Source organism: Teleopsis dalmanni, chromosome 1 (genome assembly GCF_002237135.1).
Source record: "Teleopsis dalmanni isolate 2A chromosome 1, ASM223713v2, whole genome shotgun sequence".
Taxonomy (NCBI): Eukaryota; Metazoa; Arthropoda; class Insecta; order Diptera; family Diopsidae; genus Teleopsis; species Teleopsis dalmanni.
In genome coordinates this window covers 94,964,150-95,027,764 of record NC_051846.1, presented here as the reverse complement: position 1 = coordinate 95,027,764, position 63,615 = coordinate 94,964,150, and the positions used below count along the sequence as shown (strand labels likewise).

The window sequence follows — 63,615 nt, the reverse complement described above, 5'->3', positions numbered from 1 at the left end:
TAACGACTTCAATAAATTTAGAAGATCTACTAATGAAAATTTTCAACCCTATTACCTCTAAATATTCGTCATTCGATGAGGATAACATTAGCTCACTGTGTGATAATGAATCTCTCAACAGAAAGGCAACTCCACCTCCGGCTCCCCTAGGGCGGTCCTTACGTATAAGGGTGAAACCTGATGGGGGCGAGAGAGTGGAGTTGGGCAGAAGTTTTGTCTCTTGCAGTGCAGCAACTGCGATATTATTTGAAGTCATGAATGCTGCGATTTCAGAAATCTTTCCTCTAAGGCCATTGCAGTTAAACTGTAGAATTTTAAGAGGAGAAGATCTGTTAATAGCTGAGACAACACTTGTGCTTTGAGAGAGTTAGCGGTTTTGAGGTGGAATTATAGGTGGAGGTTGGCAACATGTGCCAACGAAATTTGAATTCCAACCATGATGAGAGCGTAATCCAGAGCAAGGTCTAAGATGGCACCATTCGTTACAGAAATTGCAACGTACAGATATGGTGTTCCTAGAGATTTATTTATTTATTTATTTATTTAAATGCATTAAGGGACAACCCTTTTTATTGCAGTATCTTAAAGCTAATTTACAGAATTAAAATAAAAATAAAAAATACAATAAAATAAAATAAAATAAAAGAAGTAATTAAAGTTTTCAGAGGATATAGTAATAACATACGTAAAATGTATTAAAATTATATTTACTGATTAACAGCGAAACAAAAAGAAAACAGCATAAAATATTTAAATAACAGAGTTTAAGTTAATAACAAACATATTACAATAAATAATTATATAGCAGCAAAAAACAACCAAATCAATGAATAAAAAAAAAAAGGAAAGAAATTAATAAAGACAAATAAACGTGACGTTAACACAGTTCATTTTTTAACAGTTTCTTAAAAACACTCGGGTTATCTGCATTTCTGGTTGTGCTTGAAAGAGCATTCCATATTCTAATAGACTGAATAAAGAAAAACTGAGTAGTGGAGGCAAAACTAAATCTGGGAACGATGAAAAGACGAGATCTGTTAGATCTAGTTAGCTGCAAGCAATCAAAAAGGTACTTCGGCGTAGTAGTGGATAAAAGTCTGAACAAAAATAAGCATACTCGAAACTGCATATATTTTTCAATATCACATCCTAGAATCACATTTCTATAAATACCTAAGTGATCGAAGCGTCTAAGGCCAAAAGCATATCGCGTGCAGCAGTTTACTAGGCATCGTAACTTATTGAGGGATTCAACATCAAGTTTTGAGTACACTAAAGAGGAATACATAACAATAGGAATAATTAGTTGTTTTACCAACAAAACACGCATGTCAACCGGTGTATACTTTACAGAAAGGTTCAGACCTCTTAAACATGCAAAAGATTTTCTAATAACTTGGTTAACATGTTCGCCAGCATGCAGATTAGTGTTCAAATGGAAACCTAGACATTTTACCGAATTAGTATATTTAATAATTGAGTTGCCAAGGACCTTACATTGTCGTCGTGCAACTATGACCTTTTTTAAACCCAGACTGGAGAGGAGAGAGAAGTTTAAAGCAGTTAAGATAAGTACGTATTTGATCAGCCATAATGTTCTCACACACTTTAGAGAGTGAAGGGAGAATACTGATTGGACGATAATCGGAACATGAGGAAGCATTAGCCTTTTTTTCAATAGGAATAATCTTGGCTTTTTTCCAAACAGTAGGAAAACATGATGTAGTGAAGCAGTGATTAATAATGTGCGTCAAAGGAATAATAATAAACGGCAGTATAAGTTTAATAAATTTATGTGGAATTTCATCTATTCCAATAGCGTTTGACTTAATTTTCATGACATTATTAAAGACAGTTTCATCACTCACACATACAAAGTCAAAAATGCGTTCGGAGGGGACACTCTCAAGTTCAGGGAAGACCGGAGCAACGTTCAGTCTATCTCCTATAGGAACAAAGAAATCATTTAAAATGTTAGGATCAATGCTACATACATTTCTTGAGCTATTAACCACCCCTAGAGCTTTGATGTTGCTCCAAAGTGATTTTGTAGGTAATTAGGTATCTAGTTTAGATTTAAAGAACCTAGATTTAGCAAGATAAATAGCCATTCGAGCTAAATTTCGAGCTGCTTTAAACCGCATCCAGTTAAAAACATTCGGATATCTTTTCCACACTGCATACTTCCTATTTCTCTTGCTTATCATACGTTTGATGTCAGTACTGAACCATGGACATGAAGAACTTTTAACATGTATAGTACGATATGGAATATACTGATGCAAATAATTAATAATTATATTATTTAAGACTGTCAATTTGTCATCAACTGAAGCACCAAACCAGCAATTACTCCAGTCAACAGTGCTAAGATCACGACATAATAACTGAGTATCAACTGATTTAAAATCCCAGAATGAAAAAAGAGAGGGATTGACATTTCTCGTTACATAATAATCTAAGGTAGTAAATAATAAATCATGATCAGAAACAAACGAAATCTGATCAAATAACAATACTTTGGTCAGATCAGACACTATCACTGAGTCAAGGAGACTTGGGCGTACATTATTACAATATCTAGTAGGCACGGCATTATTCACAATGCTTAGACCAACCATAGCTATAAGGTCATTCAGTGCAGACACTTTAGCATTGCTCAAAAGAATATCGGTATTAAAATCACCAAGTATAGCAAAAAAATCAAAATTGACAGCAATAGGAAGGAGGGATTCAAAAATAGGACCACTACAGTACCTTTTGCTGGGGTTATAAGCACATGTAACAAGGATTTTATGACTACCTAAATAAATACATACACATATAAATTCAATTTCATTATCTTCCGATACACAGATCAATTGACTTTTTAAATATGATTTACAATGAATAGCAACGCCGCCACCCAATTTATATTTCCTATCATGCCGAAATAAAACAAAGGCGCTTATAGATAGGTATGAGCTATCAAGATGGAAGTCAAACCAAGTCTCAGAAATGCAGATAACATCTACTTTGCTGTCTTCAAAAACAGCTCTTACACGATCTAATTTTAAGCCAGAAAGACTTCTCGCATTAAAATGAACTATATTAATACCACGTTGTTTACAAAAAATATTAATTAAAGTTTTATTGCTCGATTGCAAATTGTGCATAGCCAATTGGTAGACAAAGGGGATAGCATGGGGGGAGATTGGATGGCATTGATTGGAAACGGACTGACAGTGTTTGACGAAGATGTAGATGTTTTAACTGGAGGAGAAGTTGGACAACAATCTCCTCTAAAGGCAGAGTTCCAATCGGTATGGCTATGCAGACCTGAACAGTTACGAAGGTGGCACCAGTTATTGCAACTATTGCACCTAACAGATGTTTGGTTTCTGCTAATAATATTGTTGCAGACAGAGCAGTGCCATTTTGAAATAGCTGGTATGGCAGGACCAGGATTAGATTCAATACCGGCTATTAGAAGTAACATAAGAAGCAAGATGGCCGGAACTTGCTTCTTAGTGGGAAAAACACATATATACGATATATGTCAAACAAACACATACCTGCTTGTGAAGTCCCTTTGGGGGTGGTCGAACGACACTTGGTCGTCTTTGACGAGTGGCTCCGGGACGTAAACCCGGCCGTTCTTGGAACCATTGTACTATTCATAATTGAGAACTGTTTCTTTGACATACTTAAATCAACGAAAATAACGGACTGGAAAATACTTACGGAATTACTAGACAGGCAGTAATAGGTTAAAATATTAGTCTTAGAGAAGGAACTGATAAGGATTTTCTCTTAATAGAGAAAATAAAGATAGCTACAAACTCTAAAGCTCCCACTAATCAAAGCGCAAAACTTCTTTGATCTATCTAAAATAATAAAAGATACGATAATCAATTGTAACAAATTTTGTGGAACACTATGTAATAAGAACATGTTTTTATTTTTGTTGCTATAATCTTATTTTTTTGATCTTAATAAAGTTTTCTTGTGTGCACATTAAACAAAAGTGCGTGTAAATTTTATTTTACTTTTTTTATTGAATTCTGTGCAATTTGGTAAATTCTTTAACAAATACACAAATTGTGTGTAGTAAATACATTTTTTTCCATTTGAACAAACTCATTCGAGCCGTGGGTTAAATTAAAGAGGCAGAAAAGTGCAAACGACGCACTATATTGCAATTTCTCCATAAATAGGAATTACCGATCCCCTTTTTTTTACAGCAATAGTGCCCAAAAATGACTGATCTAACAGTACGAATAGAAGGAAACAGATTAACCAATCTAATAATAAAGAAAATTGGGCAATTACTTAAAAAAAATGGGAGGAATTTACGGAGAGCTTAGATATAGACGATGAGACCGTCTGGGGTCTCAATAAATACTTTCGGTTCAAGAACAAAGTATTTATTCCACCAATGCATGGAGAAGAAGGCATACAATTTAGCACCTAAGATAAATCAAAGGTAGAGACAGAGGCTTAAGCCCAATTGAACCAGAGGAGAAAAGTAAAGTCGTGAGCAATCTCAATCATCAAGAATAAATGTTAAAAAAAATCTACCACAGCTACCATAAATATGATCGCAAATGTCATAAATACAGCACTTCGCCAAGGAAATTTTTCAAATGCCTGAAATACAGTATCAATTATTGTGTTCCTTAAACCAGGAAAAAACCTAATTTTCCGCAAAATTGGAAACCAATAAGCTTATTGCCAACTCAAGGTAAAATAGTAGAAAAAGTGATTCTCTCCAAATTAAAAGACATGGTTGAAGAGAAAATTTTGATTTTTCCAGAGCAGTATGGACTTAACAAAGATGATTCGATAGAATTGCAGCTTGCAAGAATTTCACAAACAGTTCTGAAAGCATTGAGCAAACGGAAATATACAAGAATGGTAATATTCGACATTAAAAAAGTATTTGATAAGGTTTGGCATGATGGATTAATACTCAAAATGCAACAACAAGGAATTCTACCGAAATTAATCAAAATCACCGAAAGTTTCTTCCAAAATTAGAAATTAAGTAAGTCAGGGTTTTCTTATCAACAAGAAATATGGAAGCAGGATTGCCTCAAGAATAACCTCTGTTACCAATTTTGTATAACTTATTCACTTATATACAGCTGATATACTGAAAATATAGAAAAATTCATTATGTTTGCTATATATGCCGATGACCCTTGCATTATGCATTTCAACAAAAAGGAAAGCCAAATCACAACAAATTTTCTAAAAAATATAGATAAACTAGAATAATACTTCAAACGGTGGAAGTTTAAGATAAATGCAGAGAAAATATAATCGATTTCTAAGCATTGAAAAGAAACTGAAACCCTCAAAATTTCAGGATTAACAACAGAGAAATAAACTGGAAAGAAAAAGTAAATTACCTGAGAATAATTATGGATAAGAGATTTTTATGGAAGACATGCATGCATGAAAAAGAAATGATTTGCAATAGACTACTAAAATCTTTACGACAATGATAAAAAAATTAAACTTTATTATAGATGAGTGTTGGGCTATTAGTCAGATTTTTTGATTCGGTTTTTCAATAAGAATTTTTTTATTGTTTTATTTATTTAATATATATTTCCGACGTTTCGGTTGTTTAAGACCGTCATCAGGGTAAAAAATTTTTTAAAACAACAATAGAATAAAATTTGCATATGAAAAAAATTTTTTGACATACGTTTTAAATAATTACAACGAAAAATGTACAATGAGTTTTTCTTTAGAATGACTTTTCTAGCAATACCCAATAGACAACAGAAATATTGTCTATATATCGCCGCAAATTGTATGTTGGTCTAGTCATAATATGTAAGGACTCCAGAGTAAGGCGTCGAGACAAGGAATGTTCAGTATTAATGACCTTTACTGAAGCAAAATCTGGGTAATAATTTTTGTCAATAAAGTGTGAGACTAAGGCTGATTGTTTATCGGGATTAATTTGTTTTAGTATATTTTTATGCTGACTTATCCTTTTATGTAATTGATTTTTCAATTACTTCAAAGCTATTTTAATTACTGTTGCAAATAAATGAACATATAAATATACAAAAATTTTATTATATGTATATTAAAATATATTTAAATAATCTTATAATGTTGTTTTTTAGGAGATCAAATTTACATAACGTCTCAGATATATTTGTAATGGGTGGCTGTTTAATACTTGAATGTCTGGTATTACTACACTGGTGCGAGCGAAATGGTTTTGGGCCATTAGGAATTACTGGGCTGTCGATGGGCGGTCATGTAAGTTATCTGCAATTTAAATATGGTATTTTTATTTCAAAGTATTAAATAATAAGATAAGAAATGTTTGTGTATATATTAACGTGCACTATAATGTATTACCTTATGACAACCTTTTTTAATTGAGTATCGTTTTTGTTAATGGTATTAATAATATAAATTAAAAGGGTTTTTTTTTATTTTTTTAGAAAGCTTTAAGTCTTAAATACAATTTTAGTGTATACAACCTGGCTATTAGTCACCAAAAGCTCATACAGAAAACCAGTTTTTATTGTTTCTTGTCTTTTACATATTTTAATTATCTTTTAAGTTGTCTATTGTAGTGTGCTCTGTTTATAGAACAAATGCATTATTGTTTATAATAAACCGGGGTTCGGCGATTGAAGTTTTATCTATTCAAGTGACCATATCTTTTTTGTGTGAAATGTTTTTTTTATTAATTGAAATTATAAATATTTGTAGAAATAATCAAAACTTCAGAATCCATTCACTCTAACTCGATGTGCCCACCTTTTGCCTTGACTATACGCAAACGGTTGAAAAAATAAGTTGCATAAGTTTCACGAATGGTATCGTCTGGTATTTTGGCATATTCCTGAGCAATGGCTTCCTTCAGCGTATCCATACTGGCGTATTTTTTAGTCTTCACCTTGATCTCTAATATGCCTCAGACGGAATAGTCGGATTTGCATCCGGTGAATTCGAAAACCATTGAAGAGAAATGTGGATGATTTTTTAACCATTATCGGCTTACACGAGCTTTATGAGATGGCTGAAGCGTCAATGGTCTATGACCGTAATGTTTGCATAACCACGGCTCTAATGCAATTTCCAAAACATTTTCCCGATAATAAGTCGCATTGATATTGACACCAAGCTCGATTGCAAACGATTGGAGAGGATCCATCGATGGTCACAGCTGCTTATACCATTACTTGATGGAAAATTACTTTGGGTGACAATGCGTAGTCTCAAATGACAGTGAGCGGCATTCAATTAAGTAAACACAATCATTTTGAGAATTTGTGAACTGCTCAATTATCTTTTGGAACTTGTAAGGCACCTTGAGTACTTTGAGCTCATTTTGGAGTTTGCGTTGGATGTTTTGCTGAGAAATTTTTAGTCCTTTGGTCATTTAAACCCTTTCAGGTGATGTTGATTTTTTTTCGGTATTTTGTGTTTGAAAAAGTAAGTCGCGTTTGTGGTGCGCTCCGTGTTTTTTCGAAGTGAAACCTAGTAAAAGACTTGTCATTAAATGCGAAAGTACCAAAAAATATAATATAATATGATAATTAGTTAAAGAACTTGCCGAAAGTGCCGAAATATCGCGCCCGCGGTGTTATTTTATTAATTGATTGGATTTTTTTATAATATTCCGAACGGAAAATCAAAAACATAAAACAAAAAATAACATTCACCTAATATTTGTTATTTGATATTTTATTACACATATACAATCAGCTGATATAGACAGCATAGTGTTGCAAAACTACTAAACTAGTGCACAATTTTTGGCTTTACATCGTTTAAAAAAATAATATTGTGTAATTCAATTTGTCAGCTCTAATAGCGTAGTTGTAAGTTATTTTCTTTTTATATATATATCAACTAACAAAAATTACGCAAAGAACTTAATCTAATATGAATCCGCAGCAACCTCCACTTTATGGTGGAGGAAAAGTATCTAAATTTAAAGAGAAAGCCGAAAGTAGTGCTATATCTAAATATATAGAAAAAATAAACAATATGGAGCAGCTATGTCTTCAACTTAGAAATGAGATAGAAGTTCTTAAAAAAGAAAATGAGTTGCTTAAAGGTTCTCCATTACCTGTTACCCAAAAGTCTGAGAATGTGCACAATCAAATTGTATACGAAACTGATGAAGATGAACTTGCGAAAGAAACGGAGTGGATCTTTAAGAAAAGGCCCGTTAAGAAGAGAAAACCTCATCGCTCTCCTGACTCCATATCTCCTTCCAAGGACAAAAATATGGCATCAGTTTATGCAATTAAGAATGCCTCAGCAGACCAAAAATCATCACGTCCACTGCCAATTATGGTCTCAGAAGGAATGAAGTACTCAGATCTCCTTCTCATTGCTAAAAACAACTGTAAAGAAGAATTTTCTATCAAACTTTTAAATAGTACTTTGTACAAAATCAGTACATCTGAGGTTAATGACTACAGATCAATAACAAAAGCACTATCTACGCAAAAAATTGCTTGGTATTCTTATGAAAATAAACAACTGCGTCCGATAAAAGTAATAGCTAAACACCTTCCAAAGTCATGTGACCCGTCTGAGATTGTAACTGATCTGCAAGAGAAAGGATTGAACATTCTAAATGCGGTAAATAAGTGGAAGCCCTTCTCAAAAGAGCCACTCGACATGTTTATGCTCACATTTGATGCGTCCGAAGATATTAAGAAAATACACGAAATCAAAACTATATTGAATTGTGTTATTAAAATAGAAACAATAAAGCGGTCGAGACAAATACCACAATGTAAAACATGTCAAGAATATGGTCACACTCAAAACTATTGTGGCAAAATAGCCCGATGTGTTAAATGTGCCGGCAACCATAAGACAATAGAATGCAAAAAGCCTGATCAGCAACAACCTAAATGCTGCAACTGCGGAGAAGAACATCCGGCCAATTACAGAGGTTGTGTAGTGGCTAAGGAGCTCCAAAAACAAAGAAATAAAATAATTCAAGAGAAGAATGGAAATCTCCAGCGAAATAAAGTGACCAAAAATCAACATAATAATAAACCATCTGATTTAATAAACAAAAACTTAAAACCTACTAACAAAAACAATCCAACGTACGCTGAAATGGTGCGATTCAACGCCCAGCCTGATGAAAATCATAAAATTCTTAACCAAATATTAGAAAAATTAACTCTACAAGAAAGCTACTATAAAATGTTAGATAAGAGGCTTACTAAGTTAGAACAAAAAAAGATAACTTAATTAATAATGTCAAGTTTACTAAAAATAATGCTTTGGAACTCTAATGGTTTACTCAAACATTTTAGAGAGCTTGAACTTGTTTTAGCAGCCAGAGAAATAGATGTTTGCCTTATTACTGAAACGCATTTCACACATCATTCATACCTAAAATTTAAAAACTACGAGTTTCATCACGTAGTACATCCCAGTAATTGCGCTCGAGGAGGTAGTGGAATCTTAATTCGGAAATCTCTTAAGTATTTCGTATCCAAAATAATCTCCAATGAAGAATTTCAGGCGATAACCATTACGCTTGATCTGCAATGTAAATTACAAATTACTTCTGTCTACAGCCCGCCAAGGCACAAAATTAAAACAGAGCAGTACAAACAGCTTATTGAAATGCACAAACACCGATTCATCATGGGCGGTGACTTCAATGCAAAGCATACGCACTGGGGTTCTCGTCTAATCACAACCAAGGGGAGAGAACTTCTAAAAGCGATACAACAAACTGGCTGTGAATGCATGTCATCCAGAAACCCTACGTATTGGCCAACTGATACTGAAAAAATACCAGACCTCCTTGATTTCTTCATCATAAAGCAAGTCTCGACATACAATCTTAAAATCGAAGACGAAACCGAACTTAACTCTGACCACTCCCCGGTATACCTTACTACATATGGCTCTCCTATTGTTAACAACGTGACGACTAAAATTGTCAATAAGTCAACTGACTGGAATTACTTTAGAACATTCCTTTCTAATAATATTTCGGCTTCGACTGAAATTTCCGGTGAAGGCGATGTGGAGTTCGAAATTATAGACCTTACAAGAAAGCTTCAACAAGCCGCGTGGTTAAGCACTCCTATATGGAAGAAATCAAACTGTCCGCATAGATATCTAACGGCCATATTAGAACTACTACAAAAAAAACGTAAAATAAGGAAAAAGTGGCAACACTCGAGATCCCCAGCAGTTAAAGCTAATTTAAATAGGCTGACTAAAGAACTTACCTCTGAGATCAAGCGCTTTAAAAATAAACAATTCCATTCATACTTGTCTGATTTGTCCAATGATCGCAGCACAGATTACTCCTTGTGGAAATGCACTCGAAATATAAAACGTCCAGCCTCTCATAACGCACCAATAGACCTTCACTAGCCAATGGGCCAATAGTGATAAAGAAAAAGCTGAACTTTTTTCTGAACATTTAACAAAAGTATTCTCTATTTCTGGTAGTGAGAATAGTGTTGAAACTTGTTATCTGGGTACTAATAGCATAAACAATTTGCCGCCAACTAGCGAGCTTGAAGTAATGATGATAATAAAGAACGAACTTAAGCTAAAAAAAACACCAGGATATGATCTCATAACTGCAGAAATTCTTAGAGAAATCCCAGCGAACTGCATAGTTAAAGTTCCTAACATCTTCAATGCTGTTCTACGATTGAAATATCTCCCTTCGTTGTGGAAGGTCTCAGAAATTATTATGGTCCTTAAACCGGGGAAAGATGCAAACGAGGTTAGCTCCTATAAGCCAATAGCTCTCCTACCTGTGCTTTCAAAAGTATTTGAAAAAATTATGCTTAAACGGATGTTGCCTTTACTTGAACAACAGCAGACCATACCTATGCATCAATTTGGATTCAGGTGTAATCACTCGACCATTGATCAAGTCCACAGAATCACAAACGTAATCGTAACTGCCCTTGAGGAAAAGAAAGTATGTTCAGCAGTATTCTTAGACGTATCCCAGGCTTTCGACAAAGTTTGGCATACAGGTCTACTAACAAAAATAAGAGACATTTTTCCGTTGAAGTATTTCGATATGGTTTCTTCTTATTTGACCAATCGTTACTTCCGTGTTAAGCATGGAAACGATTACAGTGAACTCCAAAAAATCAACGCTGGGGTACCCCAAGGCAGTGTACTTGGTCCTTTGTTATGTTTAATATACACACATGATTTACCAACGAGCTCAGCGACGTTTACAGCGACGTTCGCTGACGATACAGCTGTTCTAACGATTGGAGATGATGAACTAACAGCAGCCAGGCGTCTGCAGTCTTCTGTCAATGACATTATCGATTGGGCTGAAAAGTGGAAAATAAAACTTAACCACTATAAATCAGTTCACGTCAACTTTACAAACCGAAATATCAGATTTATGCCCCTCTACATTGATGGAATACAAATTCCACATTCTAATACGGCTAAGTACCTCGGTATGACATTGGATGCAAAGCTGAGATGGAATGAACATGTAAAAAAAAAGAGAGATGAACTGAATATAAAATACAGATCAATCAAATGGCTTATTGGAAAGAAGTCGAAACTGTCACTTCATAACAAGATTTTAATTTACAAACAAATATTGAAACCAATTTGGACATATGGTATTCAGCTCTGGGGATGCGCTAGCAGCACACATGTTGAAACCATACAAAAATTCCAAAACGTTATATTAAGGGGTGTGGCAAATGCACCATGGTACGTAAGGAACTCTGATCTGCATCGTGATCTAGGGATAAATACAGTGGTGGAAGAAATACAGCGAAATGCAAGAATGCACCTGCAGCGATTGTACTCTCATCCGAATGATGAAGCTAACGAACTGGCGTCAATAGAGCCAACACGTCGCCTTAAGCGTCTAAAACCTTGTGATCTTTGGTCGCAACCTGTCCGAAATGCGTGATAAATGAACTTGCGTGATTTCTGATTAAATTCTTTATAATTGTTGATTAAAATTGTTTGTTAGCTTATTATATTGTTAGCTAGTTACTCTTATAAAATTTATTTAATCAAATAAAATAAATTTATATATAAAAAAAATAAAAAAAAAAAACAAAGGTGATGTTGATGCTTTTTTTCGTCCACCACCTTATCCTTCGGCGATGCTGCTGATACACAAACAGTTTATTGACTTTGAGGTCACCAACAATAGCTGGTTATGATTTTCCAGCCAAATATAACGTAATCACATTATCACGTTTAAATTCCATTTCGAATAAAAGTTAGACGTACATGCTTGTAAGAGCTTTTAAAAAATACAAACAGCTGTCATGTGTATGAATTTCACGTAGTTGGCAATATCAGTTTGACATATGTACCTGTGTGAATTTGGTAACACTTCAATTATCTTATCCTTTATACCTTCTGCTCAAAAAGTACCCGTTAACTACTCCTTAAGTAATAGACCTTTATCAAAAAAATTTTTTTTATGTTGGCACACCCTTTCTTGACATATGGTACAAATTTGAGCGCCACCTGTCAATTAGTTTGTTTAATGTGAAAGCAGTTATTAATGTGAGACTACCTCAAGTGCACTTAGCGATTTTTACTATGGAAAATTCAGTTGAACAATGAGTTTGTTTGAAATTTTGTGTTTTAAACGAAATTTCATGTGTTGAAGCATTGAAAATGGTGCAGAAAGCTTACGGGGAATCTTCTATGTCTCGAACACAGGCATACGAGTGGTATAAATCATTCAAAGAGTGTCATGAAGTGAGCGAAGATTTGCTTCGTTCTGAACCTCCATCAACATCAAATAGCGAAGAAAATATGGCAAAAATCAAGAAAATTGTGCTGGAAGATCGTCGTACGACTGAAAAGGAGATTGCTCGTAACTTAAATATCTCAAATGGATCCGTTCACCACATTCTACATTATATATTGGGCATGAGACGCGTTGCAGCTCGATTTGTACCGAAACACCTTGATTTTTTGCAAAGAAATTACACGTAATATACGAAAGAACGTGTGTGAGGAAATGATTTTTGAGCATGGAAACGACTCTACATTCATGAAACGCATCATAATAGGTGATGAGACATGAATTTAGAGGTTTATGTCGAAACCAGTCAACAATCTACCGAATGGCGCTTCGAAAACGAGAAAAAACTCAAAAAACCGCGCAAAAGTCGCTCTAAAATTAAAGTTATGCTCACTGTTTTTTCGACTACCGCGGTCATTACGAATTTTTGCCAGAATATCATACCATCAATAAAGAATATTACCTCGGCGTTATGCGGCATTTGTGTGAGTCTAACCGTAAGAAAATACCAGATTTGTGGAAAGCTAACAATTGGATTCTTCACCACGACAATGCTCCATTGCACACGGCTCTTGTTGTACTAGATTTTTTTATCAAACACGGCACCATTGTCGTCGTTTGTCGTCGTACCATATTCGCCAGATCTGGCACCGTGCGACTTTTTCCTGTTCCCGAAACTCAAATTGCCCCTTCGTGATAAGCGTTTTGAGTCGATTGAATCGGTAAAAGAGAATTCGCTGAAGGAATTAAAAGCCATACCTGCACGGACTTACGAAAAGTGAATGGAAGATTGGGTTATGCCAACGCTTACGTTGGCATATGTGTATCGCTTCAGAAGGAGAATATTTTGAAGGAGATAAAATAAATTTGGAATAAAATTTAAATTTGTGTGTTTTATTTATAAAATCCGGGTACTTTTTGAGCAGAAGTGTCATTATATTTGAAGTAGTTGTTCTTCCTAAGGCAAATGTTTAAAATTTTAAGAAACTTTTAAAAGTTTCTTTTATTAATTTAGGTGTCTTTGTTAATGTTTCCCCATTTCTTCATAATTATATTTATTACTACGTAGGTTGGAGTGTTCAATGTGACGGCATCCAGGTATATTAAGACTTCATCCCTTTCAAGCTTTATGCATTTTTACTGGTTATTGACATTTATAGAGTTTTTTAGGTTATATTTTTCTAAAATTATGTTTTTAGGAATGTACAATATTACGATTTTGTTGCCTTTGTCTGATGTTTTTAATATATCGTTTCTATGTTCTTTTGTTCTTTTAGTACGTTTGGATAATCCTTGTAGATTTGTAGTATGAATGTATCTCTATCGTTGTGTTTTTCTTCTGCTGAATGTTGTCACTCGGTTTGCAAATTTTAGTCTTGCTAATTCCTTTGTTTTGGGGTGCTGTGTTCATTTGATGCATTCATTAACTTCTACGAAGTGAAGAAGTGAGAATTTTGTATTATTAATGGGAAGTGCGAATTTATTTAAAAGTGAAAGGAGTCAATTAGTTTCTAGGAGGAAATGTTCAACTGTTTTATTGTGGATCCACTCTTTATTAAATTTTAATTCGAGTACTTTTAATTCAAGATATTTCAGTTTGTGTAATTTGTTCGCGAGTTTATTGTTTGTAGATCTTACTGTTACTGAAAAGTTTTTTCACTTGTTTTTGAAAGAATTCATTGTGTATTTGATTTATTGTTTATTATTAAACAATTATTCAACTATTATTGTTATTTATTTTGTGTGTTTATTCACAGAAAAAATCAGTCAAAAAAAATCAAATTTTGCACTTTTTTTTTTAAAAACGTGCAAAGTATATGAAAAATGTTAGTTCAAAGTATATGAAAAATGTTAGTTCAAAGTATATGAAAAATGTTAGTTTTTAACAGCTTTAAACCTTTCAACATAGCTTAAAATGATTTAGAAATTTGAGTTTTTCGTTCCGAAAGTGTACCTTAGTTTTCTATTATTAAGAACATTTGCGACACACCTTAAAATCAATATTTTTTCAAAACTTTATTCACATATTTCCTTTTCATTAAGATACAAGAAAATGATATAACCAGTCTAATATTTAGTTTTAATTGTGAATTTACTACTTTCTTTTATTTTTTCCTTTATTGCCGAATTTTACAAGTTATTTTTTCAACGTCGGTGTTTAAGACATAGTAGTGCACATTTATACTCATATTTACTATGATTTAGCTAAAAAACGACAAAAATAACCTTTTTCTTATTTAAATTTAATTAAAAATTTTGTGTAAGTATCGGCAAAAGAATTAAATTCTTTACAAATCTATTTGGCCAAATCTTAAATTTATTTTATTTATCTATTTTTTTAAGCTAAAAAAAGATAATTATTTTAATATAATATTAAAATTATGTGTTTTTTCAGATGGCTTCTTTAGCTGCTACAAATTGGCCAAAACCAATTGTATTAGTTCCATGTTTGTCATGGTCAACTGCATCTACAGTTTTTACGACGGTATGAATATATAAAAAAAATTTATTTAACTTTTTTTGTAATATTTTTTTTTTTAATTAAAAAAACGTGTCTTATTTTAATAGATTTCAGCTAATATCTTCTTATTACATTTAAGCCTTCGAATATGTTAATTACAATTTTTTAACAAAATAATAATATTTAAAATAATAATAAAAATAATAATAAAAATAATAATAAAAATAGTAATAAAAATAATAATAAAAGTAATTATAAAAATAGTGATAAAAATAGTAATAAAAATAATAATAATAATAAAAATAATAATAAAATAATTATGATGTTAAGATAATATAAACAAGTAAAGGAGAGCTAGATTAAGGCAAGATTAAATAATGCAGATGTCGAGAAAGAGATGTACTAAATGAGATACAGACTTAAATTTCCGCCAGGAATTTGTAAATAGATTCGGTGTTAGCTGGAGTAGGCTGAGCCAAACGATGGGAATGGGTATAACGGTATACCCTATATAGCATACAGAATGCCCTTTTTTGACTGGAAAAGATACGGCAGGAATCGAGGATATGAAATGGTAATATGGGACCACCGCACATGGTACAGGGAACTACCTAAGAGTAGGTGTGGGCAATTCTTAGATGTTAAAACATAGCAGTTTAATTTTTTGGTGATATTCTAGGAAAGGAGGAAGATATAATACGCTTCTTGGAGTTTGAAGAGCTCCATGCTATTTTAGCGGACTAAAAATTTCCCGTTTACGCCAATTGCTTGGTTAGTTAGTTGGTAGCAGTGGCAGGTCATTGGACTTCTATGTACCTCAATTAGCGATTTTTCGCCGTTTTACCCTACTATAAAAGAGAAGAGACTAAATCCATTCCGTCTTATTTAGATAATTTAAGAGGTCTCTCGTCTTCACCGTTGAACAGTCTGACAGACTGTAAAAAAAGTGTCTTCCTAAAAATCTGTTTCTTTTGGACGCCAAAGCCGGGTATTCACGGAGAAAATGTATTATGGTTTCTTTTTCCTGCGGGTTTCAACAACTTCTGCAGTAAGGATTATAAGGAATACGCAGTTTCCTATACACCTCTAGTATAATATACACCGGTACCGCCAGGAACACATTCATAGAGCCACCAGAGCGAGCTAAACTGTCAACACTCTCATTTCCTTCGATGCTATTATGTCCAGCAACCCAGATGCGTATGATGTCAGCCAACCGATTTAGCTCGTCGATTACCTCTTTAAATTTTTTTACTAGATTTTGTTGTGATGGATTCAAGGGCTTTGATTGCTGCCTGGCTGTCAATAAAGATGACCATACTATGTCTTTTCTTAATGTGATTTGAAATGTGGCGACTAGTTTCTCTAATTGCTAGAATTTCAGCCTGAAAAACCGTGACCTCATTAGATTTGAGAATTGTTTATGTTTTTAGATGGCGCGCGGATTCTTGCTTCTGCCCCGCTGTTCATTTTCGAGCCATCCAAATAGATTGAGATATCGTAATTTGCTTCCAAATTTTTTCTTTTACATTCATTTCTTGAAGCGAATATTGTCTGAAAATTTCTTTTAAAGCCTAGGCACGAATTCAGATAATCCAATGTCTTCCTATACAGACAGTTTGGAACTGTATCTAGAATCCGACTATGTCCATATGTTCGTTCCGATAAGATGCTTGTTGCTTTCAGTCTAACAGCCTGTTACAATAAAGATCGATAGCGCTGTTTTATGTGAAGATCAATAGATAGCAGGTAGGTGTAGCATCACATTTAGGGCGTTCGCAGGGATCGTCCTAAAAGCTTCTGTTAAGTCTGTTAAGTTTATCAATATTATAGCTCTTATTCAGAGCTGACCATCAAACGACAGCGCCATACATAAGAATTGCGACGTACAATGGCCGTGTACATCCAGTGTGTAATGTCGGGGCGAATCCCCTTTTTTTTGCCAAACATCCTTTTGCAAGAGTGGAAAGTTACATGAGCCTTGTTGATCAACGAAGATCAACATTGTGCTTCTAGTTTAGCTTACTATCCAACAAAATTTCTATATACAGTCGACGTTCGCAAATTAGAACCACTTTGTTTTGAAGGTAATTCTAATTTCTGAAAAATTCTAATTTCTGGACAAATTTTTATTCGAATATAAATAAAAAAATGTAGAAAACTCATTAAAAAAATACAATATATTTATTTTTTCGCTTTATTTTATTTAATAAACATATGAAAACGAAACTAAACAATCCCGGGGGAATACATATAACTTGTATTTTTTAACTAAATGCAACAAAACATAAAGATTTACTCCAATTACATCACATGCACATATTATATTTTTTTATATAAAAATGGAGTGTATTACAAAAAAAAAAAAAATAATTGCGATAATGTTCAAAGCTAAGAAATTAAGTTCAAAGTTAATAGAGACGCAGACGGCACAATCGGCAAGTTAAAGCTAATCTTACTGTGAGTTAATGTTGTTTGCTTTTTTGGTTTTTTTAAATCTGAGGTAACTATATCGTTGTGGAGAACCAGCAAATTGTTTATGTGCTTAGTGGAAAATGATTCACTATTGTTGCATCATTTCGTTAAATTATTATCATTCTCAATGGTTGTCGAGTTTAAAACAACTGTTAAGAATTCAAAAATATCGCATTATCTTCTATCTGAATACTCAACAACACTACTGGGTTTATATGTAGATCCTTTGTCAAGCACATCTTCATTCTATCTTTTAATATGTTTTATTTGTATAGAACATTTGCTATTGTTCAGATCTATTTCTTCTAAAAGAACAGAAATAACATAGATAAAACCATACAAAACAAAAACACGCACAGAAATTAGAATTTTTAATTCTAATTTTAGACAAACTTCAATTCTAATTTCTGGAAGATTCGAATTTCAGAGAGTTCTAATTTGTGAACTTCAACTGTATTTGGCATTTCCGATAGATTCAACTGTTGCCCGTTTAATGAAGGTAACTTGAAAGCCAGTATTTTGATTTTAGTGGTAAATAGCATCATTTTGGTTTTTCCTGGGTTAACACCTACTCCACATCCTGTGGCCCAAGTACTTATCCTAAGCAAGACCCTTTGCATAATATCACTTCATATATTAGGAAACAAACATGACACTAGAATAACCACATCATTCGCATGCAGAGATCGAACTCAACTTGCGAAAGTTCAAAACTTGGTGATTCTACTCCAACTAATAAGATAAGCGAGTCAGAAATAAAAGATCTTCAACAAAAGGTAATTGATCTGCAAGTATTATGCCAACAACTTAAAAAAGAAAATGAACGTCTTAAAGCGGAAAATGCCAATTTGAAAATAGTAAAAGATTCAAATTCGTTACCAACTAGTTGTTCGATTGAGAAATCCCAATAATATGTAACAGATGAAGACGAGCTAGCAAAACAGACGGATTACATAATAAAGAAATCTACACCCAATAAAAAACGTGGAGCAGAACCCTCACCTGAGGTAATCATTCAAGCCAAAAATATTGAAAAAACTGAAACCAATAAAAGAAGTGAGCTACGCCCGTCTCCAATAGTGATTTGAAATGTTAATCAATATCAAGAACTGTAAAGTACTATTGAAAAAAATGCCAAAAACAAATTTACAATACGATTACTTGGAAATGGTACTCAAAAAATCAATGTTTTTGATGGTGATGATTACAGAGCTGTCATTAAAAGTCTCTCCAATTCAAACTCCAACTGGTTTTCGTACGAAAATAAGCAGATACGACCCATCAGAGTCATTGCAAAAAATTTGCATTATTAATGTGAAAAAGAAACTATTGTCAGAGATTTACAGTAACAGGGCTTCCAAGGTTTGAGAACTAAAAACAAACTTAAACAAAAAGCAAAAGAACGATTAGACATATTTCTTCTAACGTTTGAACATAACGAAGACATTCGGAATAAGACATATTCTACACTCAATAGTCAAAATCGAAGTTGTCAAGTCTCCCAAACTTATACCACAGTGTAAAAGCTGCCAGGGGTTTGGCCACACTAAGAATTATTGTAATAAGATACCGAAATGTATTTAATGCACAGGCAATCACCTTACTATTAATTGCATAAAAGATGCTAACGAACAGCCAGTGTTACAACTGTGGTGAAAGCCATTCTACGAACTGTGCATAGAGATTTGCAATAATTCAAACGACAAAGTATGTATATTAGATTTAATTTTTTATTAGTGGCACACAACAATGCACAAGTTGCTTAATCAGGTAGATTTAATGCAAAGGGTTAACTAATAAAAACGGTTTGCGCAGAATTTTCTTCTTTGATCTTAGTTTTATATGATGTAATAAAATAATTCGCCTCACATATTTACCTTTCGCTAGAAAATATTTCTATGTATGATATGGTAAAAATATTTATTTGTGTCTATTTGAGTCAAGAGAGATTTTTAGAATGTTTAGAAATTGACTCAGTTTATAGCTAATATAAAAATATCTCCTTGAATATGTACTCAGTTTCTATATATATTGTATAGATTTTTATATAAATATGGAATTCAAGTAAAGATCAATAACACAACAATCTTGAAAAAGAGGAATTAAGTCAGGCGATGCTAAACATTTAATTTGTATATTAAATTATATTTGTAATTTGTAATATTTTATATATTAACTTTAAAAAGCAAACTAAAATTAATATAGAGCATTATTTTTTTTCAAATTTTTGATATTAAAACTATAAAAAAACCCATTATATTTTTTTTAAATAAATTTTTCTTCTAAATTTTTTTTATATTTCATAAATATATTAGTATTGTCAACATTTTAAATAATATTTAATTAATAAAACAACTTAATCTTTACGTGCTCGGTAGTCTACATTTATAGCATTTTGTACGAAAAAGTTTTATAAAAATGAATTTTCCACAACGACTGGGTGCGAGATTCTTAGTAGTTTCCTAAAAGAAGAAAATAATTTTTTACAGCCCTAGACCAAACTTTTCAAAACGATCACCTCCTAGCCGGTAGACTACATTTGTAGTCACCATATAATTTGTATGAAAAGTCATATTACCTACTTACGCAACTCAATATTTTTTAGTTCTAACGTGCAGAAATATGTTTCTTTGTAATTTATTCTATTCTCTGTTTATTTCTACATGCTTACAATGCATATATGTGCTTATATGCATGATTTTATGGTTTAGATCGCAAAAGTAAGAGGAGTAGTAGGAATAGGAAGTTCATACTGCAGTAATCAATTTTCTGCTTATGCTCAATCTGATTACAATCTAATGCTTTCGATCCGCTGCGCTTATTTAGTAATGAAATAGTTTAATTTGAAACAAAGAGCAGTAAAATACACAACGAGTCACAACGAGTAGTTAAACAGTAAGTGAGTTTGCAGGTTTTCATTTTTTTGGAAGTGGCTTATGAAAGAAAAATGGCGGCAACATATTGACAAATTACTGAGCGAGATTGATGAGGAGCAAGAGGAGTACTAGTTTTTGGAGATGAATGGTTTGATAATCATGTATCACTTGACCGTCATACAACTTCCAGCTCAAGCAATGTTTCTGTTGGTGCTGTAAGTATTGCGATTGGTTTCCATTTTGAATAATCTGACGCCAAGAATGAAATGATAATTGATGAAGAAGGTGATTCAGACATATGAGCTAGAATAAGGTGTATTATTCGAAATAAGTTTTGATTATGTGATGAATGTCAAAGAGACATTCTTGATTGTGCAGCGTCTTGTGGCAAGAGATAATACTGTCTGGTTCAAAACTATACCTAATCAAGTATGTGATTGGCAAAAATGTGTTTCATGACAGTACTGTTGCTCGAATTCGAGCGACTAAAGGTCTAATTTAGTACACCGTATTCGATGCTTGAATAAATTTTGAGACGAACAAATGAAAAAGTCGGGAAAACTTTTCAAATGTGGAATGAAACGCAAGGGAGAGAATGTGCAAGACTGTAACCGACATGGAATTAAAATTTTTAGTTGAGCTTCTATTGCTAATTGAATGACGAGGATGTGTTGTGGAGTAAGGAAGCAGTTTGTTATTACCATGCAACAATGTAGAAACCCATTTGTAAGAAATTTTACGTTTTATTCGGTTTGACAGTCAGCGTACTAGAGCTGCTCGACTTGTTATTGACTAGGCTGCTCTCATCTTTGAATTATGGGCTCAGATGAATAGCAATCTCCACATATACTATCAATCTTCCGAAGAAGTAACAGTAGATAAGCAACTATTTACATATGGTGATAGACCAGATTTACCATAGTAAATCTCACCTAAAAGTTTGGTTCGCTCGTGATGCGAAGTCGTTTTATCTTCTCAACAGTGAGTTTTATACTGGGAAGAACTCAAATGCAAATCAAGCAACTAATGTGGAAGCAAGTAACATTATAAAGAGAAAAACAACGCAAAAGATTTGCAGTTGGTGCAAAAAATGTTGGTTCTCAAAAGCTACTTAAACTTTTTCACCAAAAATTTTAATAATAAATTTCTTAATAAATATGTACAACTGTGTGCAAAAGTGAAATAATCTGTCTAAAAGTATTTTTTTTTATATGTTGGCATAGATTTCGATATAACATATTTGCTGGCTACAAATGTAGACTTCCGACCGTCAACGTAAGAAAAATATCCCGAGCACATAAAGGTTAAATAAATAAATTTGTGTGTTACTATTTTAAAATACATAATTTTTGCATCAACTGAAAATCAAATGCTTAGAGTACTCTCAAATACTTTAACTACTTTTAGAATGTTGAGAGTTAAAGTACTCCAAAAAAACTAAACTAATATTCATTCCATTCCATTTTGTTTTTATACGCATTCTATCGTGTTCGTTCGTTGAGAGTGAGAGTATGCTACCATTCTCAACACAATAGAATGCTTTGAAACTGAAATCAAATGTGTGCATGCAGTACTTTAGCAGCTATTGAGTTGGAGAAAAATTAGAAATAAATGAATAAATTACCAGGAACAAAATAAAGAACTGATTACAAACCAAAAACACTTCACACATACCACAAACAAAAAGCAAAACATATCTTATGCATAAGCAGTTAAAAGTAATGGTAAAGTCAGCTATGCGAGCAATATGGATGCAATAGCCATTTCTAGTGCGAATAAACAAACTGAAAATGCACTCACACAGATCCTGCATAAACTTTAAAAGTAGGAGGTAGTAGTCAACGCAATACAAGTCCGACTAACTAAGCTAGAACAAAAATTTAACGAACATTCAAAAATAAAAAAATTGAAAATTGACATTATGACATGGACCGCGAACGGTGTGTTAAAACACCATGAAAAACTAGAAATATTACTTAACATATGTTAGAACAAATCTATGTTTGTCTTGTGTCCGAAACACATTTTACTACACACTTTTTTATAGTATTCAATAATTATTTAATATATCACACTATACATCCAGATAACTGTGCGAGAGGAGGAAGTGCTGTAATTATTCGGAAGAGCATAGATCATTATGAAGAAAACAAATGTTTCAAACAACAACTGTCACAGTAAAAGCAAATAATCAGCCTTTACAATAACTGCTATTTACAGTCCCCCAAGGCATACCATTATAAACAGCTAATAGGAAGACACAAATTTAAATTTATTGTAGGTGGAGATTTCAATGTGAAACACAGTCATTAGGGCTCACGCATCACAACAACAAAGGGAAAAGAACTGTATAAGGCTGCATTTCAGCATTTCCTGCATTTCAGCAGGAAAACCAACTTACTGGCCGACCAATCCAAATAAATTGCCTGATCTTATAGATTTCTCTCACTAAATATCATCAAACTACATGGAAATCAAACAAGGCTTCGATCTGCACTCCGACCATTCGCCAATATATTTAACTTTAAGTGATATGATCATAAAGAAAAATCCCGGTCCATACCTAACTAATAAATCTACAGATTGGACCTTTTTTAAGGCATTGCTTGAAGACAGTGTAAACCTCTCAACTCCACTGAGCACTTGTGATGAACTTGAAAGAGACTACGATCAGTTCATTAAGCAAATTCAAAGAGCAGCTTGGAACAGAACGCCTGAATATAAAAGAAAAACTGTGGGGGAGAACCATCCAAGGGAAATTATGAGTCTAATAAAACAAAAGAAGAACCTAAGAAAAAGATCTTTTCTAGATAAAAGCTGGCTCAAATAAGCACCTAACGTTTAAAAACTGAGATTCGTCTTATCAAAAATTAGTCAGTTAAAAATTATATTGCATCACTTGGAGTTGACAAAAAACAGAATACTCATTATGGAAATCGAAAATACTTAAAGAATCCCATTACTTACACTTCAACGCTCAAAACAGCAATGGAAAGTGGGCTAGAAGCAATGGAAAAAACCGAAGCTTTCGCAAATAACCTGACAAATATATTTTAGCCTAATGATGTACAGTGTAACGAATTACTGATTGTCACAGAGAGTAGAGACCAGCAAATCGATCGAATAACAAAACGGGAACTAAAATCAGCAATAAAAGACTTGAAAAATAAAAAGGCGCCTGGGTTTGACTTTATAACATCCGAAATTTTAACGCAGTTACCAGATAAAGCTGTTCGCAAATTGTTAATGCAACAATAAATCTAAAATATGTTCCTAGCACATGGAAGATCGCAGAGTTAAAAATGATTCCAAAAGCAGGCAAGTCGCTAGAATGCATATCGTCATATAGACACATTTCAATTTTACCAACCATTTCGAAGTTTATTAAAAAGCTATTCTACAACAGACTTATGCCTATAATAGAATCCTAAAAGGTAATACCAAACCATCAATTTGGCTTTCGTGGCAAGCATTCGACTATAGATCAAGTACACCGCATTGTCAATAAAATTGAAAGGGCTATTGAAGGTAAAAATGTGTGTTGTATTCTTCGATGCCGCACAGGCTTTCGACAAAGTCTGGCACAAAGGTCTTCTGAATAAACTAGAAACATATTTGCCGTCATCATATTTTGCGATTTTGAAGTCTTACATTACCTCGAGATTTCTTTATGTAAAACACGAAAACTGTTATTTAAATCTATCTGCTATAAAAGCTGGTGTACCTCAGGGGAGTGTACTCGGTCCATTACTATACCTGCTTTACACAATGGATTTGTTAAACACCTGAAAGTAAAATTGCAACATTTGCAGATGAAGAATCAATAGACAAATTACAAACAGCTACAGATTTGTTAGACAATTTGACAAAAAGATGGCGTATCAAATTGAATTCTGCTAAATCGGTTCTGTGGATTTTACAAATTAAAAAATACAGTACTTTCCTATTTCGATTCAAGGTACTCAGGTACCATATGCCAACACTGCAAAATATCTTGGCATAACGTTGGACGCAAAACTTCGATGGAAGGAACACATAAAAAAGAAACGAGATGAGCTTGATATAAAGTTGCGAAAAATGGAACGGCTGATTGGCAGCAAATCCACACTATCTATGCGAAACAAGATTCTGCTATACAATCAAATTTTAAAACCTGTATGGTCGTATGGCGCTGAACTACGGGAGAGCGCTAGCCAAAATAACGTCGAAATAATGCAACGTTTCCAGAACAAGGTTCTACGGAACATTTTAAAAGCGCTATGGTACATTAGGAACAGCGATATACACCGCGATCTAAAATTGTCCACAGTCGCTAAAGAAATAAGAAAGAAAGCAACAAGTCACAAATTGAGGTTGCAGCAACATGTTAACACAGAAGCTGTTAACATCATAACCTCGTATGGACAACCAAGACGACTAAAACGGCGAAATGTCGCTGACACGGTATTGAATTAGAACATAAAGTAATTTGTGTAGAAAATTATTTTGTGAAATTAATTATTTATGTATGTATAGTATTGATCAGATTCAAGGTACTCGTTGTTTATAATATAAAAAGTTGTAGCAATAAAAAAAAAAAATCCGCATGCGTTACTGCTTTCACGTCTCTGCCGACTTGTTTGATTTGAGTTTTGTCATAACATGTTTTGTCATATAACATGGTGACATTTTACAATTTTTTAATAAACACTATTTAAGTCATGATAATTTACAATTACGGTAGTTCTCCCTGCTACTCTTTTCTTTTTAAAATAAGATTTTTTTTATAATATCTGAAGCGGCGTTTTCCTTTTCAGTCTTGTAAACATTTTTGAGGGGGACATTAAATTCGAAGAAAGAATGTTGGGATGAATTTGTATTCGTTCATGGTATTTTCTAGCTACCTTTTTTACTTCATCTCTTACCGGGATTATCCTAAGGTCCCGATAGATTTGGACGTTAGTTACATACCATGGAGCATTTACCATTTCTCGTAAAGTTTTAGACTGAAATCTTTAAAGAATTTCTATGTTGGATGTTGAGGCTGTTCCCCATACGTGAATGCCATAGGTCCATACTGGTTTTAGCACACTTTTATATAAAATAAGTTTATTTTTTAGAGATATTGAAGATTCTTTATCCAGTAGCCAAAACATTTTTCTGTATTGAATCTCAAGGGATTTTCTTTTGTTAAAAATGTGTGTTTTCCACGTCAGACGTCTATCCACATCAGACGTGTGATTGCAAAATTATTACATTATTAAGTTTAATTTCCGGGCAGGTGTCTTTTTCATTGTGAATGTAACATGTGTAGATTTTGTTTCATTTGCTTTCATGCGTCAATGCTGCAACCATTTTGATATACGATCAAGACCAACTTGTAGTCTAAAAGAGGCTACAGAGAGATCGTTTGCACTTGCCACGATAGCTGTGTCATCTGCAAATGTATCGGTTACAATTCCTACCGTGTTCGGTAAATCGTATGTGCAAAGCAGATAAAGGGTTGGACCGAGTACACTGTCTTGTGGTTTCCAGCTCTAATATCATGTAGAGAAGACATTTCATTCTCATTGTTGACATAGAAGAATCTTTTTAATATATACGATTTTATGAACATATTATATAATAGTTAAGTGGCAGAAGCTTTTTACATTTGAAAAGAAGTCCTTGGTGCCATATTCGATCAAACGCTTGAGATATGTCCAAAAACGCTGATGAGCAGTATTCTTTTCGCTCGAAAGTGGTCTGTATTTTCTCAAGAATTCTATGAATTTGCTTAATGGTTGAGTGTTTTTTTCTGAATCCAAACTGGTGATTCGGAATTATTCGTTTCGACTTAATTATCGGCATAACACGTTTTAAAAATAGTATCTCAAGAACTTTTGAAAGAATGAGAAGGAGGCTTACTGGACGATAGGATTTTACATCCTCAACTGGTTTCCCTGGTTTTAGTATCATCTTTATTTCAGCAACTTTCCATTGAGATGGGATGCAACTTTTTAATGAGGATGTATTTAAAAGATGGGTAATAAATATTTAAGCAACATCTAAAAGTTTTTTAAAGATTTCAGCAGTTATGAGGTCATAACCAGGTGCCTTTAGATTTTTAAGAGATTTAATTGTAGAAATTATTTCTCGTTTTTTAAATTTCCTATTTGGTAAATCCATTTGGTAAGTTTCTTCAAAAAATTTGGAAACATTGTCATCTATTGCTGGATCGCCAGTCATATCATGTGGAGTAAAAACATTTTTTAGATGGCTTGTGAAAAGTTGAGCTTTTTCTGTCGGTTTAATACGCTCAAGTATTATCTGTTTTTTTAAGTGGGAGTCGATAATCTATTGTATTATTTACTTTTTTATTTGCTTTCCATAGAGAATAGTGAGATAAGTGAGACGTGTCGAGGCTATGTAAGAACTGCTGCGTATTTTGTTCCGTCTGTCGTTTCAGCATAGTCTTTAGATCTTTAGTAATTTTGTTAAGTTTCCTCTTGTCTTCAGGAAATCTGGTACGATATATATTATATTTTTCTAGCATTCCGTTTATCCTTTAGTTTTTTTGTGATCTCCCCAGTATACATTACTAGATTCTTCCTATAGACTTTTGGAGGAGGAGTAGCTTCCCATGCTGCTTCCTGAATAGATCTGGTTAGGTATTCAGTCGCTTCTATTATTTCTCCTTCGCTTTTTAGCATTTTGACGTTTAGAGACGATGACAACATTGTTTCAAATATTGTCCAATTGATTTGCTTAATGTGTAATTGACATTTTTGGATCTTGTTTCTAAGGTCTTTATCTATTATGATAATCACTGGTGAATGGTTCGATGATAACTCTAAGCTGGTCTTACACTGCACATGTTCATAAAGAAAGCCTTTGGTAGCACAGAAATCAATTAGATCAGAAATTTTTGCTGTATCTGATGGCCATTATGTGGGCTGTTCAGTGGAAAAAGCTTTAAGTTTCAAGAGTCTCACTGCTTTCTATAATTCACGTCCCTTCGTTGTGGTTATTCGGGATCCCCAGAATATATTTTTCGCATTGAAGCCATCGCCAGTTATAAATTGATTCCGTAATGTTTTAAAAAATTTTATGTAGATTTCTCCCTTCACATTATGTTGGTAGGGACGATTTGAGACCTAAGAGACTTTGTACTAAATACGTTAAAGAGCACTTTCCTAATTCTTTCTTTTGGCCCATCATTATTTTCTGAATTGATTGAATGTAACCCATCAATGTATAAATAATTCTTTTCGCTTCGTATTGTTTCGCCTTTAGTGCCAAAGGGATCATCATTTCCAATGTTGTCACACAATGAAGTAGGTAATCCGGTGTCCACATCGCCAAAATCATTGAGAGAATCGAGATATGACTGCAATTCGTTGATAAGACTTGAGCTTTCTTGATCGCCTCTTCCGCATTCACTTTTATTTTCTTCAAGGATTTTTCTTCTTTTTCTTCCCATTTCCTCTTCTTCGTCTTCTTCATTATAGTTGTTTTCACTTCTTGTGTGTTCGGAAGAACTTGTGTCTCCCTCAGAAAAGGTTGTCCACAAGTGATCTCTTCCACGTTTTCGCTTCCTGTATGATTCGGAGTTGCATCGTCCAAAATCAATCGTTCTCTTAACAATGTTTTTTTCGACATGTTCCGGTGAATATGTATAACTGCAATCACTTGATGTTGTAGAATTACTATCGTCTTCACAATTAAATGACATTTAACAATTCTATAAAATTTTTACAATTTTTATACTAAAATTTTACGTAAATTTTTCTTTACATTATTATTGTAAATAAATAATTAATATTAATTTAATACTTGAAATCTAAAAATCAACACTTAAGATTTGAATTTGCGTTGGTAAAGATAATAACATATTTGACGACGACGACGACTGGTTTGTGATTGGCTGACGCTAGCAGCGCGTTTGATTTACTAGTCATGGCTTAGCTACATCATGGCCTACGGCCGATAGCTGCCGACGTAAATCAAACTGCGCTGCTAGCGTCAGCCAATCACAAACCAGTAGGCTATATATGGCAGATATAAGAATTGGTCCGACTGAGTCCTCGATCATAACATTTGTGGCTTGAATTTCATCAGTGCTGTAGTGAGTACATTCATAATGTTTAAGTGTTCTTTTTATTAATATTCCTTGAGCTTTTCCGTCCGGATGCGGAGACTGATAGAAACGATAGGATGGAATTTTAAAAAAACTTTTTTTTGTGAAATGAATTTCTGAAACTAATAATACATCTACGTTATTTTTTGATAGAAATAATCTCAGTTCAGAGGAATGTTTTGACAACCCATTGGCATTCTATACGACAAGCTTTATGGGCATATAGTTTGTTTAGAAACAAGACTTGCTAGAAGATTTGTCATGGTAGTTATTTGATTCATTACTTCCCGCATTAGTTTCATAATTTCCTTCATTTCACGCACCAATGCATCGCTGTGTACAAACAACATTTAGGAGTCAGTGATTACATACTTAAAATTTTTTTGGGCTTGAATGGACTGTGGTCAGTAGCACATCCGTCTGTTGAAGTTGGTCACAGATTAAAGTTCCAGTGGCATTTGTTTGCGAAGGCGTGTGAACGTTCTTCCTTCTGCTACAATTTTACTAATAAAATGGTTGAGATGATATAACATACGTTTTTTGTGATTTCTGGCTTGGCTGCTTATAACATCCTTAACTACTGGGATGTTGAGATCGCGATGTATACATTCATTTGTCATATATCTAAGAGCATTTACGATTATTCTAAGAGTTTTTGATTGAAAATATTAGGTAATCGCTATATTTGAAGATGCAGCAGTTTCCCAGAGCTCAATGCCATAAGTCCAGATTGATTTAAGTATAGCTTTGTAGATAAGAAGTTTATTTTCAATTGAGAGCTTTGAGCTTTTGTTCAGTATCCAGTAGAGCTCCCGCAGTCTGATGCCAAGTGTTTTTCTTTTTGTAAAAATATGGTGCTTCCAAGTTAGTTTCGTGTCAAAGTGTAATCCTAAATATTTCGCTTGGGTAGATTGAGGGATTAACGCATCGTTAAGGCGTACAAGTGAGCAATTTTTCCTTCTCATTGTAAAGGTTATTCGTGAAGACTTAGACTCATTTGCTTTTATTCTCCAGGCTTTAAGCCACTAGGAAATGTCGTCTAGCGCTCGCTGAAGTTTATTTGATGCTAACTGGTGATTTTCGTCTGTAGCAATTATCACAGTATCATCAGCAAAAGTTCCAATGTCAGTACCAATGGTGGTAGGCAAGTCGGTAGTAAAGAGTAAGTATAACACAGGTCCCAAGACACTGCCTTGTGACACTCCAGCCTGAATTGGCTGCAAAGTTGAAATTTCTTCCCCCTGTTTTATAAAGAAATATCGTGATTCGATGTAGGATTTTAAGAAAATGTGATAATTAGTTGGGAGCATCTTTTTAAGCTTAAACAATAGACCGTTTGTAGATTATCCCAATATTCTGTGGACTGTTTCAGAATGACACATCTTTCCTAAGTCTTTTTTGTCTACGTCTTCCAACTTTGAAGCGCTTGCTGTTGTATTTTTCGAACTTTATTTACTGACCATCTCGATTCTTTCACTTTAAAAATTTGATGGGGAGCTTTTCGACTCATATTTTCTATACGATTTTTATTTAAAAAGTGCTCAATTATGTGTTAAACTGTTGAAGAGCTTAGATTTACCATTTCCGCTATATTACTTTGCGAAATTCTCTTTTTTAAGTCCTCCAATGCCAAATCTCGCTTTACAGTTGATGTACCCCATCCCATGGTTAATAAAATGCATACACTTTAATTTTTTTAGTATTTTCCCTCAAAAATATGATTACACATGATTGCAGAATAAGAATATTATTATTTTCGCCTGAAATGACAACGATATTAACGGTACTTTAACTGCATTATTTAAGCCGTGACATGAATTTTTCATTTGTTTTTGGTTTTTGTTGGATTTTCGGGTTTTTGTTTTTGGAAATGAATTAGAAGACTACAAATAATAACTCTGTATACTTTGTTTTTTAATTTTGCAAAATATTTTGAAATATATAACACTATTTAAAAAATTGTTGCCTGCATCAAATAAGCGGTGAGCTACTGTATACCATATAATACAGAAAGTGTAGATTGCTGCTGTTAATTAAGGAAAATTGTTGTTCCTTACCTCCTGATGGTTCGCTTCGGAAAAAGCTGTAAAAAGTTTAGAGAGTTGCGACATCTTATTTGATTTAAAGTACTCTGATTTTGTAAATAAAACACACAAATTTAAATCTTATTCCAAATTTATTTTATCTCCCTCAAAATATGCTCCTTCTGAAGCGATACACATATGCCAACGCTTAACCTAATCTTCCATACACTTTTCGTAGGCCCGCGAAGGTATGGTTTTTAGTTCTTTCAGCGAATTCTCTTCTACCGATTCAATCGACTCAAAACGCTTACCACGAAGGGGCAATTTGAGTTTCGGGAACAGGAAATATGTCCCAGAATTTTTGGTTACTCTGAAAAGATAAATATTAAATTTATTTTTGTAAAATCAAAATCAATTACACATCTGATGGCCCCCTCTAACACTTTTACAAGGCTAAAGAGAAAAACATCGAGAGACGTTTCAAATATGTATATGTAGGTTACACACTTCTATTTTAATTATATGTGGATACAACATAGTCATACGTGCTTTTCTTTTTTTAGATCGTAATAACTATTATTACGATTCATATTAATATATATTACTTATTGTCATTTATACCTGACAGATTTGAAGAAAATAAATGGATTAAAAAAAAAAATTTTTTTTGTAAAATCAATTGTCAAGTAGATAAAAGCTAGTTTGCTAAAATCAATTAAGTCTGCTTCATATGCAGCATTATACAGTTTCTGCAGTCCACATTCTCCAGTCAGCAAAATCAATAAAGCACTTTGTGAGATGTATGACACTTTTTACACACCGCCTTTGAAAATTTGTCAAGAACGAAAGATGTTTCATGACCCAAAAAAAATTGGCATAAGCCTATATCTGATTAACTCGTAATAATAAAAAAATTTGGGGTGCATCTTGAAGCGAATTTGATCACTACTTAATGGCTACCTGTGTAACTGACAATATTTCAATAAATTATGCAATGAAAATGAAAAACTAGAGCTTTTGAAAGCGTTCCAGAAAAAATGAAAATACAGTTGACGAACAAATCTAGACTGAAACACATGTAAATTATGTCCAAAAAAAAACACATTAAACGCAAAATTATCTGTGCGATAATGCCAATATAAAACTAGTAAATGTCATCATTATGGTAAAAGTGGACATCTAGCGAGCAGTTGTATTGGTTTATTATTTGCGTTATTTATTGGTGGAATGTTTCAACTTCGCCGTTTTAAAAAAAGTAGTCACTTTTTTTAAATAGTAGTCACTTTTCTAAAATCAAATGATAACACTCAAAAAACCTTGGAGAGATTTCTTCAACCTTGCAGTTGGTACTTCAAGTGCTACAAAACCAGGAAAAATTTAATAAAGTTTTACATGAACGGATAAGTAAACTAAAACAGATCCTTCCCAAACACCGTATGTAATGCAGTCTTTAATAAAAGTTATGCTCTGGAACGCAAATGGGCTGCTACATCAATTAAACGAACTACAGGCTATTCTTTACAAAAAGTCCATCGATATATGTCTAATAGCAGAAACTCACTTTATGAAAGAATCACATATTAAATTTAGAGGTTATGAAACTTACCACACTACTCACCCGAATAACAATGCACGATTGAGAAGTGCTCTTATAATAAAGGAAACCATCAATCACTATGAAGAGGAAAAGATCAGCTGTAGCGAGTTTCAAGTCACAACTATTACAATAAAAGTACAAAATCAAAAATTATTAATTTTTTCGGTATACAGTCCTCCAAGACATTCTATTAGTACAGATCAATATATAAACTTCCTTTCTAAATTTAAAAATAAATTCATTATGGGCGGAGAGTTCAACGCTAAATATGTCCATTGGGGTTCGCGATTAACTACAACTAAGGGCCGAGAACTATTAAAAGCCATACAAGCCACAGGATGTGATGTCTTATCAACTGGGAGCCCAAGATATTGGCCGACTGACCCAGCGAAAATACCGAATCTGATTGACTTTTTCATAACTAAAAAGATACCGAAAGAAATCTTACAAATAGAAAATGGATACGATTTCTCTTCTGATCATTCACCTGTGCACCTCTCTATTAATAAAAGTGTAGTCATAAATGAACCGAAGCCTTACCTAATAAATAGATCTACTGACTGGAAGTACTTTAGGCTGCACCTTGAAAACACTCTTAATCTTAATCTGGATAACGAAGTTCTTCTAGTTACACAGCAGATTCAGAAAATAGCATGGATGAGTACTCTTCAGTTCTCTAAACACCAGATTAGACCAACCCTTCTAAAAGAAATTGGTAAACTAATATGGGAAAAAAGGAAATTGCGCAAAAAATGGCAACAAACACGATCACCAACTGATAAAACGGAATTAAATAGGAAAACTTCACAACTACGAAAACTTATCAATAATGTTGAAAACGATAAGATACAACAGATTCTTAGAAGCCTTTCCTATGAGAAACGCACAGATTACTCGCTGTGGAAAACCGTGATAGCAGTAAAACAACCAATAAAACATAATCCTCCTATTAAACCAGATGGTACAACATGGGCCAAAAGTGATAAAGAAAAAGCAAATTTATTCGCAAAATTTCTTAGGGCAACATTCTTACTAAATGATGATGGAAATAATCTTCCTACGTCTATCTTAAATGCATTAAACGAAGCAATACAACCAACTTCGCCAAGGGAAATAAAAAATGAAATAAGAAATATGAAACTAAAAAAGGCTAAAAAAGGTTGGGATCAAATAATCGCTGAGATCTTAAACCAATTTCCTAACAAAGGAATAATCAAACTATGCAAAATAATTAATGCAGCTCTGCGCTTAAGACACTTCCCAATTTATTGGAAAGTAGCGGAAATATTTATGGTACACAAACAAAGAAAACCTGTTAATGAAGTTTCGTCGTATCATCCAATTTCTTCAATACCCATTTTATCAAAAATCTTTGAACGGATTGTCCTTAATAGAATAGAGATTGTCCTAACAGAAAATCAAATAGTTCCGAGTCATTAGTTTGGGTTCGGAAAAAAATATTCTACTGTTAAACAAATACACAAAATATGCGACAAGTCCGAAAGAGCACTTTAAGAACAAAAAATTTGCACTGCAGTGTTCCTAGACGTATGGAAAGCCTTTGATAATGTTTTGCACAAAGGACTTGTGCATAAGATTGAACAGTGGTTTTCGAGACAAATATCCGAAATTATGTGGTCTTACTTAGCTTGCCGATTCTTCAGAGTGAAATATAAAGGTGCGTACTCAACACTTGAACCAATTGAAGCCGGAGTACCGCAGGGAAGTATATTTGGCCCAATTCTGTACCTAATATACACAGCCGACTTCCCACCAGAAAGTGTCATTGCCACGTTTGCAGATGATACAGCGATCTTTAACACTGGAAACACAATAAACGAATCAACAGAAGCAACGCCCATTTCATTGATCAAATTATTAGTTGGACTAAAAAATGGAAAATTGAGCTCAACCAAGCGAAATCCGTCCATGTAAATTTCTCAAACAAAAAAATCGACTATTTGCCGATAACTATGTGCAGTGCTCGAATACCATACTCAAACACAGCTAAATACCTTGGCATGAACTTAGATGCAAAGTTGAAATGGAAAAAACATATAAAGAAAAAACGAGTTGAACTAGAATCCAAATATAAAAACTTATATTGGCTTTTTGGGAAAAAATCACCCGTCTCTCTAAACAACAAATTAATGATATACAAGCAAGTCTTAGCTCCGGTGTGGACGTATGGAATCAAGTTATGAGGATGTGCACTTAAATCCTCTATTAAAATCATTCAAAACTTCCAAAACAAGAAATTTAGTCAACGCTCCGTAGTTCATTAGGAATACTGACCTCCATCGGGACTTGAAGATCGAATCTGTGGCTGCAGTAATTCAAAAGTTCATGGTAAAGCACCAAAAATGATTACAACAACATCCAAACGAGACAGTCAACCATCTGTCTAATACATCTGGCCTGCTGAGGAGACTTAAACGAACAAAGCCTTCAGATCTATTCCCGAATTAGTAGTCTAATAATAATTTAGATTACTACTCTATTAGCACTAAATCTTTGACAACTTGAGAATTTTAAAACGTATTCTCAAGTATAACAAAACTGCTTGATAGTTCTTTGTATGAACTAGTCGTAGTCAAATGAAACATGTATTTATATTATTGTACATATTGTGTTAAAATAATAAAAAAACAAAATTTTTTTTTATAGATTCTTTAGTTCTGTTATAAAACGATTCAGTGTTTGTTTTATAACATTTATCTATCGGTAATGTATGAATAGTTTTATTAAAATTAGTTTTGTCGCTAGGCGATGGTGTTTGCTGTCATCTGCTACGCAGTCTCATTTTTGTTGCTAAAAGTTCTTTATTTCCTTTAAATTATTGGCTTCTTTTGCTTTTAAGATGGGAGTGCTATGCTGTGTCGGCTGTTGGCTTTCTTGGGTAAAATTGTGTACTTCTTTTTCTAGTTATTCTTCCGTAGATATTAAAAATTGTTTACAATGTTGCTTTAGAAGAATTCTTCAGTTTCTATTCAGAATGATTAATGTTTAGGATTATGGTTTGCTCTTGCACTATAATTATTTCGCTGATGGTTAGATATATCGGACAGTGACCACAGTTGAGACCAAAACCTTGATTCATTAAAAGTTGTTTATAATAAAAAAGTCAATTAGGTTTGGTGTTTTGTTAATATCCATTAGCCAATAAGTTGGCTTGGTTGCCGAAACGAACTTACCACCTATTTCACTTGCTGCTTTATGTAATTCTCGGCCTAAAAGGCCCAGTGTACGGTGGCTCCAACGGGCGATGAACAGAATCAGTCCTAAGCAGGACGTGTGAGCAGTTGTAGAGGTTCCTTGAAACACGTTCGTAGACCTAGCAGGACTGTTGGTAGTAATTCTATCCAGGATTTTGCTTCGTGACACATTAGTGCTGCTTTTAAGGAACAGTGCCAGCGTTCAATCATACCGTTTGCTTGTGGGTGGTATGACGTGGTGTGGATGTGTTTTGCTCCTATCATTTTTGTCAAGGCTTTGAAAAATGCTGATTCGAATTGTAGGCCCCGATCCGTTGTTATGGTTTCAAATCTCGCTACCCAGTTTGACCAAAAGGCAGATACTATAGTGTTTGCAGTAATATCTTTTAAAGGTATAGCTTCAGGTCACCCTGAAAAACGATCAATCATTGTTGAACAATAGCGATACCCTTTATCCATTGGCATCACAATGATGTCGATATGTACATAGTCGAAACGGTTGTCTGGCATGTCGATTTTAATTGGCCGAAAAGTATTGTGTCTGTGTATTTTTGCTCGTTGACAGGGTAAAAAATTTCGCACCCAATCAATTATATCTGTTCGCATGGAGGGCCAGATGTATTTTTGTTTTATCTGATGCAGGGTGGATCTTCCTCTGGGGTGTGACATGCCGTGAATTGATGCGAAAACTTCATGACGCAAAGATACTGGCACGTATGGTCAAATTATTTCTGTAGACACATCGCAGAACAAGGAATTTTTGTCGTTGAAAACAATTGCTTGCAGCTTCAAAGATGTTTCCCCGTGCAACAGCGTTTTAATTCTTGATCGTTTTATTGTTCCTCTACAACGGTTGATAAATTGACAGCAGTTGGCAGCGATACAGCTGAAACACGAGACAGGGCATCCGCTACCGCATTGTCACTCCCAGATAAGTGTACAATGGTTGTTGAAAATTGGGAAATGAAATCGAGATGGCGGAGCTGCCGAGGTGACGCCTTCTCTGGTTTCTGTTTGAAAGCATATATCAGCGGTTTGTGAACCATTTTAATGACGAAAACTCGAAAAAAACCCGAGTGGTACCCAAGAGCCCTAGTCATATTGTTCTACGGCAGCATCAGCTGATGGATGTGCAATTAGCGCAGCATTCGCAACGCTGTGTTTGCAGTTGTTAAACGCATGGAGATTTTCGGGGGTCCAAGAGATTTTTCGTTTGTCATTCTTTTTAATGTTTCGTACCAGATCACTAAGCTGTGCTTGATATTGCGATAAGTGTGGTATGCAACGCCGGTAGTAATTCAGAACACCTAGAAAACGTGCTAGCTCCCTGACTGTGTCAGGTTATTTGTAATTCACTATTGCTTCAATGCGGTCCTGTGGTGATTTAATGACATTCTTGCTGACCATGTAGCTCAGAAAGAGAATTTCCGATTTACCAAATTGAGGTTTGTTGACATTTATCCTGAGTCTATGTTGGCGCAAAATGGTAAACACTGTTCGGAGATGACGTTCATGTTCCTCTATAGACGTTGAAGCTATGAGAATGTCATCAATATAGCAATACACGAAAAAATTGGTCCATTAAACGTTGGAACGTCTGCGTCGCGTTTTTCAATCCGAACGGCATGTACTGGTATCAGGCCAAACGGTGTGCTCACGGCAGTTTTTTGAATGTCGTCCTCTGCCATTGGGATTTGGTAATATGCTTTCACCAAGTCGAGTGCTGAAAACAGTGTTTTGTTGTGTAACTTTTCTGCAAAATCATGCACGTGAGCGATAGGATACCTGTCCGGTATCGTCATTGCGTTCAACTTTCGATAGTCGCCACAAGCACGCCAGCCACCATTATTTTTCGCCACCATGTGTAGAGGACTTGCCCCTGGACTTTTTGACAAAAGGCAAATACCTTGGTCCAGTAATGAAGTGATTTCGGCTTTTGCCACATCAAGTTGATGTCCAGATAACCTTCTGGGACGATCAAATACAATGTTGCCTCTTGTCTCAATTTTATGAGTCACCACATGCTATTGAGCGTCGGGAAATGACTGTTTCAACACTGGTCGTATAATATCAACGAATTCTTTGAGCAGATTGCTGAACTTCGCTGTCTCGTCTATTGTAGATATTGTTGATGGCGGAGAAGCTGAAAGACCACCTCGTGTGTTAAGCTTCGTCGTCATGTCTATAAGTTGTTTGCTTCTTAGATCAACTAACAAAAAAAAATGTTTTACGAAATCAGCTCCAATAATAGCAACTTCGACATTTGCGATGATAAATTCCTTTTTACAATTGCACTTGAACCAACTTCAGAGTAATTGTTTTTGATTTTATTGTTTTTAGCAACTAGGCACTTAAACCTATTTGCTTCAATCTTAATAAGCACTTGAAACGAATTAAGACCACAATGAATTCTAGAATTGAATTGAATTTTATTACTAAAAATTTAGGATTTTATACAAATTTTGGTAAGGTGTTGATACATACAATTCCCACGATAATGCCCTATACCTTAAGCTGCATTAAAGTAGCGATTACATATCGCTCAGCTTAGTCGTGGGAACGGTTACAGTTCTCATGGAAATTGTATGCATTTACGAATAACAAATAATTTCCTTAGCAACCTGGTATATGCTTATACACTTATTTTCTTTCAACCTTAAACTAAGTCCATATACCAGCTTGCTTTACAAACATAATTATTATTTAAATAATTATAATACTGACCTTGCCAAACGAATTTTCATTTCTCATAATGTTCTATATTAAAATATTGCACATGCCATATGCATGGCTTATCTGTAGTCTCATATGACGAACAAAGTGTGCTCGTGTGATATATATTTGTTGTTGTTGTTTTTGATAAATGTTGATATCCTAATCCACCGTTCAAGGTTAAGACATTAAGTCATTCTCACTATGAGAATAAAAATTCGCGTTGACAACAAAACAAAAATAATGGAGTAAATCCTATTAAAATAAATGATTTGTAATATATTATGTTAAATGCAAAAATAGGATAAATCTAATTAAATGAAAATATAAGATTTGTAGTATCTTATGTTGATCATTATTATGTCCAAATTGGACAGAGAGTTTGGTTCGCTGCGTATAGTTGGAGCTCTTCTTGTGTTGTTTTGAATTTCATCAAATGCCGTAGTACTACTGATACAACTAAGTCCGAGTCTACCAAAAAACGAAAACATGAGTCTATGTGACATCGCTTAAAGTTTTGGGAGAGCGCGATCGAGAACCGTTGCGACTCGTGGTTGTTTTCCTGAGTTGTTTAACCTGCAGCTTTTTAACTTGGTCAGCAAGTTGTTGAACAGCTGTGTACAAATCATTATGTGCCGTGCTGCACACAGTTTCAGCGGCTTGCATAGGCTGTGGCGATACCTAACACAGCCTCACAATACCTCTCAATTTGCCAATACCGAACGAATTGATTTGGGCATTTCGCTGAGGGAAAAGTGTGCGAATAATTTATTCGCTATTGGGATCCGGTGCCAGACGTCTCATGTGCGAAAGTATTTCCGACGGCTTCATGCCCGTAGTAACTCACTTGTGTAAGGCGAATGCAAACTTGGATTCGGGTCTGATTCTGCAAACTTTCCAAACAAACGTGTCATATTTATTATTTGTTGAAGAATTCGTAATTAAATCTTCAGCAACCATCACGATATCGTCATCCAAATTTACTGCGACCGAATCGAATTTGTCTATATCGTCTCGAATATTGTTTAGATAGAAAACTCGTTCCAATTGTGCAAATCGTACCGTTGGTTTGGTTTTGTTAAAGTTCAGGATTCTCACATTGTGTTTTAGGTTTATTTCTATGATGCCTACTTGTGTATTTGTATTTTGTTCCGCGTTCAACGCTATGTTGTTATGTTTTTGTATTCTGGCATAAGATGCACTACTTGGTAGAGTTTTTATTTGATTTTTTAACGGATTCACCACTTAAGTCGTTCCAAATTTTCTTGTTCTGATACTTGTGATGACGATGATGCGTGTTGGATAAGCCCGTTGATAGTTTTAATGAATGCTGTTTAGCATTTCTGAAACTGTTATTTTACACTTTTAAAAATTTAGTTCTGTAAGTTTATCACTTTGCGCGTCGGGGTCACCACTTTAGTCGTTTTCATTGACTATTTTATTTAGAATACAAGATTATACAACAACAAACACAAAACTACTTTACTAACAGAAAATTAACAATTCAATGTGCTTTTTGTTTAGCATTGCCAGGTGTGTTGTTTTCTTCAAAAGTGACAATCGGATATTTTTACGAGTTGCCATGTTGGTTGTACTGTTGCCACAAAATCATTGTATTTGCTTAAAGTTGAATCCCTCGAAGGGCAGTAGATAGTCGTAACATAGTTCATTTGTATATTTTATTATAATTGTAAATTAAAAATTATATATTATATTTATGTATAATATTTATATATAATGTATATACTGATATATAAATATACGTATGAATATATATATACATATATATATATAAAAGATATTATATATATATATATATATATATATATATATATATCATCAGTCAATAATACGGGTGACTAACTAAGAAAAACAAATTTTTTCTGCCAAAAATCGATTTTACATGCATCGATTTTCAAACATGCATTTCGTCAGCAGGAGCAGATCATGGAATAACAAGCAACAGGCAATGTTTGTCTAAAATCACCTGCTAACAATATCAAAGCACCACCAAATAATTATTGATTTCCGCGTAAATCCGTTATTGTTTTATTCAATACGTCTAATGATTTCTTGTCATCCGTATGACCATCCCATGCGATTATTTTGGATTCTTGCAAAATTATTGCTATTTCAGATGTTTATAGGTAACTTAAGTGCAGAGTGTGCTCCTCGTCTGTTATTTAATAAAGTGGCTGTAATTCCAGAAGAAGCAAGTGCCAAAGCAATTTGATTTTGTGATCGTATTGCACACTAAACCGTATTAAAGAAATAAATTGAATAAAATTCCAATTTTACTTTTATTTTATTTAAAAAAAAAATGGAACAGAATTCAAATAAAAATGACATATAATTAAATTGGATTAAACAACAAAAATCTAGTGAAAATCACTTTTTGTTTTAGATGTCTGTGTAAAATACGTGTTCGTGGTTTTTTTTCTAAACACTCGGCATGATATTACCTTTCCAAAGAATGTATTTTTTTTGACAATAGGTTGGCCAGAATGCTCAAGCATAAAACGTTCACATATGACATTTCAACTTTATATATATATATATGTTGATATAAAAATGTTTAGTAATTAATTTCTGTTCTGACAGCAAAATTTTTTTTTAATTTAAGGGTGTAATGAGCCAATCAATAAATTGGGACATGCTGGAAACACAATACTTTTCGGATGGTAAATATTGTGAACGCCTTTCGAAAATGGTAACGGTTATTGATGACGCGTTTACAGCAGGCCAAACTTTTATCAAAAATTTTAACCAATCGTTAAGTGAGTTAAAACAAGATATTCAGGACACATCGCATGCTTTTGGGAAAAATGTGATATCTAATAAAAAAGGTAAAAAAATAAACTAAACAAATTCGGAAGGAATACAATATACGTTTAAGAATTTTAAGCAGTTTTAGTACATTTCTGTTATGAGATTAAGAGAACGAGATTAAGTTAACCTACATTTTTTATCTGCACCGTCTCTTGTTACGTTTTGTTTCGTGTGTTTGATAAATATCTGTAAATAAAGCATTTTATTACAACTTTGTACAAAAAAATTGTAATATAAATTTAATAAATAGTTTTATAACAATAATTTAATAAATTTTAGTTATAATAATGTACAAAACTACGAGGGCGGTTTGATAAGTCAGTGACTTTTTGAATAAAACAATTATTTTCGTCAAATAAACATTTTATTTTTCACCTTTTAGCTCGATATATTTAGTCCAGCGTTTTTATAATTTTCTAATTCTCTCCAAATAATAGGTTTTCTCAAAGCTCTCAAAATACGCGTTTGTTTCGGTAATGACTTCTTCATTCGACTCAAATCTCTTACCGCCCAGCTATTTCTGTAGGTTTGGAAACAGAAAATAGTCGCAGGGGGCTAAATCTAGAGAATATGCTGGGTGGGGTAGCAGTTCGTATCCCCATTCGTAGATTTAGGCCATCGTGACTAGACAAGTGTCCACACGTGCATTGTCTTGATGGAACAGCACTTTCTTTTTCGCCAAATGCAGCCGTTTTTGCTTCAAATCAACGTCAAATCTATTCAAAAGCTTTGAATAATATTTGCCGGTGATCGTTTTACCTTTCTCGAGGTAATCGATGTGAATGACACCGCTTGCACCCCAAAAAACTGTGGCCATGACCTTGTTGGCTGACAGACTCTGTTTGGCTTTCTTTGGTCCACGTTCACCCCTAACAATCCACTGTTTCGATTGTTTCTTGGTCTTTGGCGTGTTGTGATGGATCTATGTTTCGTCCACAGTAACAAAACGGCACAAAAATTTGTTTGGATACCGCTGAACATCGCTAAACTCTCTTTTGATTGCGGTTATGGTCGAGCGTGAGCAATCGGGTGCCGCATCTCGCGGGGGGTTTGTCATGTCGAAATATTCGCGTAAAATATAATGTACCCGTTCAGATGAGATACCTATCATCCAATATAATTTCATGGAATTTATCGACGATTTCCGGCGTGATCACTTCTTGTGGGCGAACTGAACGTTCGACGTCACTAGTGCTGGTACGACCACAACCGAACTCTTAACCATTGAAGTTGATGGTGCCGAGTCCTCGTAGTATTCATCAAGTCTTTCCTTAGTTTTAGTGATGGATTTTTTACATAAAAAATAATGCTTAATCAGCACACGAAATTCACTTTTTACCATTTTCGTAAAAATTCACGAGGTTGTCTGCTTTGAACGGCTATCAAACATCAACTGAACAACGTGGCTCTAGTTGTGATTAAAAAACTAGATTAGTACTTTAATATCGATGATTGCTAAACGCAGTCTCTTTTCTTTTCTCTTTTCTTAGAAAATAAGTAATATCTAAAAATGATCGAAAACACTATGTAATGTATATAATGATTGGAACTTTATTTTAGTTTTTTGTGTTTAGCTACAACAAACATTAATATTAATTATTTAATATTAATATTAAATATCAACAGGAAAATTAAAATTATTTTGGTCGAAAAAGCACCAATAATATTTATTGATCACTATCAATTTTGACGTTCTGAGGGGACAAAATTTAAAAGATGTAATTTAAATCACTGCATTGTTAGAACACTATTCACGACTAATAATTTTGATTGAGCATATTCGTTTAAGAAGTTGTTTCAAAAATTTAGTTTTAAAAGAGGTACATAATAGTTTCCCCTCAAATAAATAATACACCTCAATAAATATAATTCAAAATATTATATCCTTCACTTTATTTTATTTCCTATGGTTTGACCTAACAATAAAAACGCAGTGGTTAATCAATGAAAATGGTTTTATTATCTTTCGAAATATTCTCCATGGTAATCAATATATTTCTGTGTTGGATTAAATCATTCTTAATGGCAGTTGTCTGCTCGAAAGTAAAAAACCGATCACCACGAATTGTTTCTTAATATTTGGGACCAAAGGAAATTGATTTGATGCCAAGACTGTAAGACCGATGACCCCTTAATTCGATGTTTTGAAAGCTCAGAAACTCTTTTGTTTGGACTCTTCAAATTCCCCGAATATTTCCGGTAAACAAATGGTTGAGTTCCACTCAGAATTATTCATTCTACATTGTTCAAGTGGTAAAGTCGCGACATGAGCGTTTTTTCTAAAAAAATATCCGACCATTTGTTTGGCTTTGGTATGTCCATAGTCCACATTTGTCAGGTTTCGCTTACTTTGGAAAACCCAATCATCGGATTGCTGTTTTGTTTAGGCCTCATAATCGTATATCCATGATTCGTCACCTGTCACAATAAATAAACCTGTATTTATTCAAAATTTCCTTACACAAATTAACGCGTGCCTTTTTTTTGAACGATTGTCAAATTATGGAAATCCAACGGGAACAAATCTTTTCGACACCCAAATGCATATATAAAATTCAAAATATGCTGGTCGCACTTATTATCAAAGACGTCTCTATCTAACGGTATTTAACATGTCGATCCATCTCAATAATTTTTCACACTGCATCGATGTTTTTTGGTAGAACAGCTTTTCTTGAACGATCTTGACGATCGTGGAAAAAGCGACGATCATGCTCGAACTCATTGAAACAGCGTTCGTTGGATAAGTTGATCGGGGCATTCTTTTCTGGTTGATCGAAAATCATTAAAAATCCTCACTGAAAATGTTCATTATTCAATTCCATTTTTTCACAGACATTTTTATAATGATATTTTTGCTAGAAAATATCAAACTTATGAATATAAATGTGAAAATCGGAATACTTGTCATTGCCTAGGCGAAAGACTTAAAAGGAATACAATTGTACGAAGGAATACAATTTTTAATTAAACAATATCTTATAAAGCAATACAGTCTCATGTATGACCAAAATTGTCTAACACAGACTATATTAATACACCAGCCATTATAGGGCTTCATGCAATACTTTGCCGAAAACTTTTGCTATATTTAGAAAAATTCCAGAAGACTTTTTTTTGTCTTCACCTTTCCTATAGTTTCATGTTGTTCGACAGCCAAATTAGTGCTGTGGAATTATATTGTTTGGATAACAAAAAGGTAGAAAAATAAGAAGACTGTTTAGAGAAAAGTATTCTTATAGCTTTGATGGAGTTGGAAGAAGACTTATGGATCTTTTTGACACAACTAACAGTTAATCCAGGACTCTTACTAGGTCTTAGAATTAAAATTATTTGTGACACTTTTCAACTAGAAAAATTGCATAAAACAAATATGTCGAAACCTTACCAGTCATCACCCCAATTACCTCAATTTAATTATTATTCAATATTAACAGAAAACCAAAAATCAGCATTTTCTGCCGTCAAGCTGGCGAGCTAACATTTGTTTCTGGCATTGTGCAAGTCGCAAACGACGCTACCTTCTTTTAGGCATGCCTAATGGTTGAATAGAAAATAAATAAACTAATAACGTTCTTCATAGTCTGGACGAAACTCTAGTTTAACTCTAGTTTAAACTTATAAATCTTTTATCTGAGCCTTTCGACTTACAACAACGTAGAATATTTCATTTTTCTCCTACCACCCACATCTGGGAAGCACTCTCCTATCCAATACATTGCTATGCGTCCTGTAGGATTACCAGACTCCCATAGAGGTCCTAAAAAACATGTATAAACATTAACTTGCATAGTGCACAGAGGGTATAGACAGCAATACTTTAACTCAATCTTAAAAGATTAATATATAATATACACTTAGTTAGTTTTTTTTGTTGGATGTATACAGATAGTACTTTATTTTTTATTAAAATAAGAAAACAGTTATATCCTGGACAGATTTATAAGTATAGTCGCCAACAACCAGCTTGATGCACATTTTTACCAATAGCCGCCATATATTTGGCTTCACTCTCATTCGTCGCTGAGCCCATTTTTGGTTTTGAGCTCATCATATCGATGTCAACGGTATAATGGCATATTGATGATTTTTTATGGGGCTATTGAAAGTTTCTTTATGATTGACAAAAAGATAGTGTTGGTTATGTTCGTGGCCCTTTCCAGGATTTGTTGAAGCGTAAATATTTGATCAATGGTAAGCGACCAAAAGTCCCACTGAAACAGCCCTATCAATGAGTTCGTCCGTGGCTTAAACCTTTCACGGTAAATTCTGTTGTTAAAGGATCTTGTATGGAATTGATGTTATCATCGCCAGATAGTAGTTTGGTGAAATATTCTTTCCATATTTTCAGTGCACTCTGTATATCTTTAACCCGATTATCATTTTCGTTCGTACAGGTTAATGCTGAGGCTTAAAGCGTTAAGACAAACTGTTGACTTTTTGGTAAAACTAGCAGGCATGTTTTCTATTTCTACGCAACTCGATTTTTTTTTCTTAGCGCGTTTTTTTTACAGACGAAGGAAATGCTGAAAAGGCGCTTCTTTAGCTTCCTCATCTCGTTTTTGCAGCTAACGAGGCTGAGAATCTGTTGTTACGTACTACCATTTTTCACGCTGTAGCGGAGTCAATCACCTACAGATCGTTGTTAGAGATAGATTCATAAAGATTGAAATTTCCGACCGATGAGGCAATAATTTTTTCACTTCAGATCTTTGTGTTAAAATCCTTGAGGACAAACAAGGTGGGCAGAACTCCGGTTATAAATTTTCTCGAGTCTCGCGTAGAAAGTAGCTTTAGGTCATTCTTTTCTTCTGTCAGTGTGTGTGTGTGCCAATTAGGTTGATCTAACCGATTTCCCTTGATGCGGATCGTAGGAAGCCTTTCATACACTGATGTCTAACGGTTCAGACTAAGGTGGAAAGTCTCACAAACCACAAAATCATTGTCCTTTGGTCGTTTTAGGGTGTTGCCAACATTTGACTTTCATTGCCCAGGCATCCCTACGTAATTTTTTGGCGTTTGATTTTACGTAAATGGTGACAACCAGTGTGAACAATTCAACATTAAAGTATTGGGGATAAGATTGACTGAACTCTATTAGATGATTATACAGCGAGTGCCAGATAACTATATAAAGGTGCCAAGCAATTGCGCTGGCATTTTTGAAGTTAAATGCAATCAGACCCGTTGCCTTAAACACTCGCTTATAATATGTTTGATTATCTAAAAATTAGTTAATTTTTAATGTTACATAACGTATATTTGTTTTCCTTTGTAGCTACTTATAATATTCATATACTACAAATTATATGTATTTATATTTAAAGATATAAAATCATTTAGGAACAACAACAAGGCTGAAAACTATGTATTTACTAATTTAATGAAGCATATTCTTCCGAAAAGCAATCAAAATGCTTACGAAAACATCGGTTTTATGAAAACTAATTGGTGGGAACGTGAAGCCTTGCAATTTATGAGAGGTATTATGGACGAATGTACCCATTTAAAGAATTTCTCAGTACCAGTAGATACATCTCTGATAATTGTTGTATGTGCTAAAGATGATGCCTATGTTCCTCGGGAAGGATGTTCAAGCTTAGAGGACATTTGGCCCGGCGTTGAAATACGATACCTGGATGCTGGTCACGTTAGTGCTTACGTACTGCATCAAAAACTGTTTCGGTAAAGTATTTTTGTTAAATATTTTAAATCATACATATCTAGGTATGTCTTTTTTATGCACAATTATTTAATATTCAACAAATATACTTTTTCCATGTTTGTCACTAACTTATTGAGTAATAATCTTATGCAAATTTTAGGTAGACAATTTTTTAAATTGTAATGATGAATCCTATTAAAACATTTAGTTTTGCAGTTATGATACGCTTGAATTTTATTCTTGTACATACATGTACTCATTAAAGCGATGTTTACGGACAGAAATTGTTTGGCATGTTACTTCAAAAGGAGGTGTTTCTTGGTTGCATAGCTTTTATATAATTTATGTTACTTATTCTTCTACTATTTATAAATATTCACTAGCTGTATTAAGATCATGTCTTCTGCTGTTGCTACTATAGAGAATTTTTTCTTTCTGATACACTGAGATTTTATTATTTTTGAATCATTAACAACTTTAATTCTAAGAAATTGAGAACGTCTAAATCTTGAATTTTCCATTTTCTCTAAAACTTTGTAAAATTCTGAGAACAAAAAGATCAATGTACTTACTGTTACAAATTCGTTCTTGTCTTAAGATTAGCATGCCTTTAATGACCAGAAGTCTTTAATGATGAAAGTGAATCTATCAGAAGCTTGACCTTGATTTCAAAAATGATGCTGAAGCTGAATAGAAAGTTACTAACATTAATCCCTTCTCTTCAGCTAAAATAAAAATCCTAGTAAAATATCGTCGAAGATCAAAATTTACATCTAGTCTCCTTAGACCTGTATGTTGCTTACCACATACAGTTTAACATAATCTGGTAAGTCCTGTCTATGAAAAAGCAAATACACTGAAAATACAAACATCCCTGACACTCTGTCTATCACAGAGCTTAAACTGGAGTTTCTATTAATGACGTGTGGTTGTGTCATGTTATTATAAAATAAAAATTAAATAAAATACTTTAAATTTCTATTTTTATTTTTTGGCTTGATGAATTTATTAACAATTATACTAACTTTACTAACGGCAACAATTTACTAATTAGTTCAATAGTTCTTCTTTAAGTAACTCTTAAAAAATCATTTTTACATGTATGGTATGGTTAAGTTTGTGGCGATCAGACAGCAACTGTCAGCATTATATAAAAACTACAAAGGCACAAAGATGATATAAAGATGACACAAGGAAGACACAAAGTAAGAAGAAGAGCAACGTCGTATAAACTAACAAGAGGATAACAAAAGAAAACGGTAGCAACAATTTATAACTTTTAATTTGTTGAAAATATATAGGTAAAATAAACAGGCCTACAAAGTCACATTGGCGACCTTGATGTGCTCAAGCAAGTATAGCATTATTCATATACGTCATATAACAATTACATTCACTATTTTGAGAACGACGAGATAAACAAACACAAATTATTGTTTTCAACATATATGTCGCAAGCTGTAACAAGCGACAATGGCGCGCATGATTCAAGCAACCTGCCTGCAAACGGTCGTGCGTCAACTATCGTCCGAAGTGGTAATTGTAAAAGTGACCCAGACATAGTTTATTCAGATGAAATCACAATGTAGAAATACGGGTATTATTACTGACCAAACCAAATACGATCACGTAGTCTGCAGTCTCCATAATGTCACATTAAGAAACATTGCATTCGTGCGCCGCCCATAGGGGACAAATACGAAACAATCAATAGGCGATTATTCCAAGATTTCACATACTCAAAAACCCGTAAATTGCGGCGACTTGTGCAGAAATGCCAAGTACGTTGTTGCGAACTATACGGGATTTAGCCAGTGGTACCACGAATGAGGGATCAATTAAGAAATTGTGGTTGAACCGTTTGCCAGAAGTAGTACGTGTGGTCGTTTCTATTTCGGACGCCGACCTGGACGAATGTACCTTACAAGCAGACTTATGTAGAAATGGAAAATTATCACTTAGTTTCCGGAATACATAGCAGCGAGCGAAATACGAATTCTGTTTTTGAAGTCAGACCATTAGTGAACGGCGCGGAAGAACAAAATAATTAATAAAAGAAGAACAAGGTGTCTCAACAGCAATGTCATTCCGAACGCAGATCGTGTACACCTAAATGAAGGCAATGGTTTTAGAAAGAAAAACTAATTGGAAAATTAGTAGAAAATATCAACGACAATTACATTAGCTTAAATTCGAAAAGTTATTAAATCTAGATTTGTTCTAGGAAGAATGTCTTTTAAGTATGATTAAAATGAAATAATTCATCTGCTAAAATATCTAAAATATATGAAATAAAATGTGGACCAAAGTATATGATGTTTCATCATGTTTTCAAAGAATGAAAAAAGACAAGCGTCTTACTACCGTTAAAACTAACAGTAGTGAACAATAGGACACACCCGTCCCAAAGCCCAAAGGGAGTGCCTATAGCTAAATAGATTTTGACAGCAAAAAAGGAGCTCTAACATCTATTCGCTAGGCATTACATGAAGATACACAACATTTTACGCGAATTTGTCTAGTACAGAAGGAATTACAAGGAAAGGTATCTAATTTTGTTAAGATAGTAATTATAAAATGTAACTATCGCTTATATCTAACCAAATTATGTAGTATTGTTCTGCTTAATGTTGCATGGTGCTTGTTATGTAACGACCTCAAAAATTTGTGAAATATGTTTTTATTTTACATATGAATTCATCTTTCGTTTTTCGCCTTATTAGTGGAATGGTGAAATTATCTTGAGTGTCAGTGATAAGAATTTAATTTCACCTTTGTTGAGTTGTTAGTATATTTTTAAACATAGCTATATATATCAGATCAGATCACATAATTGAAATGTTTGTAAGGTCATTATGTTTATGAAAATATGTTTCATATTCAATTATATTCAATAATTATATTGAATAATTGAATGTGAATATGAATTAAATAACGTTATAAAGTTGTTTTTTTGGCTTTATTGCGAAAATATGTGCTGGAAATAAATTGCACAATTCGTATCGCTTCTCAGCGAGTCCTTATTTGACATATCTTTATAAAGTAGTAAAAGTACATAAGGTTATTAAAGCGCTGTTAAACGATAACGAATCTCTGTTTTTATTGCGGTGGCAATAAGAACAGGCTTGCTTACAGGATTCTAGACATTTTATGTGTGTATTAACGAAAAAATAATAACAACAATCTTCAGAGTTAGGTTTTACTCGCAAAAAAATTTACGTTTTAAGTTTTGGTATGGCCAAATTCAAAAATCAGTCTTTTGTGAATGTTCACTGGAAATATGTTGTAAAATTTCAGTCATCTGTTAAAATCATATTTGAAATATTTAAAAAAATAAATAATTTTAAATATACATGATACAAATGCTTGCCATTGTTCTTCTATTATTCATTTTGATTACTTCTCTTTAAATCAATGCATTTTTAGTGTTTACAATTTTTATATTTCATATTGTACACAACACAATAAAAAATATATGTCGTAAATTTTTTACTGCATATTGGGATGCTTAACGGACAGTAGGCAGATGTCATCCGCGTACACAACATCTATCAGATGTTCTTGGAAATTCCAGGGAAGACCTCTCCGTTTGTTGTCGAAGCACCACTGTTAAACATTGACACATAAGAAACAGGATTGGTGAAAGCAAGCACCTTTGTCTGACGTCTGAATAAGTATTGAAATGCTAAGAATACCGCCCGTTTTGTGCTGCTCTTCACTTAAAGTCTGTATATTGTACCTTGATTAAGTTACGAGCTTTTGTGTTATTGCCCTGTCACTAAGTGCTCGCCATAAGCTATTCCAATCTGTGATATAAAAAACAGTGCGAAAGTCAATAAAAACAAGGTGTACCGATGCCTGCCATTCGCTGAAATGTTCAATAATGACACCTAAAGTGTTTATCTGATCTATGCATGATCGGTGTGGTCGATATCCTGCTTGGGATTTTCTGATAGATACATCCAACGTAGATTAAATTCTGTGTAACAGGGTTATAACTTTATAGTTATTGCATAAGAACAGATCGCCTTTCTTCGGTATGACAGTAAATGCCTATTACCAATATTCGGGTACTAATTACTTTGTCCATATGTCAATAAACAGTGGATGCAACAGTTTGGGTACGAGATTTAAACAGATTTGTAAGATTTCCGCTTGTATGTTGTCGTACCCTGGGTGTTCGTTATTCTTGTGTTTCTTGACAACTGAGATTCTCTCTGAAATTGTTGGTGATTAAAGTTTATTCGGCCTGTGTTAGCGACGTAAGGGGTATTTGAAGACCTTTAATTTACCTGAGTCGAATTCGTTGATGGTGTAGTGTACATAGCTGGAAAATATTCACGTTATCTTAAGGGGAAAAAAAAATACAACATATCTAGTGAGCGAACGAAATTCACAGTCTTAAAACTATTTAAATTAAGTATATTTGTAAAAACCATTTTTGTAATTAATATTAAAACACAAAAAGAATAAAGTTATCGATAAAAAACAATTCGAAAAGTGAAAAGTGCATAAAATATTGATTTGAAAATAACGCGCGCTTTTTCGGATTTTTGTTTATTTTCTTTTTGCACTAATTAAATCTAAATGCTCAAATAGCTGACAGAGACAGCATATTAAAGCTAAAAAACAAAAAAAAAATGTAAAGTTTGAGAAACAAAATATATCAGTGCGCTTTTGTGCATAACATACATAAACAAAACAAAAAGAAGTGCTGATAGACACAGCTATTATTCTGATAAAAACGAGTTCCACAAAAGCTAACACAAAGCTAAGCCTACAATACAATACAATACAACACAACACATAATAACACACCACAACATCACATTGCACAACACAATTCAGTCATCACAACTATCATAATTGGATACATTGTAATTTTATTTTATTTATTTATTTATTACAATATAAAGTATAATATATATATTTACTTTTTTTATTTTTTCTTTATATTTTTTGTTAAATTTTTTTTATATCGATTTAATTTCATTTTAACTTATATTTGTATTAAATTTACCTTTATTTCATCTTATATTAATAGTAGAAAAATTAGTAAATCTTATAGCAAACCTGCTATTTGCATACATAACAACGTATGCAAATGAGTAACCTAAATCCTCCCCCAGAGAGAAGACATACGATAAGCATCCCAAACAATCGTAATGCTTATTTAGTAATAGACGCATCAAACAAGTTGCTACAGAAAACTACTCAAACTGATAAAAGCTTACAAAACGTTGTATCTTCAGCAGTATCGCTTGCATTTCCCGACTTAGCGAGTCCAAAAAATAAAACAAAAATCCAAACAGACATGGAACGCTATGTCAATATTAAACGAAAACTTAGTCCTCATAAAGGCAACTTAAAAGGTACTAAAATAAATAAAATTAACAAAGACAGTGCACCCACAAATATACTTTTTGGCAACATATTTGCTGAACTAGCTGAATCTACAAAGGAAGCTAATCAGCCTACTACCAAAAAGTTTAAGCCCCCTCCAATTTACCTGCGTGAACGCAGTTCAAATACCCTTGTCACACTCCTAGCACGTCTGATTGGAAGCAATACTTTTTATGTTGTTCCTTTACTCAGGAGCAATATACACGAAACTAAGATACAAATTGACAGCGCAAATAATTTCAGGGTCATTACCAAACATTTCGACGACAGCAAGAAAAATTACTGCACATAGCAACTGAAGAGTAGCAAAGGCCTTGTTGTCGTTATCAAAGGTATTGAGTCAGATGTAGCACCCATTGAAATCACAAATGCCCTAAGCGAAAAAGTCTTTAGCTCTAGAGCAGTTATAAAAACTATTGGAACAACGAAGTAATATCGACTATTTAATGTTTTAATTTCCACTTTGTTCCCATTTTGTAATATACGTACTTAATAAAGTTCTTACTTTTCTACTTCACTTTGAACGTAGCATTCAGACAGAACGTGTGTTGAATTTATTTTTTCTAATAGGTTATGAGCCCAGACCCATCACAACTGTGCTTTGCATTTCAATCTAAAAGTAAAAGTTCATTGTCCGTGCGTGAAATAAAGAGTAAAATAAGTATTTGAATTTCGAAAAGAAATTGCGTAAAAAATTGCAGAAATGGCGGGAGTCGTGCGTATCGAGCCTCTAAATGCAGAAAATTACGACACTTAGAAGCTACATATGCGTGCAGTTTTAATTAAAAACGATCTATGGGCCTACGTAAATGGGAGTAAACAGTGTCCAGATGAGGCTGCACCCTCAGCTCTGTGGAAGACAAATGATGAAAAAGCATGTGCCGATATCATGCTAGCAATCAGTGCACCGGAGTTAAATCTTATTGCTAAATGTACAAATTCTCAGAAAATGTGACAGAAACTGCAAGCGACGTACAAGTCGAAAAGCCACGCTCGAAAAGCGACATTGTTAAAAAGAGTTGCGCTCTCACGAATGAAAGAGGGTGATTTAGAAAGAAATCATCTTAATGATTTTTTTGATGCTGTTGCAAAACTGAAGGAAATTAGTGTTGAAATCGAAGACGAATTGTTCGCAATTTTATTACTGTACAGTTTACCAGACTCATTTGAAACATTCCGTTGTGCACTTGAAACACGTGATGATTTACCAAAGTCAGAAGTGATTCGTGTAAAAATACTAGAATTGGGAATCAAGGAAAGCAAAAAAAGGGGGCACACAGCAATGCTTTAACACTTCGTTCAATAATGTGTGTGACTGACACATAGATGGCGGCACTAATACTAAATAAATATTTTTTTTCTAAAGTGGCAACCTTTTTAGGCTTACTGTCAAAATCATATGTTAATCCGACCATTTGTTTACAAGTTACAGTGCTTTAAGTGACGCTACTTTTGAGTTTTCAAAAAAAAATGAATTCATAGCAATTCCGTGTGCTGATTCATCATTGTTTTTTAATGAAAAAAAATAGTGTTCAATGCCAGGAATGGCTTGAAAAACATTATTCGGACTCTGCTCCATTAAAAAGAAGCATTTGTTGTTGGTATGCCAAATTCAAACGTGGTCGTACAGACACCGATGACATTCCATCTACCAAATGAGGCCAAGTGACGCTGTTATTCCGGAAAACGTTGAAAAAACGCTGAAAATCATTATGTCCGACCGTAAAGTGAAAGTGAGGGAGATTGCTGACATTCTACAGATATCAGCAGGCAGTGTACATACCATAATACACGATCATTTGCTCACACCGGAGCAAAAACAACAACGAATCGTTGATTCAAGGAGCTGTTTGGACATGTTTACGCGCAATAAGTCGGAGTTTTTGCGTCGATACATCACGATGGATGAAACATGAATCCACCATTTCACTCCAGAGTCAAATCGACAGTCTGCTGAGTGGCATGCAGCCGGTGAAAGCCGCCCAAAGCGACCAAAGACGCAGCAGATGACTGGCAATGTTATGGCGTCTGTATTTTGGGATGCGCTTGGAATAATATTCATCGACTATTTCCAGAAGGGGAAGACCATCAACAGCGACTATTATATAGCGTTATTGGAGCGTTTGAAAGACAAAATCGCAAAGAAACGGCCTCATAGAAACGGCGAAGAAAACAGTTTTGTTCCACCAAGACAATGCACCGTGTCACAAGTCGATGAAAACGATGGCATAATTGAAGGAATTGAGCTACAAATTGCTGCCGCACCCACCGTTTTCTCCAGATCTGGCCCTCAGCGACTACTGGCTCTTCGCAGACCTCAAAAAGATGCTCGGTGGTAAGAGATTTGGCTCAAATGATGAAGTAATCGCCGAAACTAACGCCTATTTTGAAGGCAAAGAAAAATCGTTTTACCAAGGCGGTATCGAAAGATTGCAAAAGCGTTGGAATGATTGTATCTTCCTAAAAGGGGACTATGTTGATGAATAAAAACGAATTTTGGCAAAAAAAATGTGTTTTAATTAGTTAGTCACACACACTATTGAACGAATTGTTATATGTAAAAAATACACCAAAGACAAGTATGTATAACAAAAACAGAAACAACAATGATCGATACACAAAACGCACAGAAACGAAAAGAAATTTTTGCTGTTACAAATGTGGCAAAAAAGGTCACTATGCAAAAGAGTGCCGTTCGAAAAATGTCTGCAATCAAAGAGCTAATAAAAGCGAAGTAAAAAATTCCTCTTTAAGAGCAACAGAATCAGTTTTTTTGTGTCCAAATGGAAATGATAACTGGTGTTTGGACAGTGGATGCACTTCTCACATGAGCTCCGACAAGAATAATTTTGTTGATATGGTTGAATTAAATCAAGTGTTAAATTTAGCCAACAACAATTCTACGAATATTACTAGCACAGGTGACATAGAAGTAAAAGTGAACGAAAAAGGTTGTAAAAGGAATATAACATTAAGAGATCTGCTCTATGTATCGGACTTGCATACAAACTTGTTGTCGGTATCAAAAATAACAGACAGAGGATTTGAAGTACATTTTCGTAAAAATGATGCAAGTATTATTGATAAAAATGGAGAAGTATTGTTCACTGCAGAACGAAATGGTAATTTATATTTTATGAAAAACCATAAAATCAGTGCATTTATATCTGAAGCTAAAAGTGCAATAAACCTATGGAACTGTAGAATGGACAATCTGAACGAACGTGATTTAAAGCAAATGGCAAAAAACGGCGATGTATACGGACTGAAAATAAATTCAAAAGATAAATTACTAGATTGTGAAATATGTGAAAAACTAAATACTTTTATTCGAAAAGTATCGGAAATCGTACAGAAGATTTATTAGAAATCGTGCATAGCGACATATGCGGTCCGATGCGGTGTACCTCAAATGACGGTAAAAACTATTTTGTAACATTTATTGACGATAAATCGCGTTGGTGTGAAATTTACATTATTAAACAAAAATCAGATGTATTCGAAGCATTCACAAAATTTAAAAATGCGGCAGAGACGTTCATTGGTAAGAAAGTAAAAACCAGTGAACTGGCGTGCATTAGCATAGATGAAACTCCGCCAAATTGGTTCACAGCGAATATTAGACGCGATGAAATAGAATGGACAAAGGCTATTGAAGATGAATATTTAGCATTAATCTCAAACGAAACTTCAGAAATCGTGGAGAAACCCAATGAAAATAAAGCAGTCGGAAGTCGTTTAGTACTACGAACCAAAGAAAATGGTAAGAAAAAAAGCACGACTCGTAGCTAAAGGCTACGCTCAACGACAAGGGGAGGATTTCCATGATACTTACTCGCCAGTGGCACGCTATACATCAATCCGCTTGCTTGCAGCATTGGCAGCTGAAATGGACTTGGAGATTCACCAAATGGACGTGGTCACTGCTTATCTTAACGGAGAGCTTGAAGAAGTAATATACATGGAAGTACCAGAAATGCTAACTGAAGTTTTAAATAAAATAAAATCAGGTGAACCAACAGGTTATCAGGGTGTAACAAAGCATAGTAAAAATATCGAAGAAACAACCGATAAATGGTTAAAAGCACTGCAAAAGAAGAACCCTGTATGCTTGCTGAAAAATGCGTTATATGGACTGCGACAGTCGGGTCTAATGTGTTACAATCGTTTAACAACTAAATTGAAACAGCTTGGTTTAAAAGCTTCAATGCAAGATCCATGTCTTTTTATCAAACAAAAAGGTAAACAATTATTAATAATTATCAAATATGTAGATAATCTATTACTAGCATCAAACAACAGCATGTGGCTCAAAAGCACAAAACATTCATTAAGCGAATCTTTCGAGATGAAAGATATTGGTCCAGTAAAACATTGTGTGGGAATTGACTTCCAGCAAAACTTGGGGTCACATCAAATTATTTTAACACAACAAGCCTATATTCAAAAATTATTAAAACGTTTCAATATGGCTGAATGTAAACCAGCAAAAACTCCCATGAAGACAAACTACAAAACTGAAAAACCAAATGATATTGATGAAGAAGTCATGGCAAGGTATTCCTATCAAAAGCTAATAGGAACCCTTTTGTACCTACCAGTTACAACAAGACCAGACATAGCATTTGCAGTAAACTACATGAGCCAGTTTAATACAAACTACAATGAGGAGCACTGAAGAGCTGCAAAGTGAATTTTACGGTATTTTAATGGTACCAAAAAATATGGACTTCTCTACACACAAAATAATAAAACACTTTATGGTGTAGCCGATGCAGATTGGGGTGCGAATTTGATCGATAGGCGATCGTATAGCGGATACGCGTTGGCTAGCGCAGCAATAAGCTGGGAGGCGCGCAAATAGCGTACAGTGGCACTTTCTAGTACCGAGGCTGAATACATGGCTATGGCAGAAGCAACGAAAGAAGCAATATATCCACAAGGTATTTTGAAAGACTTAGACATATCATGTAAAAATGTGAATTTATTCAATGACAGCCAAAGTGCGCAAAAACTCATTCAGTGCTTCGGGTACAGCTCGCTCACAAAACACATCGATGTACGTCATCATTTCGTTAAAGAGTGCTACCAAAGCGGGAAAATTGAGTTTATGTACATGCCAACCGAAGACATGCCAGCAGATGTCCTCACGAAAGGATTAAACAGTGTTAAGCACTTTAAATGGGTAACAGCGTTGGGTATGGCGGATAGTTTTTCTACTTCGAAGGGAGGTGTTGGAACAACGAAGTAATATCGACTATTTAATGTTTCAATTTACACTTTGTTCCCATTTTATAATATACGTACTTAATAAAGTTCTTACTTTTCTACTTTACTTTGAACGTAGCATTCAGACAGAAAGTGTGTTGAATTTTTTTTTCTAATAAAAACTATTAATAAAAATAAAATCCCACAATCTATGTTTAAAGTTGAACTTTACCCGGAAGCTTCTAAGCTTAAAAAATGAAAGCCATCCCATCTATAACCTGCAATTCTAACTTCACCGCAGAATTAGCGTTGAGGAGCCTCACAAGCGAAAGACTCCAGTGCAATGCCTAAACTGCCAAGAGTATGGGCACACTAAGTCATATTGCACTCTTCGAACAGTATGCGTAGCATGTGGCGAGCTTCCCTGTAGTTCCGAATGCGATAAAAAGGCATTAAAGGATTCCAACCCCAAAAAATGTAGCAACTGCAGTGAAAATCTCACCGCAAACTACAGAGACTGTCCTATTTATAAAAAGCACTGAAGCACAGTTTAGCGCTGCATAAAGAATCGTTGCGTAATCCTACAAGAAATAACCCCATCAAATTAGTTGAAGTACCCCAACCTTTAACTTCTAAGCCTGTTACATCAGGTGTCTCATATGCTAATGTTGTTAAATCTAACAAGCAACAAGCCCCCCAGTTTAAAGTAATAGTTTGGAAATGATGGTCTCCACTCTCATCCAGAGCTTAACTCAGTTTATGTCAATCACGCACACTACTCTTAACGAGATAGTTAAAATGCAAAGCCAATTAATGCAAATGTTTTTGTCATGAGTACTTTGAAAATTTGTACATGGAATGCAAACGGCTTAAGCCAACATAAACTTGAACTCACAAACTTCATGGCCGGAGAAAGTGTGGATGTAATGCTTTGCTCAGAAACACATCTAACAAACAAAAATTTCTTTTCTATTCCTAGTGATGCAGGAATTTTGATACCAAAGCGTCTAAAACATAATTTTCTAGGTACATATGCTCATAATTATATGCAAGCCACATCAGTATGCCTTGAGCACAAAGGGAAAAATTTGGTTTTATCGGCAGTTTACTTCATCCCTGACTTCAACATTACTGAGACCCAATTTACAGATAAATTCTTATCTCTAGGTGACAAATTTTTTGCAGCAGGAGACTACAACGCCATGTACTCGTATTGGGGTTCACGGCTCTGTAATCCAAAAGGTAATTTGTGTTCTGACCATTCTGCAGTTACATTTTGCTTACTTAATGGTCCTCAGTTATATGACTGTTCCTATAATCTTACAAGTTCTAGAACAAACTGGCTCAAATATAAAAAGTACTTTAGTTCACACATACACACAAATTACAAGATAAAGTGTAAATCTCATATTGAGGACGCAACCTCGGTTTTAAACTCAATTCTGATTTCAGCAGCAGAAAACTCTACTTATAAAGAAAATAGAATTTACACATCCAATAAAGTACTTACAAATAATAGGCTAAGGCGCGAATAACAAAAATCTAGGTCACCTTTAGCGAAAAACTTATTTAAGGAAGCCCAAAGGAGACTTAGATCTGCATTAAGCAAGGAAACCAAAGTCAAGTAGTATAATTATATTCAAAATCTATGTCCAAATGGCAAAAACCATTTATCCGTGTGGGATGCTAGCAAAGGTATAAATTCCCTCATAGAATCCAATTCTCTAATAAGAAACTCTCTCGGAAACTGGGCGCGAAGTGATGAAGAAAAATCTAACGTTTTTGCTGATTACCTAAAAGAGGTGTTTCAACCAAATCCTGCAACAGGACAAAATATTCACGCGCCATTATGTAGCATTAGGCTTTTTGTTATTGTACTGCGTAATATTTTCACCACATTACACAAAATTTTTGAATATTTTTTGAATAATCCAGAAAAATTTATACACAATTTTTGGAGTAATTCTCAGTTTCTTTTCTTTATCTTCTTTGCTTATCACGTTCTCAGCAGCACATCATAAGATGAAAACTTGAACACTCCAACCTAATTCACATCCACTTGCTCAAAAGGGATGTACAATCAATATCTTCCAAATGCGAAAGAAATATTAAATAAAATCTACATATAATTCGTAACATGAATATAAGCATAGGGCGAAGGACCTTGTTGTCCAGTTCATAATTCATAGTTAACTTTAAAATTAATTTTAATGTCAGTTCACAAATAAATAAATAAATATATTTTAATAAATTTTCCAAGTGAACAAAAACTGTGATTTAAAATAAGATTATAATAAATTTTTTATTTCTTCTCTTGCAGATCATGTATAATTGAGTTATTTAAGAAGTCTATTACAAAACTCTATGAAGAAAACAAAAATAGTCTTCAAGATGTAAGTTCTAACTTGTCATATCAACAGTTACTTGACAGATATGCTGAAAATTGTAAAAACTAGTTAAAAATAAAATACTAATTACTTGTTTTTATGCTATAATACTGGCTCAGGAGACGTTATTCTGACTTTTTATTAATTTTTTTGACTTATAATTATATTTTATAAACATATTATTTCTTCAAATAAACAGTTGTATTAAAACGTCAATTAACATGAAGATTAGTTTGCTGGTGCAGTAACAAAATCAAATGTTATTGATATTATAGCTTTTACATATTGTTTAATATGATATAATAAAAAAATAACAGAAAACTACGTTTTTTATTTCCATAGTTTATATGTAAACAAACAATTCTTGTTTATAGAACAACAAACATTAGGGTGGCATAAAAAAATATTTTTAAATCAATTCGTGTATAAAGCATTAACTTCTTAATTTCGGTCTTGCTTTAGTAACTTCTGTAGGTGTGATAAAACTGATAATATTAATATAGCCAAATATCCTTAAAAAAATTGAATGAAAAAATTAAAATAAAATAAAAAAAAGTTTAAAGTGACTAGTTGATGCCGAAAGTATTGGAGTCAACTCCAGATATTTTTGTATTGCAGGTGGAGACAAAAACCGGAGTCAATGATTGACAAACAGTCTTACAAAGTCTTACAATTGAAAATGTTTTCAGAGAAACAAAATTCTTTACAAAGTATTGCAAAATACTCAAAATTATAACGCATTATTTCTACAATATTATTACAAAATTAAAAACTTTTTTTCTGAAATACTATCACGACAACACTCTATTGACTAAGCAATTAACAAATAACATAAAATTGAGCAAATAGAATGTGGAGAAGGAAGTATTTTAAATGCAGTAAATATGCATATATGGGATACCGTGTTCAAAGGCGGAAGAAGAAACAATATCGTGGTCTAGGAAAAGATTAATAGTTTTTTTAGTTTGTTTTGTTTTTATTTTCGTGAAGAATGTTATCTAACAAAGAAATAACGATGGACGTTTTTTGTTTTTTTTTCTGTAGTTGATAAAGTTGTATTCACTATTCGGCACAGTTACCTCTAACCTGCTGGTTTAAGAGATTTGTAAGGAAAGAAATATTCACATATTTTCAACCTACATAGTTTCAATATAACAACAAGCAAGCAACAGCACCAACACTATACTAGTAACTTCAAAAGACATTTTAGTTACACATCACAATACACTATGTTTAACACGCAACATATAAGATAATTTCACTCACTTTAAGAATTTTCAATATGATCTAAAATAAAATAGATTAATTTTATTTAATATATATTATATTAAAATAACTCACAGGTAATACCCCGTATCTGCATCGGTAACATACGGAATACATCTGAAATTACTATTATAATTAACAAAAAAATGTATTTAAATAAGTGAAGAATATACACACCTTATTTATTCACTATACTATTTATATATTTATTTTATTTATTTTTATTTGTTTTTATTATTTATTAATTCTTTTTATTTATTTATTTATCAATAAATAAATATAAATAATAAAACCGCAAACACCGGCATTATATAAACACGTTTGTTAACAAAACAAGAAACGTCAAAGCATGAAAGCTTTGATTGAACTAAATACAAAGCACGGCGAATTTAAGAACACACGAAAACACAAAGCACAGAAATTACACCCAGGCGAACAACAGCAACAAAAGACAACAAGTATCAAAAATACCAACGGCAAATGTACCGATGCGCTACAGGAAAAACTTCGGTCGTTTGAGTATAAATAAACGCGCATTGTACAAGTAGGGGCACTTGTTGGAAACTCTCAAAGGTAGTAATACGTCTTTGTGAAATAAGTCAGTAGAACTATAACATCAAGGTAGTACATACGTCTTGACTAGTAGTATTGTATAGCATCAAGGAAATATATACGTCTTGACAAGTAGATTGTATATGTAGTCTTACATGTAAATCAAGCCAAGGTAGTCATGATACATCTTGGCTAATAGGATTTTCTGTAGGTTTGAGTTAGGGTAGTAATACGTCCTAACATTAATGAATGCTAACCAAGGCTGTAACCCAGCATAGCACTTCTAATCTCCAGTTAACGACGTCTTCTGACAAAACACCAAGATTAGCACAAGTAGTGTCGTCTGACAGCAACATTTCAAGCACGTGGAAACAACAGCATTATATTATAATTATATTAGATTGTAAAACCTTATTTTATTTTAAATTCTCCTAAATAAATAATTGAATTACTACATCACATTGTCTTTGACTTCCAAAATAAAAATTCTATTGCAACGACCCATGGCCGACGGCTAAGTATACCTCAGCATCATCAGCGACAGAAAGTGTGTCGTTACAGATTGTAACGACTAACATTTTATCACATAAAAATTTAGTGTTACAAAGCCGTGGACATGGTTAACTACAGAAAAGGAACCTGTTATATTATGAAACATCATAATAAAAACCAATATAGTATCACCAGTAACAGTTGTAGTACTTTGCACGTAGTTAACAAATAAATGAATGGGACATTATTTTATTCTAAGAAATTATTATAAGATTAAGCAAATCGAGAACATGGTGTTAGGTGTAAATATAAAAGTTTAAGATTAAATCAGAACTGTAAAAAACAAAACAAAAAAATTAAACATTAAGCATTAATAGAGCTACAGAAAAGTCGAACAAAGTAACATAGCAGAACTTGCAAAGTTGGAAGACCAGATAAAAATCTTGAAAAAGGCATTAATGCTAAATAATCAACACCACGTAATACAGGTAACACAAGTGCAAATAAAAAAAAATTCTACAGTTAACAGTACAGTTAAGGTTCGAAAACAAAAACAAAAATAAAAGTTGATATTTCACATGTTCGAAACCGAACAATGTCCACTACTAATAGCTCGAATATGTAAAGAGATGGAACTCATAAAAATATGCAAAAATGTGAAGGAAGATACCAACAGTGAAAGTATATGTGGGATTATAAACAAATAAAAAGAGTTATTCTAGCGGCTAGCGAAAATCGAAGGAAAAATTTCAAAAACATAACACCAAAAAGATCGAAAACTGAAAACTACTCTAGACGAAATGGAAAAACAACACGTTATCACCAGAGAAGTCGAACACTCAGATTGGGACAGCAATTTAGAAACCGTCAGGAAAAGCAACAATAAACTAAGTATATTTTTTTTTATCCAAAACAGCTTATGTAAGCACTAAAATATTTTAAATATGAACTACTTAAATAAATATCAACTACTCAAATTAAAAACATCACTGGGATATGATGGTATTACCGGAAAAATTCTGAGTTGCCCCAACAAGCACTTGTATACCTGAGAAACGTGTTTAATTGCGTTCTTCATTTTAAGTATTTTCCAAAATTATGGAAAGTATCAGAAGTAATAACTATACCCAAACCAAATAAAGATATAACTCTTAGAGACTCATACAGACCAATTAGCTTACTGCCAATCATGTCAAAATTGTTTGAAAAAATACTTTTGGCAGGATTAGAACCGATTCTCCACAAAGAAAAATTTATTCCTGATCACCAATTCGGCTTTCGGAAAAAATATTCGACTATACAACAAGTTCACAGAGTAGTTAATAAATTTACAAGCGATATTGACTCAAAACAATTTTCTTCGGCGGTATATCTAGACGTTGCAAAGGCATTTGACAGCGTTTGGCAGGGGGTTTCCTAACCAAATTGTCCCAGCTACTCCTAAAAAATGCTTGCCTCATACTAAAGAGCTACCTATAAAATAGATATTTTATGTGAAGTATAAAAACTCAATCTCTGAACTTAAAAAAAATGAAAGCTGGTGTGCCACAAGGTAGTGTATTACGTCCATTACTCTA

At 33.7% G+C, this 63,615-nt stretch overlaps 1 protein-coding gene across 1 annotated transcript; it reads left to right on the top strand.

Moving 5' to 3' along the window:
* Positions 1–6,131: 6,131 nt before the first annotated feature.
* LOC119673148 (protein ABHD18) lies at positions 6,132–60,021 on the top strand. The gene is made up of 5 exons (XM_038084384.1): positions 6,132–6,264; positions 15,174–15,263; positions 40,860–41,082; positions 46,393–46,750; positions 59,662–60,021. Exons 1-5 carry the CDS (start codon positions 6,163–6,165, stop codon positions 59,795–59,797), a joined length of 909 nt encoding a protein of 302 aa, XP_037940312.1. The 5' UTR covers positions 6,132–6,162; the 3' UTR covers positions 59,798–60,021.
* The last annotated feature ends 3,594 nt before the right edge of the window (positions 60,022–63,615 follow it).

Coding starts and splice junctions, on each gene's coding strand:
- LOC119673148 (XM_038084384.1), top strand. CDS start 6,163: ATGGGTGGCTGTTTAATACTTGAATGTCTGGTATTACTACACTGGTGC. Junction 15,264..40,859: donor CATCTACAGTTTTTACGACG/GTATGAATATAT, acceptor TTTTAATTTAAG/GGTGTAATGAGCCAATCAAT. Junction 41,083..46,392: donor TGTGATATCTAATAAAAAAG/GTAAAAAAATAA, acceptor TTATATTTAAAG/ATATAAAATCATTTAGGAAC.